Source organism: Rhinoderma darwinii, chromosome 3, assembly GCF_050947455.1.
Source record: "Rhinoderma darwinii isolate aRhiDar2 chromosome 3, aRhiDar2.hap1, whole genome shotgun sequence".
Lineage (NCBI taxonomy): Eukaryota > Metazoa > Chordata > Amphibia > Anura > Rhinodermatidae > Rhinoderma > Rhinoderma darwinii.
In genome coordinates, this window is record NC_134689.1 from 160,061,307 (window position 1) to 160,133,395 (window position 72,089).

The following is a 72,089-nucleotide window of genomic DNA, read 5'->3' on the forward strand; positions in this document are numbered from 1 at the left end:
TTGGTGTTTTTTGAATCCCTTTGTCATGCACCATCCACTGAGGCCCTGCAGTAGGCATAAAACAGTGCACCAGATGTGCCCAAAGTCTTCCTTTAAAATAAGTGCAATAAAATGGACCCTTTTTCTATTATTTTGTCTGTTTCAAATCAGAGACAATTACAAAGAACATTACATTGTGGAATTTAAAATGCTTTTTAGTGACCTATTTTAAGAAAAGAAGCTATTGCATAAATGATTGCCTGAATAAATGACCGTGTAAATTATAGAGGTAGAGAACTACTTAACAGGTTGAACCTCATAATGGCACATTACTGTCTATTTAAGATCTGTGTTATTATAGATGAGTGGTTTGTAAAAAAATTGACCACTAGAAGGCTTACTGACATATTTAAGTAAACAGTATTATATACAGTGCATTCGGAAATTCTTCTGACCCTTTCAATTTTTTCACATATTGTTATGTTGAGGCCTTTTTTAAAATAAAGAAAAATTCAAGCTTTCCCCCATCATTCTGAACTCAATACCCCATAATGATGAAGTGAACACAGAATGTTAGTAATCTTTGTTAATTTATTGAAAAGGAAAAACTAAAATATTGCATTGACATAAGTTTTCAGACCTTTACTCAGTACTTAGTTGAAGCACCGCAGCAATAACAGCCGCCAGTCTTCTTAAGTATGCTGTCACAAGGTTTGCACTCCTAGATTTGGGTATTTTCTGCCATTCTTCTCAGTAGATCCTCTTAAGCTCCGTCACGTTGGATGAGCACTATCGGTGGACAACCATTTTTAGGTCTCTCCAGAGATATGTGATTGGGTTCAAGTTGTCATGTGTCTCCTTTTTTTGTGTTTGGCTAGACAAAAACTGCTATTTACAAAAACTGCGCGTGTGATCCTGGCCTCACGCTTTTTCACTACTACTGAAGTGCTGCCTCATAATTGGATATTCTCTCCATCTCTCTCTTTATATATATAAACACAAAACTATATATAACTGGGCTGTAAATCTACAGAGTTTTACACTGTTTCGAAAAGACTGGGCAAATAGGAAAGGAGGTGGTGTATGTCTGTATGTGAGAAGTGATATGAAGGTGAGTGTGAAAGAGACATTAGAGGGTGATGATTGTGAGGAGATTGAAACCTTGTGGGTGGAAATAGAAAGGGAGGCAAACACTGAAATAATTACTTTTGGTGCGATCTATAGGCCCTCCCTATACATCTGAGGAGATGGAAGGTCAGTTATATAAACAGATGGAGCAGACTGCACAGGCTGGTACTGTAGTAATAATGGGAGATTTTAATTACCGGGATATTAATTGGTGTCATGGTTCGGCTACAACTGTCAAGGGGAGACATTTCCTCAACCTGTTGGAGGAAAATGTTATGGGCCAGTTTGTGGAAGACCCGACTAGAGGTGAAGCTCTGTTGGATCTGGTCATTTCTAATAATGCAGAGCTTGTTGGGAATGTCAATGTTTGTGAAAAGCTTGGTAACAGTGATATAGTTACATCTTACCTATACTGTAAAAAGCAAACACATGCTGGGAGGGCAGGAACACTTCATTTTAAGAAGGCCAATTTCCCCAGGATGAGGGCTGCAATTTAGGACATAGGCTGGGAACAACTAATGTCAAATAAACGTACAAATGATGAATGGGAGATCTTAAAATCCACTCTGTATAATTATAGTGCAAAATGTATTCCTATATGTAACAAGTATAAACAAATAAAATTAAACCCCACATGGCTTACACCTTCTGTAAAAAGGGCAATAAATGACAAAAAAAAGGGCATTTGAAAAATACAAATCTGAGGGTACAGCTGTAGCCTTTGTAAGTTACAAAGAGCTTAATAATATCTGCAAAAAAGTAATAAAATCAGCAAAAATCCAAAATTAAAGGCAGGTGGCCAAGGATAGTAAAACAAATCCCCAAAAATTCTTCAAGTGTATAAATGCAAAAATGCCAAGGTCTGAACATGTAGGACCCCTAGTAGTAATGGAGAGTTGGTCACAGGGGATCAAGAGAAGGCAGAGTTACTAAATGTTTTTTTTAGCTCTGTATATGCAACAGAAGAAGGAGCAGTTGATGTAGCCAGTGCCAGTGTTTTTAATATATCGATTAATATAGTCAATTGTCTGAATGTAAATATGGTCCAAGCTAAGTTAAATATAATAAATGTTCACAAGGCTCTGGGATCAGATTGATTACACCCTAGAGTTCTTAAAGAACTTAGTCCAGTAATTTCTATCCCCCTCTTCATAATATTAAGAGATTCTCTAGTGACTGGTATAGTGCCAAGGGACAGGGCACAGCGCGAATGTGGTGCCTATTTTCAAAAAGGGCTCTAGGTCTTCCCCTGGTAATTATAGACTAGTAAGCTTAACATTCATCATGGGAAAAATGTTTGAGGGGCTATTGAGGGACTATATACAGGAGTATGTGAAAAAAATACTATTATAAGTGACAGCCATCTCGGTTTTATTAAGGACAGAAGATGTCAAACCAATCTGATTTGTTTTTGTGAAGAGGTGAGTAGAAGCCTAGATGGAGGGGCCGCTGTGGATATAGTGCTTTTGGACTTTGCAAAGGCATTTGACACTGTCCCTCAAACAGGGCCGATTCTAGCTTTTCTGCTGCCTGAGGCGGAAATTGAAATGGCGCCCCCCAGATTTTGATTGACATTCCCCTGGCTGTTCTACATCACTAGCAGCCTTCTCCAACACTTGCGGATGCACCGTTGACTTGTACTGGCATGCACGGTGCAGTCGGGCAGAATACAACTCGGTGCACGGTACATGCCCAAGTAGTACAAGGCAATGGCACATCCGACAAAGTTGGAGGAGACTGGAAGTGATGTATACTAGCCAGGAGGATGTTAATCAAACATGGAAAGGTGGGTTTAGAGGCATGACTATCTGACTCTTCAGGATTCCGGCACCGTCCCATGACGCTTTAATGAGGCATTTTAAAAGTTGATTTTATAGATTTTGCTGCATTTGAAAAAAAACATACAGGGGAATGTTTGGAAATATTGTCAGGTCATGTATTACCACATGATGGCAGTTCAAGGGGTTACAATTACCTGACAGGTTCCAATTAAATATAAAATGAATTGAAAACAATTATTTTTGCCCTGCAATTTTGTTATTATAAATAATATTATACAAATAATTATATACCACACCAGAACCAAGCTCAGTCCATATGTACAACACCAGAACCAAGCTCAGTATATAAAATAGTAAGGCAGGTAGGAGCAGCACAAGTGCAAATTACCAAATAAATGGTCGATGTTAAGCTTCAAATGATAGGAGTGACTTCTCCCCATATGATGTATAACAAAAAGACAAGAGCATGGAAGCAGCATTCACGAAAAAAAGTGAAGTTTAATCACCCATCAAATGCAACGTTTCACTTCCTCAATGGAAGCTTTTTCAAGCTCAGTATATATATATACAGCCCCAGAACCTTCTTCAGTACATATATACAGCTCCAGAACTATGCTCAGTACATATATACAGCACAATAACAAAGCTCAATACATAAATACTGCACTAGAACCAAGTTCAGTACATATATACAACTCCAGAACAAAGCTCAGTACATATATACAACACCAGAACCAAGCTCAGTACATAAATACAACACCAGAACCAGCTCTGTACATATTTACAGCACCAGAACAAAGCTCGGTATATATACAGCACCAGAACAAAGCTCAACACATATATACAGCATCAGAGCCAAGCTCAGTACATATATACATCACCAGAACCAAGCTCAGCATATAAATACAGCATCAGAACCAAGCTCAGTTCATACATACATCACCATAACAAAGCTCAGCATATAAATACAGCAGCAGAACCAAGCTCAGTACATAAATACAACACCAGAACCAGCTATGTACATATATACAGCATCAGTGTAATGGCAGGGGGTAGGGAGACGGACAAGTGAGCCCTAATCTACCCGCCACTCTGTCCCTGCCTACTTGCAACGACCCGCCCGGGGTACAACTGGGCGGCGGTCCCTGCGCTCAGTAAGTGCACGACAAACACGACAAACATACAAGGAACACAAGCAAGGAAAAGGGGCCGTTGCCCACGGCAACACCGTGAGCAACCAGAGTGGTGAACGAGCCGAGTCAAGCCAGGAGTGTGCAAGGTACAAAACGAAAAGCAGAAGAGTAGTCGGTAAGCCGGGGTCTGTATGGAGCAGGATCAAAAATAGCAGGAGCTGTAGCTGGGCCAGGAAACCACAAGGAGGGAAACACAAGCAATAACAAGCACCGAGGGACAGGAAGTGCAGGCTTAAATAGACCGAGGGCGGGAGCTAGCTGAGTCTGGCCAGGTTACGATAGGCTCTCCCACTCCTAAGCCTGCCAGCCTGAATGGTGGAAGCAGGAGTCAGTCTCAGGGATGTATTCTCAGGTGCTGACTGATTAGTTCTGGGAGTTAACCCCGCTGTGCCTGGCAGATCCTTTACAATCAGAGCCAAGCTCAGTACATATATACATCACCAGAACCAAGCTCAGCATATAAATACAGCATCAGAACCAAGCTCAGTTCATATATACATCACCATAACAACGCTCAGCATATAAATACAGCACCAGTACCAAGGTCAGTGCATAAATACAGCATCATAACCAAGCTCAGTACATATATACAACACCTGAACCAAGCTCATTACATATATCCAGAACCAAACTCAGTACATAAATACAACACCAACTCAAACACAGCTCAATTTAGTGCAACCCCTGCCGTATAGTTTTGTATGGCGTAAAACTACAGCTCCCAGCATGTTCCGAACAATGGTAAAGATATGTTGGGAGTTGCTGTTTCACATAAAAAAAATCATACCAACTATAATCACGCTGCAGATCATACAGTGACTACAGTACTGATTAGAGGCATAATAAACATTGACATTAAGTGACTCACTATAACGGTTCTCACCGGTTTGTTCGTGGATCCTCGGTGTCGTCTGGGAGATGGTGCTTGGAACCCAGGCAATGCGTCGCACAGCGTGTAGAGGCGGTCGGATGGATAGGCAGAAGTCAGGACAGGCAGCAGACGTCGTAACGGGTATGGCAGCAATAGGTCAAGGCAGGCGGCCGGCGTTGTAACGGGTATGGATAGCAATAGGTCAAGGCAGGCGGTAGACAAGGATAGTCAAGTTCAGGCAAAGGTCAGTAACGGGAAATCCAGACCAAAGGCAGAAGGGATGGAAACAGGGAATCAGGGCACAGGGAAACTCACGGGGAACTCGGTTGAACAAGCATGGATGCAAGGAAGGAGGAACCTTAAATAGGAAGTCTTAGGAATTATGGCGCGCGCTGGCCCTTTAACCCCTTCCCGACATCTGCTGTATATATACGGCGCACGCCGGGTGGGGGAATATGGAGCGGGCTCACGGGCTGAGTCTGCTCCATAGAGTGAGTGTGTCGGCTGTGTGTTACAGCCGACACTTCCGGGTTACGAGCGGGATCGCGCATTAGCGCGATCCCGCTTGTTTAACCCGTTAAATGCCACGTTCAATAGAGATCGCAGCAATTAAATTACTAAAAACAGGGGGGCGACCCCCTGTAACGTCGCAACGCCCCCCCCCCGTGGCGAGATCGGGGGAAGCCGTTGGTTCACATGGCTGCCTGGGGGTCTGACGAAGTCCCCCAGGTCCGCCATCTTGGTACTCCTATGAAGCTCTGCCTCCGGCAGGGCTTCATTGGAGACTGTCAGAATCACGATATACTGCAATACATTAGTATTGCAGTATATCGTGCAAGCGATCTAACGATCGCTGGTTGAAGTCCCCTAGGGGGACTAATAAAAAATGTAAAAATGAGTTAAATAAAGTTGTTTTTTTTGTGTAAAAACAAAAAAAATATTAAAAGTTCAAAAATCCCCCCTTTTCCCATTTCCCCCCTAGAGCATAGTAAAAAATTAAATAAATAAACATAATTGGTATCGCCGCGTCCGTAAAAGTCTGAACTATCACAATATATCATTATTTAACCCACACGGTGAACGCCGTAAAAAAAAAAAAATTTAAACGCCAGAATCTCGATTTTTTGTTCACCTAATCTCCCACAAAAAATGAAATAAAAAGTGATCAAACCGTCACATTTACACCAAAATGGTATTATTAAAAACTACAGCTTATCCTGCAAAAAATAAGCCCTTATACCACTTAATCGACGGAAAAATAAAGACGTTACGGCTCTCGGAATTTGGCGAGACAAAATAAATTTTATTTTTTACACTTAGGTTTTTACTTGTAAAAGTAGTAAAATATAGAAAAACCTACACATATTTGGTATCAGCGTAATCGTATTGACCCATAGAATAAAATGAATATGTTGTTTTAATTGTACAGTGAATTCCGTAAAAATTGCGCGCAAAAAAACCATGGCGGAATCACTGTTTTTTTCATTTTCTACCCCACAAATAATTTTTTTCCCGTTTCCAAGTACATTATACGGCAAAATAAATGGTGCTACGAAAAACTACAACTTGTCCCGCAAAAATCAAGCCCTCATAGTACTATATCGACGGAAAAATAAAGGCGTTATGGCCTTTGGAAGGTGGGGAGGGAAAAACGAAAATGAAAATCTGAAAAAGGGCTGCGGCGTGATAGGGTTAAGACAGGACGAGTCAGCGCGCGCGCCCTCTAGTGACTGCAGCCGCACATCGAGGATGATGGCCGCAGAGTGAGGTAAGGACTGCACCTACCTGATGCCGTCCAGCAGAGCGTCCGGATCGAGCATTACAAATTCCAAAGGGCATGACGAGGTATTCAAAATGCCCATCACGAGTGTTGAAGGCGGTTTTCCATTTGTCTCCCTTGCGGATACGGATGAGGTTATAAGCTCCACGAAGGTCTGGTTTGGTGAAGATTTTCGCCCCCTGTAGGCGGTCAAAGAGTTCTGAGATCAATGGTAATGGGTACTTGTTCTTTAACGTGATATTATTCAATCCTCAGTAATCAATACAAGGACGCAGGGAGCCGTCTTTTTTCCCCACAAAGAAAAACCCTGCGCCAACAGGAGAGGAGGACTTACGGATGAATCCTCTCTCCAGATTTTCTTGGACATACCGAGACATGGCCTCAAGTCTCGGGCAAGGACAAAGGGTAGACTCTACCTTTGGGAGGCGTGGCGTTGGGGACCAGGTCTATGGCACAGTCGTATGGCCTGTGAGGAGGCAGCGATTAAGCTTGCTGTTTACAAAAGACATCCGAGAAGCTTTTGTATGGAGTAGGAAGTCCTGCTGAGTCAGGTTCTGTAGACTGAGGCATGGGTAGGCGAATAGATTGTAGACAATGTTGGTGACAGAAGTCACTCCAGCGGGTAATTTGATCTCCTGTCCAGTTAATAACAGGAGAGTGCTTCTGCAACCACGGTAGACTTAGTAGCAAAGGGTTCAGAGAGTTCTTGAAAACATAGAAGGAGATACGTTCCTGGTGCAGTGCCCCTGTTAACAGGAGAATGGGCTCGGTGACTAGATAGATAGTTTCCTGTAGAAGCCTCCCATCTACAGAAGCAATGGGCAATAGTTTGGTTAGTTTTTGCACTGGGATTTGGTAGCGAATTACCAAGGACTGGCACAAAAAATTTCCAGCGGATCCGGAATCTAGGAAGGCTTGAACGCAGAAAGTGGTTCCTGCAAAGGACAGCTTCGCTGGTATGGTCATCTTCTGAGACGAAGATATTCCACCTAGGGTTGCCTCTCCTAGGCGTTGGAGTTTTCCGGCCTCACTGAAAAGTTTCTGAGGAAGTGCGTTTTACCACCATAATACAAACATTAATTCAACTTGTGTCTATTCTGGCGCTCCTCAGTCGTGAGTCTTGTTCTCTTCACCTGCATGGGTTCGTCCGACCGAGAGGAAGATGAGGCCAGAAGAGGTCTTTGGAAGGGTGGTGCCAACCGTGATGTCCGATTGCCTCGAGCAGATTCTTGTCGTCTCTCACGGAAATGTATATCTATACGATTAGCTAGAGTAATCAAGTCATCCATGGACAGTGTAAGGTCTCAGACAGCAAGTTCATCCTTTATTCGGCCCACAAGACCCTCCCAGAAAGTCGATACCAAAAGCCTCATTATTCCACTGGAGTTCAGTAGCCAAGGTTCGGAATTGAATGGCGTATTGGCCTACTGTGGAGGTTCCTTGCCGGAGCTTGAGTAGAGAAGAAGCTGCAGAAGAGGCTCGATCCGGTTCTTCAAACACCCTTTTAAACGTGGAGAGAAAGTTCTGAATGTTGTACATGATGGGGTAATTTCTCTCCCACAAGGGTGATGCCCAAGCCAGCGCTTCACCAGAGAGCAGAGACAGGATGTAGGCCACCTTAGCCCATGCTGAGGAAAAATGATGCGCCATGACTTCAACGTGGATGGTGTACTGGTTAACAAATCCCCTGCAGGTCTTGGGGTCTCCCTCATAGCGGGCAGACATAGGTAAATGTAGTCCAGGACTGTAGACAGGAGCTTGCGGTGGTGGTGGTGGTATAAGAGGCGCCAGAGGCGCTAGTTTGTTCAAACGAGTGGACACATTCTGCAGTAGCTGAAACAGCCGATCTTGGCGGACTCGTTGTCTGGAAAGCTCCTGAGCCATATCTGCCGTATCAGGCAGGGCCGTGTCAAGGGGATCCATGGCTTGTTCAACCTATAACTGTTCTCACCGGTTTGTTCATGGATCCTCGGTGTCGTCTGGGAGATGGTGCTTGGAACCCAGGCAACGATTGGCACAGCGGATAGAGGCGGTCGGATGGATAGGCAGAAGTCAGGACAGGCAGCAGACGTCGTAACAGGTATGGCAGCAATAAGTCAAGGCAGGCGGCAGGCGGCGTAACGGGTATGGATAGCATTAGGTCAAGGCAGGAGGCAGACAAGGATAGTGAAGTTCAGGCAAAGGTCATTAATGGGAAATCCAGACAAAAGGCAGAAGAGACGGAAACAGGGAACCAGGGCACAGGGAATGAAGGCGCGCGCTGGCCCTTTAAGACAGGACGAGTCAGCGCGCCCTCTAGTGACTGCAGCCACACATCGAGGATGACGGCCGCGGTGGGAGGTAAGGACTGCACTTACCTGACGCTATCCAGTGCCAGCAGAGCATCCTGATCAGGTAAGTGGAGCTCGGGATAAGCAGCTGGTAATTTAGGACACCGGAACCGGAGCAGAGGCCGCGGGGACGGCGGGGAACGGCGCAGCAACCGTTACACTCACCGGTGGCGATCTCAGATTCTAATTGTTCTTTTTCTCTTTTCTTCTCCATTTTGTCTAGCCCTCTATGATGATTACTCTATCAATAGTGCCCTACATATAGCCCCCTGTATGTAGTGCCCCACATATAGCCCGCCTGTAGATAGTGCCCCACATGTAGTCCCTCTGAAACTAGTGCCCCACATAAAGTGCCTCACATATAGCCCCCCTGCATATAGTGTCTCACATATAGCCCCCGGTATATAGTGTCTCACATATAGCCCCTCTGTAGATAGGGCCCCACATATAGCTCTCTCTGTAGGTAGTGCCCTACATATAGCCCCCCTGAAAATAGTGCCCTACATATAGCCCCCCTGTAGATAGTGCCCCACATATAGTCTCCCTGAAAATAGTGCCCCACATATAGCCCCCTGCATATAGGGGCTCACATATAGTGCCTCACATATAGCCCCCTGTATATAGTGCCTCACATATAGCCACATGTATATAGTGCCCCCACATATAGCCCCTTGTGTATAGTGCCTCACATAGTCCCCCTGTAGATGGTTCCCTACATATAGCCCCCGCTATAGATTGTACCCTACATATAGTCCTCTCCTCCTGTAGATAATGTGATGCACACTTTTTAAAGAAAAATCAACTTTACATATTCACCTTGATTCTGTTCCTGCGTCGTCCTGTGTCAATGCAGGCCTGCTCTCTCCTGAGCAAGTCTGCTGGGACTGAACAATGCAAGCGACGTCATCACGCCGCTAGCATCATTGAACGGAGCTGATTGGCAGGGCAGAATGACTTGCCCCTCCAGTCAGCGCCTTTCAACAACGGAAGCGGCGCGTCGTTGAAAGACGCTGTTGGGTGGGGCAAGTTACTCTGCCCTGCCAATCAGCGTCATTGTAAGGCGCTGAGTGGTCGGGCACGGAACCACTCCCGTCAGCGCCTTTCAACAATGTAAGTGGCGCGCGTTGAAATGCACTGATTGGCGGGGCAAGTTATTCTGCCCGGCCATTTAGCGTTTATGCATGTAATTGTATCTGTGTCATAAAGACGCAGTTATAATTAGTGCTGGAGGGGATGGCGGTGGCTGGTTTCAGTGGCGCTGCTGCCCCCTCAGAGAGGCAGCAGGCCGCCTTCTGAGGCGATATGCTCATCTCGTCTCATGAACGGGGCAGCCCTGCCCTCATAGACGTCTAATGGGTAAATTAAGGTCTATAGGTTTAGAAAGTATAGTTTGTAATTGGATTAAAAATTAGTTTAAGGACTGTATTCAGAGAGTTGTGATCAATGATTCCTACTCTGAATGGTCCCCTTTTATAAGTGGTGTACCTCAGGGTTCTGTGCTGGGACCACTATTATTTAACTTATTTATTAATGATGTGGAGGATGGGATCAATAGCACTATTTCTATTTTTGCAGATGACACCATGCTATGTCGTATGGTTCAGTCTATGGCAGATGTTCATAAATTGCAAGCTGATTTGGACACACTAAGTGTTTGGGCATCCACTTGGCAAATGAGGTTTAATGTAGATAAATGTAAAGTTATGCATCTGGGTACCAACAATCTGCATGCATCATATGCAAAGGCTGATCATCATAAGGCATTTTGGGTGGCTGCCCGGAGCCCGAGACTCCCGGGGGGCCCATGGCCGCCCAAAGTACAATGTAGTTTTGTCACGTTTTTGCCGCGAATCGCAGCAAAAACCGTGACGAAACAGCATTGTATAAATGTCCTGCAAAGGGACCTTTAGACATAAGGTCACGTGACCTCATCTCTGAAGTTCTTACTACTGTTTAGAGACCTGCTGGTCACATGACCGCAAGTCCATAAGCAGCAGCAAGACTCCACAGAGAAGTCTGAGATGAGCTGCTATGTCAGTATAAGGGGATGGATTTGTTTAAGGGGTCTGTATTTAGGGGGTCTGGTGTGGGGGACTGTATTTATGGGGTCTGGTTTGGGGACTATTTAGGGGGTCTGGGCTATATTTAGGAAGTTTGGTGTCTGGGGGGGTCTGAGGTCTATATCAGTTTAAGGGGTTTATGGTCTGTATATTATGGGGTCTGTGTTAGTTTAAGGGGTCTGGATCTGTATTTAGGGGATCTGTTTGACGTCTGGGGTCTGTATTCGTTTATGGGGTCTATTTAGGCTCCTGTTCTAGGGTCTGTATTAGCTTAGGGGTCTGTATTTAGGGGTCTGGTCTGGGGTCTGTATTAGATTAGGGGGTCTGGTCTGGGGTCTGTATTACTTAAGGGAGTCAGGTCTGGGGTCATATTAGTGTAGTGGGTCAGGTCTGGGGTCTGTATTTAGGGGGTCTGTATTTAAGGGTTTGGGGTCTGTATTTAGGGGGTCTGTATTAGTTTGAGGTCTGTGGTCTGTATTTAGGGGGTCTGTATTTAGGGGTCTGTATTAACTTATGGGTCTGTATTTAGGGGGCTTGGTCTAGGGTCTGTATTAGTTTAGGGGTCTTTATTTAGGAGTCTGTATTTGTTTAGGGGGTCTGGTCTTGGGTCTGTAATATGGGAGTCAGGTTTGGGGTCATTATTACTGTAGAGGGTTGGGTCTGGGGTCTGTATTCAGGGGTCCTGTCTGAAGTCTATATTTATTTAGAGTGCTTGTTATGCGGTCTGTATTTGTTTAGGGGGGTCTGGTCTGGGGACTGCAATAGTTTAGAAGGTCTGAGTCTGTATGTATTCTATGATCTAGTATGTGGTCCAAATTTATGTCTGAGTAAAAGGGGTTGTTCGGGCACATCGATAGGTCATCAGTATAAAAATGTCTGTCCCCGGCCAACCCCTTTAATGTATGGTTCTGAGCCTTAGTGTCTAAGTTTGTGTGTTTCTATAGAGGCTGGAAATGGCTGCAGAAGTGATGGGCAAAGATGTCTCATCAGGAGAAGTCTGCTTCAGATGGAGAAGAAAAGAAAACGACTCCCATCAGAGAAGACATCACCTGTGAGTCACTGGATCTATAGGGGATCTGTCCCCTCTCCTGACATGTCTGTTGGAGGAAATCCTTGTATTCTACATATCTTTGTGTACCCATGACTAATAGAAAAATGTGTGTTACCATTCCCATTGTCAAGAGGAAATGTGATACTGTCAGCGATGGTTGGAGACTGTCAGTATGTAGGGATACAACCCTTTGACAAGGGGAATCATAACACCCATTTGTCAATGCTCGCACAAAAAGATGGTTTTCACAATAGACAGGCAGAGCAGTAGTGAGGAAGGGGAGCTCAAGTTTGGGGAAGAGCCCAGGGCCTATGGTCTACTTAATCCGCCACTGATCATATGTGTTAAAGGGAGCTACACTGGGAGAGTCACTTGTTGAGAAGGATCTGGGTGTACTTGTAGATCATAAACTAAATCAACTGCTTCTAAGGCCAGCAAGATATTGTCGGGTATTAGAAGAGGCATGGACTCGCGGGACAGGGATGTAATATTACCACTTTACAAAGCATTAGTGCGGCCTCATCTAGAATATGCAGTCCAGTTCTTGGCACCAGTTCATAGAAAGGATGCCCTGGAGTTGGAAAAAATACAAAGAAGAGCAACTAAACTAATAAGGGGCATGGAGAATCTAAGTTATGAGGAAAGATTAAAAGAATTAAACCTATTTAGCCTTGAAAAGAGATCACTAAGGGGGGACATGATTAACTTATAGAAATATATGAATGGCACATACAAAAAATATGGTGAAATCCTGCTCTATGTAAAGCACCCTCAAAAATCTAGGGGGACTCCCTCCGTCTGGAGAAAAAAAGGTTCAATCTGCAGAGACGACAAGTGTTCTTTACTGTGAGAACTGTGACTCTGTGGAATAGCCTACCAGAGGAGCTGGTCACAGCAGGAACAGTAGATGGTTTTAAAAAAGGTTTGGATAATTTATTAGAAAAAAATATATTAGCTCCTTTGTGAATGTGTAGAATTGTTGTTTCGTCCCTTCGCTTTTTCCCATCCCTTAGTTAAACTTGATGGACATGTGTCTTTGTGTGGGTAGGTAAATTACAATTTTGTTTATCTTTATTAACAACTGGCACTTTGTAGTTAAAAAGATGCCTAGAAAATAATAATAATAAGGATCTTTTGATCTCTTCTATTTTCAGCTGACACTTAGACCTATAACCCAGAAATCCATGAGTTAACTAAATGATTTAGACTAATTAAACCTTTAAAGATCATCTGTAACTATAATGAGGTTTTTTTTTTACTGCCTGACAAAGTGGTTGGTATAACTACAGAATACCTTGGAGCACTACTATTATCACTTGATATTCTGCATTCCCTTCCAGTGCAGTGGTAGTGTGATCCTCCAGAACTTCATTGGCTTATCTTAATCAAAATAGATGCTCATAAATGTTCATAACGGGATAAACCCCTATCTGACCGCCTTAGAATAAATAATGTTGTAGCTTCCCTTCCACCATATTCAATGAGTCACAAACAACAAACCAGTGTTTTTCTCTTACCTGTATACACCATGTATTTGGCTTTATCATTTGGTAGTCAATGACCTTTGTCTAGAATAAATTGAGAATGCAATGAGGAATGTGCTCTGCTTTTTATTTTAGCCTTTAAATATATAAGGATGCTTATTAAAATAAAAATGGGTAACATCACAAACATTGGAGTTCTCTAAATGCACAATAATTTTTTTTACAAACTCTCCTTATCTTAATCAAGTTTCTGCCTTTCCTAATCAGTCTTCGTTTTCTGCTATTTAGAAAATAAATTCAAGACTTGAGAAAAGGATCTAGAGCCTCATGTTCTTACACCTGACATTAAAGGGAAGTCACTGTATTCTATCATAACTCTCACTGCAAACAACTGTCCATTAATGCCCAGATAAAACACAACTGTTTTGGATTCTTAAACACATCATAATTAGAGATAAGCAAATCGACTCTACAGCAATCAAATTCATTATGAATTTCCAAAAAGTTTAGGCTTTTAGTGAATCCCAAAAATTCATCCCGCAATTAAAGAATCACTCAAAATTTTATAAATACGAAGAGAACAAGAAGACAGAGGAAAAGGATCACATGACATCGTGCAGTGGCCTGGTGTACCTCCGGGGCTGCACCGTCCTTGAGGCGAGATGAGCTTCTCGCCGCAGGCGGCAGGCTGGTGCCTCTCTGAGTGGGTGGCGTCACCACTGAAACCAGCCGCCGCCACCCCCTCCTGCACTATAATTGTACCTGTGTCCATAGAACGTGGATACACTTACACGCATAAGCACTAAATATGAGAGCACGTTCCGTGCCCTGCCATTCAGTGCCTTACAATGACGCAAATGGCGCAATGACATCATCATGCCTCTTGAGTCATTAATAGGCGCTGAATAACAATGCAAGTCATTCTGCCTGCCAATCAGCGCTTTTCAACTACACAAATGGCGAGATGATGTCATCGCACCACTTGCGTCGTTCAGCCCCAGCATACCTTCTCAGAAGCGAGCAGGTCTGCGTTGCCATAGAATGGCGCAGGAACGGGATCAGATGAGTATGTAAAGTTTTTCTTTTAAACGTTTGAGTGGCATTAGCTACAAGAGGCTATATGTGGGGCACTATATACAGGAAGGGCTATATGTGGGGAACTATCTATGAGGGGCTATATGGGGGCACTATCTATGGGGTGGCTATATGTGGGGCAGTATCTTAAGGGGGGCTATATGTGGGCCACTATCTACAGGGGGCTATATGTAGGGCACTATCTACATGGGCGCTATATGTGGTTCACTATCTAAAGGGGGCTATATGTGGGGTACTATCTACAGAGGCTGTGTGGGGGCACTATCTACAGGGAGTTCTATGGGGGGCACTATCTACAGAGGTTATTGTGTGTGTGGGACACAGTGTATGGTGCTATTATAATTAGAGGTGCAATGTATGGCGCTATTATATTTAGGGGTGTTAATTGGGAGACCATGAGAACTTTATCTTCATTTTTAGGCTCTATATGGGGCATATATCTACGGGGGGCTATATGTGGGGTACTATTTTAAGTGGGAGTTATATGTAGGGCACTATCTACAGGGGGGTTATATGTGGGACACTATCTACAGGGGGGCTATATGTGGGGCACTATTGATAGAGTAATTTTTTTTAGCAACGGCTATCGGGCCTAGTCCTCGTATGAAGTCCTAATTATCTAGAGCTCTTGAGAGAATCAAAGAACACACATACACAAGTGTATGTATGTAAATCAAGCTGGTTCTGCTTTATTGTAACTAAATTCAGGGTTTATAAAGCCTTAGAACAAGGAATTAAATGGTATATGGTTACATCTGCTCCCTCATCCAATCACAGGAGTACAATTCATCTTTAACATATAGACAAAGGCTGGCTGTCTGCTAAGGGCGTGAGTACATGTTTACTTAATTATTACATTCACCTGCATGGGTGTGGCTCTAAGTAAAGAGAAATGTAACCATTTACAAGAAAGATAAATATTATTTTTGATGAACACAAAATGGCGGTCACTATCTACAGGGGGCTATATGTGAGGCACTATCTACAGCGGCTACTATCTAAAGGGAGATCTATGGGGGCCGCTATCTACAGGGGATCTATGTAGTGCACTATCTACAGGGGGCTCCATCAGGGGCACTATCTACAGGGGGCTCTATGGGGGAACTATCTACAGGGGGCATTGTGTGTGTGTGTGTGTGTGTGTGTGTGTGTGTGTGTGTGTGTGTGACACTGTGTATGGTGCTATTATAATTAGAGGTGCAGTGTGTGGCGCTATTATATTTAAGGGCGTAATTTGTGGCACCATGAGAACTTTATCTTCGTTTTTAGGTGCAGAAATGTTTGAAAAGTGAGAAGCTGAAGACATCTGAGCAGCAAACTGCAGAAATGGGCCGTGGCTGGGAGAAGTCATCGAAAAGGTCTGGACCCGGATGGAGAAGAAAAGAGAAAAATAACAAACAACTAGAATCTAAGAAGACACCACCTGTGAATCACTTAATATAAATGTTCTGCCTCCAATGAGCACTGTAGTCACTGTATGGTCTGCAGCAAAATGATGGGTGGTATGATTTTATTTTTTTTGGTAAAACAGCAACTCCCAGCTTATCTTTACCATTGTTTGGGCCATTCCGAGCTGTAATTTTACACCGTACAAACCTATACGGCAGGGGTTGCACTAAATTGAGCTGTATTTGTGCTGGTGCTGTATATATGTACAGAGCTTGGTTTTAGTGCTGTATATATATATTGAGCTTGGTTCTAGTGCTGTATTTTATGTACTGATCTTGGTTCTGGTGCTGTATTTATGTACTGAGCTTGGTTCTGGAGATGTATATATGTACTGAGCTTGGTTCTGTTGCTGTATATATGTATGAGCTTTGTTCTGGTACTGTATATATGTACTGATCTTGGTTCTGGTGCTGTATTCATGTACTGAGCTTGGTTCTGGTGCTATATATATGTACTGAGTTTTGTTCTGGTACTGTATATATGTATCAGCTTTGTTCTAGAGCTGTAATTATATAGGATATATTTATAATAACAAAATTGCAGGGCAGAAGTAATTATCTTCAATTCATTTAATGGGAACCTGTCAGGTAGTTTTAACACCTTGAAACGCCATCATGCGGTATTACATGACCTGACAATATTTCCAAACATTCCCCTGTATGGTTTTTTTAGATGCCGCAAAATCTATAAAATCAACTTTAAAAACGGAGCACGCTATATGCTAATTGCTTATTAAAGGGTCATGGGGCCATACCGCTATCCTGAAGAGACACATAGTCCTGCCTCCAAACCCACCTTTCCATGCTTGATTGACATCCCCCTGACTGTTATACATCACTAGCAGCCTCCTCCAACTTTCTCGGATGTGCCATTGCCTTTTACTAATTGGGTATGCACCGTTGCAGCGATGTGTACTCTGCTTGTCTTGATCGCTGCACCACGCATACCAGGGGTTTACAAGGCACTGGCACATCCGCAAGAGTTGGAGGAGGATGGTAGTGATGTCGAACAGCCAGGGGGGTGTCAATCAAAATCTGGGGATCGCCATTTAAATTTTCACGTCAGGCTGCAGAAAAGCTAGAATCAGCCCTGTGTGCTTCCCATAATGTTTTGCAGGCAGCCCTCCCTCTCGCACAGCCAAAACACGAGGGGTATAAGTGAGTCACTAATGACTTAGTGGATTACATATGTATTACTATATATAGCCCATATAGCCTATAAACAGTCCAACTAGGAAATGCTGATGCTTTGTCGGGATACAGATAGGAGACAAAGGCAAAGAGTGAGGGATAATAAAACACAGACTATGGAAAGACAATGGATTAGTGTAAGTGAATGTGTTTCAGAGTGAGGAGAAAAGAATAGATAGTTTGATATACAAAAATTTGCTAGAGAGCTAGATTTTAGAGAAAGACAGGAGTAGGTCAGCGTCAGTATGTTGGGCAGGCACAGAAAGCCATTGATGTGAGTGAGTGTTGCTGCAGCTATACAATTCTTACAATAATTTGTGAATCACCAATTTTCATCACATCATTCACAAATCTTCCTTAATAATATTAATCCTGGTGCTGACAGTGTGCACTTTCAATTTGCAACAAATTTATTCATATGGACTTGTCAATGATATAGTATTGGTGTTAGTTCTGCCCTGGGACCTGCTACATTTCTTTAAAGAAGTTCTAACTCTTTCAAAACTGCACAAAGATATGCAGTTTGATTTTCTCTACATAAGGCCTCATGCACACGGCCGTGCCCGTAATCAAGGCCTGCGATTGCTGGCACGGCCGGCCACCGACTGCCGCGGGCCATTTATGGGAGCATGGGCCGTAAAATACGAAAAGTAGGACATGCTCTATAATACCCGGCCTGGTTCTACGGCACGGATACCTATGCATAGCGATACGAAAAGATGTCTGCGCCCAATAGAACCGAACAGGTCCGTAATTGCAGACCATATCACGGTCCGCTATTATGGAGATTTTTTACGGTCGTGTACATGGGGCCTTAGTGCCTTTCTAAAAAAGAACAATTTGAACCTTATTAAAAAATGAGGAACCAAATAGTTGTTTTTCGGATTTGGGAGTAAAGTGAATACATACAAAAACTTATGTTTAATAAATACTATTTTAACCCATTGAATACACTAGACACAGTTCACTTTTCTTAACAGGGTTGTCCCATCTGGACAACTGTATTCCATATGCCCTACTAGGGCATTTGGACAGCATAGAGGGCAGGGTCGGCTCCAGGTTTATGTGGGCACTTGGGCGACACAGACTTAGTGGGCCCCTTTACAGGGAAACTCACGGCGGCAGTAAAATGCCAAAAATTTTCACTTTGCGCCCTCATATAGATGTTGGGCCCTGTTTATGCCCCCATATAGAAGTTAGGCCCCCAGTTTGTACCCCCACAAATTTAGTGCCCTCTGTCGATAGTGCCACACAGCCTCCTCCCAGGTAGTGCTACACAGCCCCTCCTCCCAGGTAGTGCCACGCAGCCCCTGACGTCACTGACTATATATGGACAGTGTTGTCAGGGGCAACCCCAGAGACATAGTCCGGGGCAGAGCACTACTAACACTCTGCCTGGGAGTGGCGTAGCTAAAGGCTCATGGGCCCTGGTGCAAGAATTCAGCTTATGCACCCCTACCCCTTCCAAACACCACCAGACCCCTGCACATGCCTATGCCCAGTTGCCTTGCCTGACAGACCCCCATGAATGCCCCCACATTATAATGCCCACTTAGCTGCACCCACAGTATAATGACCCCCCATAGCTGCCCCCCACGCAGTATAATGCCCCCATAGCTGCCCCCACACAGTATAATGCCCCCATTGCTGACCACCACAGTATAATGCTCCCCATAGCTGCCCCCCACAGTATAATGCCCTACATAACTAACCACCACAGTATAATATCCCCCATACCTGCTCCCACAGTATAAATTCACCACACAGTATAATGCCCCCCATAGCTGCCCCCACACAGTATAATGCCACCATAGCTGCCCCCCACACCGTATAATGCCCCCCATTGCTGCCGCCCACAGAATAATGCTCTTCGTAGCTGCCCCACACAGTACAATACCCCTCATAGCTGCCCCCACAGTATAATGCCCACATTACTGCTCCCCACAGCATAATGCCCCATAGATGACCCCTACAGTATAATGCCCCTATAGCTGACACGCACAGTATAATGCCCCCACACAGTATAATGCCCCTATAGCTCACTGTATAATGCCCCCATACAGTATAATGCCTTCCATAGCTGCCCCACAGTATAATGCCCCCCATATCTGTCCCATACAGTATAATGCTCCCCTACCATACCTAGTATAATACCCCATAGGTACCTAATAGAAAAAGAATAACATAATTACTTACCTAATCCCGTTCCCACAACGTGTGGAGGATCCTTTTCCTCCTCTGCACTCAGTCGGAAGCGCAGTCATCGCTGTGCGGCAACGGGCTTAAGGGCCCGGTCGCAGTTGCTAGCTACGCCAGGCTGGGACACTGCTCTGGTCCTGACATCACTGTCCATATACGTACAGCGATGTCACAGGCTTTCCCAGAGATGGAGTCCCTGAGCAGAGCCGCTAGCGCTCTGCCTGGGACTCCTCTCCTTGTTACATCACTGTCCACATATGGACAGTGATGCCTTAACGACGGCAGCGTCAACACCCGGGGACTGAGTGGGCCCCCCCAAGTGGAGTGGGCCCCGGCACTTTCCCGGGTTTGCCGGGTGCTGACGCCGGCCCTGATAGAGAGGTTTCCCCCACTTGGGAGCCTCCTCTTAAAGCCAAATGGGAGAGATACGGCAGAGAATAGTTTCTGATTTGGCGGGATTGTTTCAACAATATATTACATGATCACCAGTGACCGTACAGAGCTTCCTCTTGTCATACCAGCTAATTGTTGGAGTAATCTAATTTTAGGGAGGGGTTGTCCAGTTATGTCATTCCCTTTTTTTAATTTTTTACCTTTTTAAGCCAAAATACACTATTATAAAATGTATCTTTTAATAATTTCCTTATCATTTAATATTTGATAATACAGAATGAAAAAAATAGAATAAATCCTATTTTCTTTAATGCATCTAAGCTGATTTTTGTTATTATAAAACACAGCTATATAATATCTAAAGTTTTATCTTACGTTTGATGTGAAAAATATGGTTTTAGGATTTAGCTTGCTGGGTACACAGAACAAGAAACCATAAACCATTAATGGTATTTCTAACTTTCAAGGGTTCATGCTTGACCTGACCTGCATTATATCAAGAGAACTGATGACAACAGCAAATATTGACTACGATATATGTAATACAAATCTGTGCAGAAAGTCTGGTTCAAGAATTATTACGGCTGAATTCTATGTATCTGTTTAAAAAGGATATGTAGTCTCCAGCTCAATCGAGCACACAGCCCACATCTAATGTTGCTTCAAATTTCCGTTGTTTAAAAAGCAGCATATATTTGATATTACCAGGTGATATACCGCCTGCAGCTTAAGGCATTTCTATAGTTCTATTTAAAAAGTATCATTTGATAAGCGTTCTGATTGTTGATAATATTTTGCTAAGTCATTTCCAGTTGATCTCAAAGAGAATTTATGACTTGACCGTTATACAATAATGGCATGCATACATTCTAAGGTTTCCACGGGAAAAGGATAATGACTGCTATTATTTTTTAAGGCACTCATACAATTAAGGTATTTTGTCAATGATCGAAAATAAATATTTTAATGATGCTGGCACATACATGTTTTGACATTTATTACCAGTGGGTGATGCATTCGGTTTATGCATTTTTTTTTCTTCAAAACTTTATTTAGTGATTTTACATTTTTACTTTCAAACATTTTGATATACAAAAAACAAGTTTGAATAGACATATACAGTCATGAAGAAATTACAACATATTACATCAAAATAGAGCAATTACCAATCTACATATACAAGTAGATTCCAGTGCAATAACAAATAGAAACAGTAAACATATCAATCACATTTCCAACACTCTACCCGAATAAAGTATTATCATACTGAAAAGCAAAGGAGCAGAAACCCACCCTCATAAATCCGCTAGAATTCTGGAGGTGTAAGAAGTATTAGAACCCCAAACAACTATTGAAACCATCAGGGTCTGTGTCATGTAGGGTTTGTGGACCCACAGGCCGTACCGCCTTGGCGGTATGGCAGCTGGCCAACAGGGCTCAGGTCAGAGTCTATAGTTCAGCTCGGACAGTAGCAAGGCAGGCTTGGCTGGGACTAGGCAGAAGGTAGACGTCAGGCGTGGAGTAGGCAGGACAGGCGTGGCATACAGCACAGAGCGGCAACAGCTCAACACGGCACTAGATCAGGATACAGGTTACAGGATACAAGAGCAGGAAACACTGGAAGCAGGAAACACTAGGGTACCATTTGCAAAACAAACTTAGGATACGACAACAACGCTCAGGCGTGGGAGGAAGGGGCTGAGACCTTCTTATAGCCCAGTGTGCCCTGGGAGCAATCAGCTAAATCTCCCACATGTGTGCCGACTGGCTTTTTGAGTCTGGACTGAGCTCGCAAGTGCACCCTGGTGGTCACTGTGGAACAGGACGGCCGTATGTGCAGACATCTCTGGAGTGAAGGGCGTCGAGTGGATGGAAGGAGTTTGTGGTCAGCGACCACGGACGTTACAGTCTGAGAGGAAATTAAGCCAGGGAAGCCATATTCTATAGTATTTACCCATATTCCATTGTACGAGATAGCTCAATTCTTCTAACCAGGACATTTGTGCTATTTTCTGTAGCCAATGAGCAATAGATGGGGGATCCTCTTTGCGCCAATACAAGGGGATCATAGCTCTTGCCGCTAAAACTAAATGTGACCACAGAACCCCTCTAGGAGCGGAGGAGGAATCTGGCAGTAAATTTAAGAACAATAGGGAGGTAGATAGAGTAGGAGCTGTTGGACATATAATTCTCAGAATCCGTTCCACCTCATCCCAAAAAGGCTTTATTAAGTCACAGTCCCACCAAATGTGTGTGTATGAGCCATTCTGTTTGCGACATCTCCAGCTTAGCGAGGAAATAGAGCAATCGACTTTGTGTAGCAATACCAGAGTTTTGAACCACCAGCTCACTAATTTTAAAGAAGTTTCTCGCAGGTTAATGCATCTAGATGGACCACAGCTAAACCTATAGATCTGTTGTATGTTGGTAGAGGTAAATTTGACATTAAGTTCTTTCTCCCAAGAGCTAATATATGGTAGTGGAGTCACTGTGTTCAAACTGACAAGTTTCTTATATATCAAAGAAACGGATTTGGGGATCGGTGTGGAGGAAGACAGCAAGGATTCAAACCACGTCAATGGTCTAACAGCGACAGCGACATCTAATGTATTTGACAGAGGGAGGGAGCTCCCTCTGTCACCCCATCGGCGCCCCCACTAATAAATCGTGGGTCGCGGTTGGGTTTCCATGGCAGCCGGGGGCCTAACAAAGACCCCCAGGTCTGTCTTCAGCAAATGCCTGTTAGGCCATGCCGGAGGCATGGTCTAAGAGATTGCCTGTCAGTTTTACACTGACAGGCAATAATGCTTTGGTATACTAAGTATACAAAAGCATTATATATGCGATCAGCAGATCGGATAGTGAAGTCCCCTGGTGGGACTAAAAAAATAAAAGATTTAGTAGGGTTAATCTTAACCCGTTAGTGACCGGCCCATAGTGTTTCTACGTCGGTCACTAACGGGCCTTATTCCGATGCCATAGACTTTTTACGTTGCGGCATCGGAATAAGTAAACAGAGCAGGGAGCTGTCAGATCTCCCTGCTCTCAGCTGCCAGAGGCAGCTAAGGGCTGGGGGCGTCCCTGCTCTGCCGGGTGAGATCGAGATAAGTATCGATCTCACCCATTTAACCCCTCAGATGCGGTGCTCAATAGTGTGCACCGCATCTGAGTGGTTTTGGAGAGAGGGAGGGAGCTCCCTCTTATCCCACTGACTCCCGGCGATAAGATCGCCGAGTGTCTGTGTCTCTAACGGCAGCCGGGGGCCTAATAAAGGCCCCCAGGTCTACCTGTGGTGAATGCCTGCTAGGTAATGCCGGATGCATGACCTAGCAGATGCCTGTCCGTTATACACAGACAGGCATAATACACTGCAATACAGAAGTATTGCAGTGTATTATAAATGCGATCGGAGGATCGCATAGTGAAGTCCCCTAGTGGGACTAGTAAAAAAGTAAAAAAAAAATGAAAAACCCACTTTTTCCCCTTACAAACTGCTTTATTATTAACAAACAAAATAAAGTAAAAAAGTTACACATATTTGGTATCGCCGCGTCCGTAACGACCCCAACTATAACCTTATTACATCATTTAACCCGCACGGTGAACGTCGTAAAAAAATAAAATAAAAAAACATGCAAAAATTGCTGTTTTCTTTGAATCCAGCCTTAAAAAAAATGTGATAAAAAGTGATCAAAAAGTCGCATCTACTTCAAAATGGTACCGATAAAAGCTACAAGTCGTCCTGCAAAAAAAAAAGCCCTCCTACAATTGCATCGGCGAAAAAATAAAAACGTTACGGCTCTTCAAATATGGAGACACAAAAACAAATAATTTTGAAAAAAAAGTGTTTTCACTGTGTAAAAGTAGTAAAACATACGAAAACCTATACAAATTGGTATCGTTGCAATTGCAACAACCCGCTGAATAAAGTTATTGTGTTACTTATACCACACGGTAAACGGCGTAGATTTAGGATGCAAAAAAGAGTGGCAAAATTTCAGTTTTTTTTCTATCCCCCCCCCAAAAAAAGTTAATAAAAGTTAATCAATAAATTCTATGTACCCCAAAATGGTGCTATTAAAAATTACAACTTGTCCCGCAAAAAACAAGACCTTATACAGCTATGTCGACGCAAAAATAAAAAGTGTATAGCTCTTTCAATGAGACGATGGAAAAACTTAAAAAATGGCTTGGTCATTAACGTCTAAAATAGGCTAGTCATTAAGGGGTTAAAATTGGAGATCTCTTCAAAATGAACAAATGCAGTGGCAATAGCCAAAGAGGATTCATTCGGATTTGAAGTTAAGACCAATAGATCATCTGTGAAGGCTGCTGTCAGATGCGTCTGTTCTTCAACTCCAATTCCCTTGATCTGTGTTTTTGGCGAATATTCTGAATTAATGTCTCAATTGTAAAAACAAATAAGAGAGGTGATATAGGACAGCCCTGCCTTGTGCCATTCGAGATTTCAAAATAAGGAGATAAAGTACCATTTACACGAACTCTAGCTGAGGGGCACGTATATAAAGCCATAATTTGAGTAATGGTAAATTCCGGTATGACATATTTCCGAAGAGCTCCGACCATAAAAATCCAATCTATACGATCGAATACCTTTTCAGCATCTGTCGACAACTTAGCTAGGGGAAGTTTCCTCTTACGAGCCAATTGGATTAAGTGAAGCACCCTCAGAGTATTATCTCTGCCCTCTCTCTGAGTTACAAAGCCCACCTGTTCAGGATGGATCAAATTTGGTAATAGGAGTTTTAATCTATTACCAGTGCTTTAGCATATAACTTTACATCGTCATTTAGTAGCGATATAGGGCGATAACTACTACAAAGAGTTGGATCTTTGTCTTCCTTAGGAAGGATGGAAATGTGTGCTTCTAATGTCTGATGGGTGAAACCACCAGTACCAGAAAGAGAATTAAACGTAGAAAGCATATTTGGTAAAAGCATTTCTCTGAAAGTTTTATAGTATATCACTGGGAGGCCATCAGGGCCCGGGCTTTTCCTTAACGGATATGTTTCAAGGCAGCCTCCTGTTCAGTCAGAGAAAAGGGTCGAGACAATGCATCTTTTTGGGGACCATTAAGAGAAGGTAGATGTAAGTCCTTCAAGAAATCATCAATCGCTATGCTCTTCTGCACAGACTGTTCCCCAGACTCCTGGTTCCTAAGATTATAAAGAGCCTCATAGTATGTCTTAAATTGTTGCGCAATAGCATCAGTATCCGTGATTTCCACTCCACTATCAGATCAAATAGTTTTAATATAGGCCTGGTCCTGTCTCCTTTTAGCCAAAAGAGCCATGAGCTTGGGTTCCCTGTTATCATGTATATAAATAGCATGCTTGGAATTTAAGTAAGCCTTAGAAGCTCTAAGATTCAATATCTGTTTGGGATGTTCCCTCTGTACAGTTAATTCATGTTGTGTCTGAAGAGCAAGAAATTGTTTATGTTGACCTTCCAGCAATGGGATCTTCCCCAATGTCTCATCAATGTCTCATCTGTGCGCTTTCTTAGAATGTGAGCCTAGTGAGATAAACTCCCCTCTGATTACTGCTTTGTGCGCTTCCCAAGTTGTTGGCATGGAAACGTGATCATCAATATTTTCCTCAAAATATTTATTTATACAGCTAGAAATATTCTTGGTGTTAATACTTGATTTTAACATCTCATTGAGCCGCCAAGTGTATATTTCCTTGGGCAAGGATGTCATATGGAAATCCATGACAACTGGGGAATGATCAGATATGGCAATCTGCCCTATGGTTACCTTAGACACCATGGAATGCTGTGAAGCCCTGACAAATAAGTAATCAAGTCTTTGATAAGAATGATGAGGTGCAGAAAAATGGGTGTAATCCCTATCCGTTGGAAAGAATAACCTCCACTCATCCCACATTTGCAAGTCAGAAAGTGCCCTATGTAATAATCTGAGACTTCTATAATACTGTTGTGAGCGACCCTTCGAGGAGTCAAGAGAAGGCTCTAAAGTTACATTAAAATACATATACCGGTCTGAAATAATTTCAGTTGCTTCAAGGTCTCAACTAACCACGGGATTTGTTGGATGTTCGGAGTGTATATACCTGCAATCGTAACAGGTGTATTGACGATTAAGCCTTTTACAAAAAGAAATCTGCCTTCTGGATCAGATAGTTGGGAGGTGAACGTAAAGGGGACAGATTTTTTGACTGCTATAGTCACACCTCGTTTTTTCAAAGCAGGATGTTGTGAATGATACCATTTGTTAAAATATGAAGAATAAGATGATAACAAAGGTATCTTCCCAGTAACAAAATGCGTTTCTTGTAATATAGCAACATCCGTGTTTTGAGATCTCAAAATCTGAAAAAGTCTGGATCTCTTAGTAGGCGAATTCATACCTTCACATTCCATGTAGTAATGTGTACTGTGGACATGTTTGACAGAGTAAGCTAATAATAACTTCAGATATGTGTTACAAGTATGGATTCTAAGAAATCCCTAAAAACACAAGAATTAACCTATGTAATTAAATTACAAAAAAATATGAATGGAGAGAGGAAAACGTTATATACAAATTATATACAGAACAACCGTTAGCCTTCTCTAACTGCCATGCTTAGCATGATAACGTTCACCTTACTAGGTAGGGAGAAAATCACAGAGAAACATCATAGACATCTTGAAACTAAGCCACAATCCGATATAACAGGAGTTAGAGAGAAAATAAACATCTTAATTAAATGTGTCTTATGAACCCAACCAAAAAGCATACAGCAAACAACTCCACTGTAGAAGTAAAGTATGAACTGAAAACAATAATGTCTTCACATGGAGTCTCATTTGGATTTGCATCTGGAGGAGTAGAGAGCCTCTTACGGCAAGTTTTCCCCCTAACTGAATACCAAGGGGTAACTCTGGGAAGAGCCGGTAGATAAGCTACATCAGTGATCTGTAACCAGGACAGAGGCCGTTGAGGTTCTAAACCGAGTTCGTCGTATAAAGATGAAAGGTCATCAGGACATCTAATATTTTTTCATAGAGCCATTGAGAACGAAGGCAATTCCAAATGGAAATAACCAGCGGTATTGAATATCTATGGCCTTCAAAGCCTCGGTCAGCGGTTTGAGCTGTCGACGCTTATTCAAAGTGATCGGAGGAATATCTTGAAAAATAGTGTAAACATAGCCATTATGTGACAAAGTTTGAGTTTCTCTAGCGTCCGAAGAATCATATGACGGTGAGCAGAATTCAAGAGCCGACAAATTACATCGCGAGGAGGATCTCCATCTTTCGGTTTCGGCCACAAAGCTCTGTGCGCCCTTTCATCCATCAGAGCATTGGCTTGGTCATTAGGCAATAACGATTTCAACATATTGAATACATGAACCTGTATATCCGAAGGTAGAATCGATTCCGGGATACCTTTCAGCCGAAGATTATTTCTCCTACCCCGGTTATCCTGATCTTCCACATAGGAAAGAAGGCTGTTGAAATGTATCTGACAATTTTCCATGGTGGTTGTGGTAGATTTGCCATAGTTAAGTAGTGAGGTTTGGTTCTCTCCTAGTAGCTCAACTCTATAATGCATGTGTCTCACTTCTTGTTGAATGTCCACAAGCTCCTTCATGACAGGTTTAAGTGCAGTTTCTATTATCATTTGCATAGCGGTCTTTGATAAATTTATGGAGCTGGAGCTGACTCCTCTAGGAGCTTCATCCCCTGTGCTATCACCAGATGAATCCATCAATTCAGATTGTTGAGAAGTAGCCTGCACATTTTTATGAGCATCTCTCTTCAAGGTAGACGATCTCCTACTCAGAAATTTATCTATGTCGGATTGACCTTTTTTTTTCTGTTTGGGGGTATCCCAGCTCTCAGCTTTATTGCCTTTGACCATGGCTATGCACTGATCAATATGTAAGAAATTGCAATACAATCGTCCTGTGCTAAACAAGCAATCTCTCCTCTCTCAATCCATGAAATTAGGCTGGCACCATTGTACAGACAGTCCTAGAAAAAATTGGGCCACAGACCCCAGCAATAGCAATAGGAGATGTAGAGGCCCTGAGAGCCCTCAGGTCCTCCGTAAAAATTTGAGCTGTGCTCAGCAAATGTACCGGTTACTCACTATCAGTCAGTATCACAGGACCGGAACCTCCGGAGTTAGAGGCAGAAAGTCCACCCGGCAGCAGAACACGCCACACTGTAGATGGGCAGTGAGCCAAATCCAGGCCGTGGTCGTGGGTGTCCAACAGGCCGCAATGAAGGGCAGCTGAAACCTCCAGATATCCCAGTGTAGAAAATTCCAAGAGTCCGGCCGGACAGTCAGGTAAACTGCATTGGCCACTCACCCCACGTGTTTCCAAAGATGTGAAAGGAGGAGGAACCCACTGTTTATGCATTTTTGTGTGCTTTTATTGTTTTGTTTTTTTAGTAACAATTTTGCTTGTCTTGCAACTACTCGAATATCATTACAATGCTTTGTGCTCTGCTCGGCAACCTTAACCCCTTGAGGAACAGGCTTATTTTGATTCTGAGATTGTTTTTTCATGACATATTGTACTATATGTTAGTGGAAAAATTTGGTGGATAAATTCATTGCTTATTTGTGAAAAACACCAACATTTTGCGAAAATGTGCAAAAATTATGATTTTTTCTGAATTTAAATGTATCTGCTTGTAAAACAAAAAGTAATACCACACAAAATAGTTAATAAATAACATTTCCCATATGTCTACTTTATGTTTCCATCGTTTTTTGAACGTCCTTTTATTTTTCTAGGACATTACAAGGCTCAGAACTTTAGCAGCAATTTGTCACATTTTCAAGACAATTTCAAAGGCTATATTTCAGGGACCAGTTCAGTGCTGAAGTGGCTTTGAGGGGCTAATATATTTGAAACCCCCATAATGCACCCCATTTTAAAAACTGCACCCCTCAAAGTATTCAAAACCACATTCAAAAAGTGTTTTCACCCTTTAGGCATTTCACAGGAATTAAAGCCAAATAGATGTGAAATTTACAAATTTCATTTTTTTTTTACAAAATTAATTTGTAATACATTTTTTTCTGTAACATAGAACGTTTTACACAAGAAATGCAACTAAATATTTATTGCCCAGATTCTGCAGTTTTTAGAAATATCACACATGTGGCCCTAGCATGCTTATGGACTGAAACACAGGCATCAGAAGCAAAGGTGCACCTAGTGGATTTTGGGGTCTCCTATTTTTAGAATATATTTTCAGCACCATGTCAGGTTTGAAGAGGTCTTGTGGTGCCAAAACAGTGGAAACCCCCCAAAAGCGACCCCATTTTGAAAACTACACCCCTTTAGCATTTTGACCCCACAGTTTTTTTTATAAATTTATTTGAATTAGTCTGTAAAAATGAAATAAAAAAAATGTCTCCTGTTTACGAAAATACCCCATATGTGGTCATAAACTTCTGTTTAGAGCCACCGCAGGGCTAAGAAGGGAAGGAGCACCATTTGGATTTTGGAGCGCAGATTTTGCAGGAATGGGTTTCGGTGGCATGTTACGTTTGCAACAGACTAGAGGGACCAAAACAGCCAAAAGTGACCCCATTTTGGAAACTACACCCTTTAAGGAATTTTTCTAGGGTATAATTAGCATTTTGACCCCACAGGTTTTTTTTCTGAATTTATTGGAATTAGTCTGTGAAGATAAAAATCAACTTTTTTTCTGAAAAAAATAGGATTTTCTAATTTTTACAAGGAATAAAGGAGAAAAAGAACCCCAAAATTTGTAAAGCAATTTCTCTTGACTATTGCAGTACCCCATATATGGTCATAAACTTCTGTTTAGACCCACCGCAGGGCTAAGAAGGGAAGGAAGCACCATTTGGATTTTGGAGAGCAGATTTTGCTGGAATAATTTTCAGTGCCATGTCGTGTTTGCAACGCACTAGAGGGACCAAAACAGTGGAAACCCCCAAAAAGTGACCCCATTTTGTAAACTATACCCCTTAAGGAGTTTTTATAGGGGTATAGTTAGCATTTTTACCCCACTAGTTTTTTTCTGAATTTATAGGAATTAGTCTGTGAAGATGAAAATCTACTTTTTTTCTGAAAAAGACATAGGATTTTCTAATTTTTACAAGGAATAAAGGAGAAAAAGCACCCCAACATTTGTAAAGCATTTTCTCCTGATTACGGAAATGTCCCATGTGTGGTAATAAACTGCTGTTTGAGCACATGGCAAAGCTCAGAGGGGAAGGAGCGTCATTTGTCTTTTGGAGCACAGAATTTGCTGGAATAGTTTTCAGGTAGGGCACCATGTTGCATTTGAAGAGCCGCTGGGGTATTAGTACAGTGGAAACCCCGAAGAAGTGAACCCATTTTGGAAACTACACCCCTTGAGGATTATTTAGTGGTGTAGTGAGCATTTGGACTCCATGGGTGTTTCATAGAAGTCATAAACACTGGGCCGTGAAAATGAAAAATTGCATTTTTCCAATAAAACTTCGATTTAGCCCAACATTTTTCATGTATACAAGGGGTAATAGAAGAAAAAGCATGATCAATTTGTTATGCAATTTCTCCTAATTACAGCAATACCCCATATGTGGTTGTGAACTGCTATATGGGCACACGGCAAGGGTCAGAAAGGAAGGAGCACCATTTGGTTTTTGATCACTGATTCTGCTGGAATATTTTTTAGGCTCCATATTGTGTTTTTATACTTAACCAATATGGAGGACACCTTAAATACCCCTTTATAAAGAAACTAAATAGATATCAGTAGGTCATATATAATATATTATATGGGGGGAGGGCATATATTAGAAAACGACCATGACTATGGGCGACGTCAGCGGTGACTCATAACATAATCAGAATGAAAACCTAAAAATAGAGTCAAAACAATGCTTATACTGATAAAATATATAATTTTATTGGTACAAAATATAAAAAACACACACATGAGGCCAGACAGTTGATAATAGTTGGATAAATAAACATATGTGTTTTGGAAGTATCATGAGTAAGGCTTGGAGTAACTGCAACTATGAAAGCACATTCAGTGCTCTACATAGTGTATACAATATATAAACCCAGGAGACATGTAATGTGTTCTAGATAATATGCAAAGAATCCCAGGCTTGAGTAATCATTTGAGGGCAAAGATGTAGTCAGCATCAGACCCAAACAAATGGTTACATAAAAAGTATATGTGGATATATAAATATATAGTATAAGCAAGTATAAGCAACTTACCCATAGATTTGTGCTGTCTGGCGTCACATCCGACGTACGTTTCGGCTGAAAGCCTTCGTCTGGGGGTGGTGCCAGAGAGTCTGAGGGAGGTATTTATGTGACCATATTGTGTTATCAGAGTCCACGAGGTACCAATACAGTGGATTTTTATATTTTGGAAATAGGAAGAAGGGAAAAGAGTTGTGGTTCCTGTAGAGAACGAAAATAATAAACTTTATTAATATGTTTTTGTTAAAATAATTCTAAAATAATATTTTTTATTTTATCAATGTAGGTCAAAATTTATATAGCAGTGCAGAAAACCCCTTATCCTGCACTTGAAGAACAGAATTTGTCTTTTGTATACTCTATTATCAATTGCTACTGTTGTACAACAAGGTTGGACTCTATTGCTTGCTGAGGTAAGTGAAGATCTTATCACTCTGGTATATTGTATGTACTGTGTGAATTAGTATTGCTGTCAATCATTAAACATTGTATCTGTTTCTTGTATGCATTGACAGTTGCAGTATTTTCTATTTGTAAATAGAAATTGTATCAATTTTTGGTTCTGTGCTGTGCACTGAATGTGTCACTATAAGCTTGCTAGTCTAAAAGTTGTCAATTCTCAAAGTTCTCTTAGATTCACTGAATTTATTATACAATTTTAGATTCTTGCAATTGTCCACATTGTTTTATTTTAACATGCTGGCTAATTCTGTCTGAAATAGCAACGGTGCGTTAATCTGTGTGAATGGGCACTACAGGGAGTGCTCTAACTCTTTTCCCTTCTTCCTATTTCCAAAATATAAAATTGCATATACTGGTGGTATACACCTTTGTGGTTCCCTAAAACTCACTTTGTATATAATAAATAAGTGAGGGTATCAGCAAAATCTCTATTTTTGACCAATACAGTGGAAACTCAGAAGACGTGACCCCACAAGACCTCAAGGTATTCATCTTGGGGTATAGTGCGACATTTGACTTTTCAGATTAGGAATTAAAACAAAATTGGTAGAATTTAATTTTTTATTTATTTTACAGACTTGTGAGTTTGATGAAACATTTTTGGGGATGTGTCAAGCACCAATAGGAAAAAAAAGAACTCACAATTCATTCAGTTTTTTTGTTGACACCCTATATGTGACCTTTTTTATTGTACAGGCACACGGTGGGGCCCAGAAGTGAAGGTGTACCATGAGGATCTTCAAGGCTTCATTTTTGCTTGGGTGATCTTGGGCCACCATGGTGGTATTCATCTAGGGGTATAATGATTTTTTGTTTTGTTTTATATATTCAATTCGTGCAAACGTGGGCAATTTTAAATGAAGGTGACATAAAATGTAAGATGAAGTTTAGATGGACATCCTGAAAATTGATAAAGGCATGAAAAAAAAATAGTAATCCATTGAAGAATGGTAGATTCTGAAACATTCTTTCATGCAAAGCCCTGGTTTGGAGGGGCAAGTGTTGCATTGATATATCGTATCATTTCGGCTACCACTCTTCGAGCACACACAATATTGTTTTTGTGGATGGCTCTTCTTTTCCGTTGGGGGTACTTCACTTGGGAAGTGCTGGCCAGGGCCAATTCTACTTGCCTCACTTCCTGAAGCCCTACTACCTGCTCCTTCCTCTTGGTCTTTAAAAGTAAATTTTTTAATAACTTTTTCAAGGTACTCGAGGTACATAGAACGATTGCCAGCACTTCGGTACAAATCAAAAGAATTGAGGAGGGCCATTTCAATTAAATATACTGACAGTTTTTTGTACCATACTTTTGTCTTTTGCATGGCACAGTATGGCTTCATTAGTTGATCTCCCAAATCCACCCCTCCCATGTTTTTTGTAGGCCTGTATGCATACTGGCTTTGAAATAGTGGTACCACCCACTGAAACTGGGTTTGTGGTGTTGTCATGAATTGTGGAGAGCATGAGGACCTCTTTTTTGTCCCTGAATTTTACCAGGAGCACATTTTCATCGTATCATGCCCTGGTTTCGCCAACTGCCAGTTTTTCCAGCAAGGAAAAGATTTGGAAGGTTTTTTAGATTCCTGTGAGCAGTGCCACAGGCCAGTGTTTTCCTTTCAACAAGGCACTTAAAAAGCGGAACAATAGTGTAGAAATTGTCGAGGTATAGGTGGTACCCCTTATCCATCAGAGGATGCAGCAGGTCTCACACTATTTTACCGCTTGTGCCAATAAATGGGGGGCACTCTGCGGGACTAATCTGTGTGTCTTTCCCCTTGTACACACAAAAGGAGTGTGTATATCCAGCCTGACTCTCGGCCAGTTTATATATTTTTATGCCATACCTGGCTCTCTTGTTTGACAAATATTGATGGAAATGAAGCCTTCCCTTGAAATGGACTAATGATTCGGCAATGGCTATGATTTTTCAGGAACATAAACTTCTTCAAAAACCAAATTAAAATATGTGATGATGGGGCCTAATTTTGAACAGCCTGTCAAAATTTGGATGATCCGGGGGTGGGCACTGCTCATTGTCAGCAAAATATAAAAACCTTAAAAGGGCCTCAAAACTTTTTCGAGGTATCACAGCACAGAATATAGGTTTAGCATACAACATATCTGTGGACCAATATGATTTTATGATTGTTTTTTTTTTAATATAAGGCTCATGTTGAGCAAGAGCCCCCAGAAGGTTGCAATTTGGTTTGGATTGGTTGGATGCCAGGCTTGGGTTCTGGCATAATGGGATGTCGGATTTTTGGCTAAGAATTGTTGTGCATAGAAATTTGTTTGCACAACCATAAGGTTAACTAAAGTATCCGAAAAAATAAAAAAAAAATCTATTTCTTGAAAGCCAGTTGGATTTATTTTTATGCCAGGGGCAGAGGTAATCTCAGGTACTTTAGGTGTGTAGGAGGTCGGCGGTAGCCAGATGGGGTCACTTGTTCTGGGGTCAGTTGTGCTGCGCTCATTCAGATCATTAGCCCACCTTCGTTTCTGAGGGGGTTCCTTGTCATCAGTGGAGGAGGATAACAAAAACTAAGATTTATCCTCACTGGCGCTTTCAGTATCCGAACATAAAATGGCATATGCCTCCTCCACGCTAAATAGATGAGACATTCTGGGTGTGTAATAACGCTGCACTAAAGTTGACGTCCAAATCAAAATTCCTGAATTACTATTAATTTTTTTTTGTCTTTTTTTATTAAGACAAAATTTGAACCCTGGCAAGGAAACTGTGACGTGTAAGAGTAGCACACAAATGTACTACTAAATGACTAAACTATTCTATTACTAAAACTTTTTTTTGTCTTTTTTTTGTGTTTTTTTTTTTTTTATAAAGATAAAATAAAAAAGAACCCCACAAAACTATTACTTAAATATATGATAGTAGTGGGTAAGGTTGAACTAGTGCTAATATAAAGGGGGAGGGGGGATGGAAAGAAAGGGAGGGGGATGGAGGGAGGGAGAGGAATGAGGAATGAACAGAGGATAACCACTGGTAAAGCAAGCACTCGGCTCAGCATTATTATAAAAAAATATATAAAAAATGTATTAACAAAATTAATTAAAATGTGACAAAGGTACCACCAAATGCAATCCTGTGTCTAAATAACAAAAGTAAACACAAAAAAACATACAATAAACAAAAATAAATAGATGTTTGTGTAAACAAATAAGCCTTATTACATCCGCAATGTAAGAGGTTACAGTAACATGACAGACAGACCATAATATGAAACCAACAGCGATTAATCAGTGACACATTTCCAAATCATATACTCATCGCCAAATGACGTGGCTTCTGGAGTATGGATCTGCGTATAGTCAGTAAGTTCTGTAGGGAGTGTCAATCTGTTGGTTATAGGCGTATTGCCTTTCCAGCGGTCAGTGTCGTAGTCAGCAGCATGAAGAGAACCCAATAACAATGGCTGATGGTAAAGATTGTCGATCCCAACAGTAGATTCCTTTTATGGCTTACAGTAAATATCAGTTTGGAGCCAACAGATTGACACTGCCTACGGAACTTACTGACTATATGCAGATCCATACTCCAGAAGCCACGTCATCTGGCGATGAGTATATGATATGATTTGGAAATGTGTCACTGATTAATCGCTGTTGGTTTCATATTATGGTCTGTCTATCATGTTAATGTAACCGCATACATTGCGGATGCAATAAGGCTTATTAGTTTATACATGTTGGCACAATCGTTACAAATGTGCCTCAAGAGGAAATAACACTCACCTCATATCTGCAGCTGATACGTTTGTTATGCCCACGTGGTACACGCCAGCTGGGTGGTCCGCCTGTCATTCCCCATTGAACGGGACTATCTCTGGCTCATTACCTATCTGATCTATATACGACTTACTTACTTTGAGTGACCTTATATTTGCAATCATATGCAACAGCGTTTGTGTACTATATATGTTTACATGAACAAACGGTTGAAATGATGTATGTGAGCAATCTACTAGTGACCAGCCCGGGCCTGTGATGTCTATTTATGTTTGTTTATTGTATGTGTTTTTGTGTTGTGTTTACTTTTGTTATTTAGACACAGGATTGCATTTGGTGCTAACTTTGTCACATTTTAATTCATTTTGTTAATACATTTTTTATATATTTTTTTATAATAACGCTGAGCTGAGTGCTTGCTTTACCAGTGGTTATCCTCTGTTCATTCCTCATTCCTCTCCCTCCCTCCCTCCATCCCCTCCCTTTCTTTTCATCCCCACTCCCCCTTTATATTGGTATTATTGTCACTCACTGGTTGGCACCGTACGATTTGTACTGTGCTCTAGCATTAGATATGATCTGTTTCTCATATTTATTCTTGAACTAGTGCTGTGGGGCACTAAAGGATGGGCAGTAAACGGTGCTGGTGGGCACTAAAGGGTGCTGGCAGACACTACAGCGTCACTAAAGGGTGGACAGTAATGGGTGCTGGTGGACACTAAAAGGTGCTGGTGGACTATAGTAGTACTAAAGGATGGGGAGTAAAGGGAGCTGGTGGATGCTAAAGGGTGCTGGCAGATACTGTAACGTCACTAAAGGATTGGCAGTAGAAGGTGCTGGTGGACAATAAAAGGTGCTGGTAGACTCTATAGCAACACTAAAGGATGGGCAGTAAAGAGGGCTGATGGGCCCTAAAGGGGACTTATATACTGATGGACACTAAAGGAAATTATTAGATATATTTTATTGTTACTACTGAGGGCTGATGGGCACTATAATGGGCTGATGGTGAGCACTAAAAGGGGCTGGTGGACACTAAAGAGGGCTGGTGCGCACTAAAGGGGGCTTATATACCAATGGGCACTAAAGAAGATTATTATATGTGTTTGATTGTTACTACTGAGGGGAACTATAAGGGGCTGATGTGCACTTTAAAGAATAACGGGCACTAAATATTATAGAAATATAATTCTCTCTCTTCTCTGATCTCCTCAGAAAATCTCACAGAAATTAGGAGATCAGAGACAGTGACAGGAGCTTTCTCCTGTTTCCTACATCATATACACTGTGATTGGTCAGTCTCTAAAGAATGACCAATCACAGTAATTGCCGGCATGGGGGCATGCTGATTGGTCCCCAGCTCAGCAACAGAGGGGGTCAGCTATCGATGACAGCTGCCGTCTCTTCGTTATCACTATGTGATTTCACATAGTGGCAGTTTATTCCTGCTCCACAATAGTACTACGCAGGTCCGCTTCAATAAAAGGCGTTAAGTAAGCAGAAGGATGATAAGTTATTACTTGTTTATCACTTGTAGAATTTGGGTGATTTCTTTATATTTATATTAATTAATTACAATATGATTAGATTGAGAACAGATTTAGTGCATAATAGAGGACAAGTAGTTTACAGAGAGTTTCCAGAGTCTTTTTATTAAAAAAAATGTTTACTACATTATATTATGTTTATACATCCACTTAGTCCTGCTCACACAAGTGCATGACTTTTTTTTTAGAGGTCTCTCTCACATTGAGTCAGCAGGACATGGAATATATTGATATTATTAAGAGTATTTTCAATCTCTGATATCAAACAGATATCTTGAAAATGGTAAGGAAATTAAATACAACATACGCAAGAAATTCATGGATCTCCCCCAGAGAATAAGCTTTGCTCACATAAAATTGGAAAACACTTTTACATTACATTTTGCATGCATGTTGGAATGGATCAACAGGGTAATAATAGATTTTAAAAATTGGTGGCGTTCCAAGCTCATAGACTTCATGGATTTGATCTTATGTAATGCTATAATGCTGGATCCCCCATTTAAGTCGTATTATGACAAAATGTGCTATGTTAAAACTGAGGTAAGCAGTGTCTTTTTCAATACTATAAGCGCTCAGCTAAGTGGGTGCTGTAGGGAGGTAAGGAGGATTTTTTTTTTTAACAAATACTATAAATAAAAGTCCTCTTATTCTCTAAGAATAATAGGCTACCTATAAAAAGATCTTCAAAAGTAGAACAAACGTCGCCACACTCACTAATTGAATAACTCTAATTCTACTGTAATTCTACTGTTGAAGATATTTACATACTTTTGTGCTGTCCTGGTCGCTGAGCACCCCGTGGGCATACATTTCAGCTGAGTCTACTTTCAAGTGGAATTGCTGAGGAATGAAACTCTGTGCAGCTGTAGTGCTGTGTCCCGTACTGAGCTGTGCTAGCCTTTTCCAGTCTAACTACGCAAAGGCGTAGCTAGGTTATCCAGCGCCCGGGGCAAAAATTCAGTTTTGTGCTCCCCCAACCTCTTTCCTGACATCTCCTTTCTCCTCGCCATGTTTGTTTTTTCTACCAATCAATGAGGTGTCATTTTTTTCCCAATTTTTTTATGTAAAAAAGCCATTTGTACATTTTACAAGCAATATAGTTCTATATACAACACCAGAACCAAGCTCATTACATATATACAACACCAGAAACAAGCTCAGTACATATATACAGTGCATGAACCAAGCTCAGTACATATATACAGTGCCAGAAACAAGTTCAGTACATATATACAGTGCCAGAACCAATATCAGTACATATATACAGCACCAGAACAAAGCTCAATACATACATACAGCACCAGAATAAAGTTCAGTACATATATTTAACATCAGAACCAAGCTCAGTACATAAATACAACACCAGCACAAATACAGCTCAATTTAGTGCAACCCCTGCCGTATAGGTTTGCACTAAATTGTATACAGCGCCCAGCATGGCCCAAACAATGGTAAGGATAAGCTGGGAGATGCTGTTGCACAAAAAAAATCATACCACCCATCATCTCGCTGCAGATCATACAGTGACTACAGTGCTGATTAGAGGCAGAATAAACCCACCCCTGTATATAGTGTCCAACATATAGCCCACCCCTGTAGATAGTGCCCTACATATATCGCCCCCAATAAATAGTGTTCCACATATAGCCCACCCCTGTATATAGTGCCTCACATCTAGATACCCCTATGGTGCTCCATATATAGCCCACCCCTGTATGTAGCCACCCTGTAGATATAGCCCACCCCTGTATATAGTGTCCAACATATAGCCCACCCATGTAGATAGTAACCTGTATATATCTCCCCCTATATATAGCCCACCACTTTATATAGCCCACCCCTGTATATAGTGCCTCACATATAGCTCCCCCTATAGTGCTTCATATACAGCCCACCCCTGTATAAAGCACCCCTGTAGATAAGGCCCATCCCTGTATATAGTGTCCAATGTATAGCCCACCCCTGTAGATAGTATCCTGCATATATCTCCCCCTATAAATAGTGCTCCACATATAGCCCATCCCTGTATATAGTGCCTTGCATATAGCTCCCCATATAGTGCTCCACGTATAGCCCACCCCTGTATATAGCCCACCGCTATATTTAGTGCCACACATATAGCTCCCCCTATACTGCTCCACATATAGCCCACCCATGTGTATAGTGCCTCACATATAGCTTACCCTATAGTGCTCCACATATAGCCCCCCAGTATATAGCCCACCGCTGTATATAGTGCCTCACATATAGCTCCCCCTATAGTGCTCTACATATAGCCCACCCCTGTATGTAGCCCACCCCTGTATATAAGGCCTCACATATAGCTCCCCCTATAGTGCTCCACATAAAGCCCACCCCTGTATATAGCCCACCACTATATATAGTGCCTCACATATATCTCCCCCTACAGTGCTCCACATATAGATAGAGCCGACCCCCTGTAGATAGAGGCCCCCCTGTAGATAATGTCACTCACATTTTTATTTAAAAAAAAGAAACTTTACATACTCATCTTGTTCCCATTCCCATGCCTTCCAGTGGCAATGCAGACCTGCTCTCTTCTGAGCAGGTTTGCTGGGGTTGAATGACGCAAGCAGTGCGATTTGCGCCTCTTGCATCGTTGAAAGGCGCTGATTGACAGGGCAAGTCATTCGGCTCTGCTAATCAGTGCCTTTCATAGACACAAGCGGCGCGATTATGTCACTACACAGTTTGCGTATATGAAAGGCGCTGATTGGCAGGGCAGTATGAGTTTCCCCTGTCAATCAGCACCTTTCAACTACATAAGCGGCGCAAAGAAGTCATCACTCCGCTTGAGTTGTTGAAAGGCGCTGAATGGCTAGGCACGGAACGTACCCAGCCAATCATCACCTATAGTGCAGGAGGGTGTAGCGGCTGGTTTCAGTGGCCCTGGCACCCCCCACCTTCCCTCTTAGATGCTCACGGGGCACATGCCCCGCCTGCCCCCCTAGCTACGCCCCTGTACTTATGAATATGCTAAATAAAATAGGAGGCATTCAACAAACTAGAGAATTATTTTTTTGAAGTACTAACCATGAAGTTTTAAGAAAGAATGGATCATGCTCTGACACGCAGGATCGAGCTGCTATCGATCATATCTAAATTCATAACTTAGATGTCATCAATTACAGGTGGATGCTGTGTGTGAGAGACATGCAGGATCTGCTGACGCTGAACCCGTCAGTGCCGCTGACCTGACGGATTCATGTCATGGCACACACTACAGCTTCTCTGTATAAAGATTACTAAGCAGCTGTATCTGAAAAGTAAAATTTATTTTCAATAAAAGTATTTTAAAAGTTGCACCAATCACACTGATAAAAATATTCATAAAAAAAAAACTATTTCAAAAGTATACATAACTCTTAATGCTTATGGTAAAACATGAAGGAATAGTATTTTAGTGATTACTGCTTTCAGGAAATCCTGATTGTGAGGTATTTAACAGCTATTAAAGGATAAAGAATCTGTGTATTTAATGCAAATCATAATGGAGGCAATATATTATAACAACACGTCTAATATTTGCTAGTGGTTGGAAAAAATGGTCATGAGTTATAAGGTTATATTAACACACAGCATTTACCCGCATTTTAAGTGGTGTTTAATGCTACTTTTTACACAATGTAGTACAGAAACTGTTAATGTAGCATCAGGATTAAAGCGCAAAATCAAAAATGTAAACATAAAATTAAGAAAGAGTAAAAAAAACAAAAAAAAACACCAATTATTAATAACATTTAGAATTACAGTAGCGTTAAAACATACATGTCCTCAAATGACACACTTAAGCCCACAAGAACATACTGTTAGCATCACTGTGTTTTTTGGATTCATAAAAATCCTCCTCCTGCTGTTCTTTGCCGCAATAAATCCGTCCAAAGTTCTGTATCGAAATAAACAAGATTTGGTGCAGACTTTTGGCCGGAATTCTCTGCGGAATTTGGGTTGAATTTGATGCAGGATTTTCTGTAGCAAATCTGACCTGTAGATACATATACTTACTGGTCTGACTGCAGATGTACAGTCAAAAGTCAAGACAATAGAGATCCAATAGTTTAAGGACTATTTAGGTATTATCATTCATAATAATAATAATAATAATAATATTACTAATACCACCACCATTAAATGTTATTGCTCCTTCCTCCATTATTGGTAGCCAGAAATCTACATGAATAAACTGTAATGAATCTTAACAGTAGGTGTTACCCTATATATATATATATATATATATATATATATATATATATATATATATATATATATAGTGTGTTTGTTTGTGTGTGTGTGTGTAGGGACATGCCCAATTGGCAAGGGGAATGGTAATTCCTAGTTGTTAATTTATGTACGAGGTGCCTCCCAAAAGTAATTAGAATAATTTCCAAAACAATAATTTTATTAAAAAAACATACAATTAGGCTCGATCACTGTCAAAGTAAGTCCCATTCATCATAGCAGTGATGAAATTATTCATGTGAGTGGCTGTACATAGCCCTCGCTGCGGCTGACTGGACGTTTTCAACAGTACCAAAATGGTGTCCTTTAAAGTGAGTTTTGATTTTGGGGCACAAAAAAAAGTTACACAGTGCCAATGCAGGTCTATAGGGCGGGTGAAGAAGGGTAGGGATTTTTCTTTGTGCCAAAAACATCCTCACAGCCAATGATGTGTGACTCAGTGGAATTGTCATGGTGGGGATCCATGTTTTGGCAATGTCAGGGCGCACTCGCAAAACACAGGTACCAATCCAGAGCAGCCTTGATAATGGCCACATTTTCATCAGTTCTTGACAATTAGGGTTGCCCTGAGCGCTGTTGATCCTCAACCTTGAAGGCCTTCTGAATACTTGGGCTGATGACAAAGCAGTTTTCCCATGCGCTGTCTTTAGCATCTCTACGTTTTCTGAAGCTGTTTTTCCAAATTTCATGCAAAATTTTATTGCGTAACGCTTCTCGATGCTCCTCTGCAGTTTCGTACCGTACCGACGCTTTGAAAGGCTTCGGCTCAACTGAGGATGGTACAGTCATATACTTGAGATACCCCCCCCCCCCCGCGCCACATCCTCCACCCCCACTTTCCTCACGCCCTCCTGGGGTGTGTAAAAAATAAAACTATCATTACCTTTGGGACACACCTCGTAGAAATTTCAAGGAGGAATAACAGAGCACCAGCACAATGCAGTTTGAAGAAAAGATGCTCTAGAATTGTTTTTTTTATTATGGGTAATACAAGTATTTAGTAAATAGACATGTCAAGAGAGCTAACATGTCCCCTATAACAATACAGGACAGGCTTTTCTGCAAATAAGCTGTCCCCCAGTCAGAAAAGTGTATTGCGTAAGGGAAAGTTCTCAGCGCATAGGTGATGACCCCCTGCATATGTGAATATCGCAAACCTCACTTATTTAAAGTACAAATTAATGCATTGTTAAAATATGAAAGTGTAAAGCCTTCCATTCATTTCCTATGATAGTAGAGCTTTTATATACCCTGTTTTAGAAGTAGGATGAATGATTTAAAAACAATGTCTGTCATGCAACTTTTAGCGTTATTTGTATGCATCTTGTGTATATCGTGTCATCTTGGCATTAAGATACAAAACAGCATGATAGAGATCACAGGTTCTTATCATGAAATCCGATTGTGAAATGTAACACCGCTTAGGGGATCTTGGAGGCTGAATAATAAACATGTAAGGCAGGTACTGCTGGTTTAAATCCTTTACTACTGTAATCCAATGGGGATACTCTATTGCACAAAACAGCAGTTGTGGAGCTGTGCACTTGTTTCTGTCTACTTCTATAGAAATGTGGGGAATATTAGCAATTCATTTCAGGAAAAATAAACTCTCCAAAACCAAAGGCCATATTCTAGCCAAAAAAAAAAAAGAGTTTATCTGAATTGATGTTATGAATTTTATGTTTGCTGTCTTACAAATGACTAGTTTTGTAAATCTAAATATACATGGAGTTTTATTTTCTTCTTATTTCTCTGCTCTCTGTCTTATAGCCCTCAATAGACAAACTGTTGTTGTTAATCCAATAATCATATTCTCTGCATTGCAGTAAGAGTGTCATGCAATGGAAAACACTAATACATTTTTATAGTCTTGTTCTTATTCAGCACAATATTCCATAATAATGGAAAGTATAACATCTGCCAAAATATAACCGCAGTAATGTTTAGCCTGCTCCAGTTTATGTGTGTGTATTGTTAACTTTCATCATGACTGATGACTTTTTATTATGGAGACAGATGAAACAACACTCTTATTCCTAATCATAATATCTGTGTGACTATGGTAAAGTTTGTGTTTCAAATTATATGTCTTAACAGGGTTGTCTGACCCAAAAAATGATTTTTAAAATGACTCAAAATGTATTTGGCGCTATTACCATGCTGCTAGTCACCAGGATTCCCATGCCTCTTCTTGTTGTTATCAGAGCACAATGACTTGTTTTCTGGTTCCACATGACTACATCAGCCAAATTCTGCCTGCAGCAGGAATGTGTTGTCCACAGCGACATCACATCCTCATGGAATATTGGCCAGAGAGCATCAGATTGCTGAAAACAAGTAGTAGCGGGGACTGTCATTAACTGGGAGCACTGGAACAGTTCAGAATTTAAAAGGTAGGTATACTAGTAATTTTTTTTAAACATTTTCCGCCATTTTATTGTTATTTTTAAGGGCTAGAAACTCCCTTTTTTAATTTTGCTACTTAAAAAATTGAAAGACAATAGTCCATCCAAAAGTGATTTTACATTAATATATATTACAAATGCAATGTTTCAACTTTGACATTTCTTGAGCCTTTTTCTAATTTTTTAATATTGAGGGTCCTGTCTAGAGGGTTGAGGATTAGGATTACCCCTGACAGCAACGCACTCATCTAAAAATGGTTTGGGACATTAGTTATGCTGTTTTTATAATATATACTTTCTGAATTGTATGTGAATTTAAGGATCATTTAAGTCAACAGTATGTGCATATCCTTAAAGTGTAGCTAAACGTTTAACAAACTTCTGACATATCATGGAGACATGTCAGAAGTTTGTATTTGTGGTGGTCTGAGCACTGAGACCCCATCAATCGCTAGAAAGAAGCAGCTGAAGCGCTCGTGTGAGCGCTCAGCCGCATTGTGTGTGTTCGGCTTTTTCCGGAAATAAATCTATCGGTGTACGGACTCAATACAAAGTCTATGAGCCTGTACTCCGATACATCGGCTTTCAGGAAAAAGCCAAACAGACACGAAGCGGCTGAGCACTCACATAAGCGCTTCAGCTGCTTCGTTCTAGCGATTGGTGGAGGTTTCAGTGCTCGGACCCAGGGCCGCCATCAGGAATTTCAGGGCCCCCTACAGCTACATTTTCTGGGCCCCCCTACCGTGGCACCGCCTGTCAACGGTACTCCGTCCAGTACTATATCATGGTACCCAGGGCCGCCATCAGGGGGGGTATTAGGGGTACTGATGTGAGAGGCCCGGCCAAACCTAATTGAAAGGGGGGCCCGGCAAACTGCCGCGACTTGCCTTTGGTAGAAAAAAACCAGGCCCCTGCAATGGGGCCCGTTTTTTTCACCAAAAGAATGTCATGAGCTGCGGGCCCCCCTTTCAATTAGGTTTGGCCGGGCCTCTCACATCAGTACCCCTAATACCCCCCCTGATGGCGGCCCTGGGTAGCATGGGGGCCGTCAAACACCGCCGCCCGTGCGACCGATCACGCGCACCCGCAAACTCCCGCGCATGCGCACCGGCGACCGCCTGGAACCGCGCACCGAATTTTGAGGCAGATTTTGACCTGCCCACACTATCTTGCCGCGTTTTTTGCCCGCGGCGATTGAGGACAGCAGACAGAAAACGCAGCGAAAAATGCATTTTCTGCCTCCCATTGATTTCGATGGCAGGTCAGAGGCAGAACCGCGGCAAGAAAGGATGTGCTGCTTTTTCTTTTTTCCGCGACTGGCTCCCATTGATTTCAGATTAAATCAATGGGAGGCGGTTTTGGAAGTTTTTTGGTGCTGATTCTGACGCAGTGTCCGAGTCAATATCAAGGCCCAAAAACTCTGAACTGGGCCTTATTGTTAGGGCTTATTCAGACGAACGTGTAATACGTCCGTGAAACGTGTGTGATTTTCACGCGCCTTGCACGGACCTATGTTACTCTATGGGGCCGTGCAGACTGTCAGTGATTTTCACGCAGCGCGAGTCCGCTGCGTAAAACTCACGACATGTCCGATATTTGTGCATTGTTCGCGCATCACGCACCCATTGAAGTCAATGGGTGCGTGAAAATCACGGCCAGCACTTCCGCAGCCGTATAAACTATGAATGAAAACAGAAAAGCACCACTTGCTACAAACATCCAAACAGTGTCATAATGATGGCGGCTGCGCGAAAATCACGCAGCCGCGCATCATACGCTGCTGACACACGGAGCTGTTATGGACCTTTTGCGCGCGCAAAACGCCACGTTTTTGCGCGCGCAAAAAGCACACGCTGTGTAAATCCGGCCTTAGGGTAGGAACACACTAGGCATGAACACTGCGGATTTTATGCAACACATTTGATTGTGGAAAATCCGCAGCGTATTACAGTTGCAGCAGAGTGGATGAGATTAGAACAAATCTCATCCACACGCTGCAAAAATAATGGACCTGCAGTGTGACTTTTTGGCTTTTTAAGTCGCATGTCAATGTATTCTGTGGAATCGCCGCTCCTCTGTTGCGATCCTCTATTCTTAGCGTAGCCCCGCCTCCTGTCATGACGTTTCATCCCATGTGACTGCTGCAGCGGTCACATGGTCTACAGCGTCATCCCAGGAGGCGGGGCTACGTTCAGAAGAGAGAGATGCGTCACTTAAACTACGGCCGGGGTAAGTCTAAACTTTTTTTTTCCTGCAGGATTCCCGCAGCGGACATGCCTCACGAAACCTGCGCCACTATTTGGTGCGGTTTTGCTGGCGGAATTCCCTGCGGCTCCCGGGATAAGCTGTGTAGTTTTACTCAGCATATCCGCCTAGTGTGTCCCTTATGATGTCGCTCCTGGAGCTGCTGCCAGTCTCTAAATAGGCAGTTGGTCCAGTAGAATTTGGAATTATTTTTTTTTGTGAACCAGCTTAAAAAAAATACAAAACTTTTGTGTTAGGGCCTGTTCACATCACTGTTCGCTTCCGCTCCGGGGTTCCTTCTGAGGTTTCTGTCGGGTGAACCCCGCAACGGAAAGTGAAAGTGATAGCACAGCTTCCGTTTCCATCACCATTAGCGCAGTCGACTGCGCTATTAATTCCGTCCGAAAACCAGCCGGAATGGTGACGAACGGAAACCATTAGCGATGTTTCCGTCACCATTGAGATCAATGGTGACTGAAACGGAAGCTGTGCTGTCACTTTCCGTTGCGGGGTTCACCCGACAGAAACCTCAGACGGAACCCCGGAGCGGTGGTTCGTCACCATTCCGGCTGGTTTTCGGACGGAATTAATAGCGCAGTCGACTGCGCTAATGGTGATGGAAACGGAAGCTGTGCTATCATGCTATCACTTCCACTTTCCGTTGCGGGGTTCACCCAACAGAAACCTCAGAAGGAACCCCGGAACGGAAGCGAACGGTGATGTGAACAGGCCCTAACACAAAAGTTTTGTATTTTTTTAAGCTGGTTCACAAAAAAAAATAATTCCAAATTCTACTGGACCAACTGCCTATTTAGAGACCGGCAGCAGCTCCAGGAGCGACATCATAAGGGACACACTAGGCGGATATGCTGAGTAAAACTACACAGCTTATCCGCCCCGGAGGCCGCAGGGAATTCTGCCAGCAAAACCGCACCAAATAGCGGCGCAGGTTTCGTTAGGCGTGTCCGCTGCGGGAATCCTGCAGGGAAAAAAAAGTTTAGACTTGCCAGGGCCGTAGTCCTGGTGACGCATCTCTCCCTTCTGAACGTAGCCCGGCCTCCTGGGATGACGCTGTAGACCATGTGACCGCTGCATCAGTCACATGGGATGAAACGTCATGACAGGAGGCCGGGCTACGCTAAGAATAGAGGATCGCGTCACCAGGACTACGGCCGGGGCAAGTCTAAACTTTATCAATTTAAAAAAGTACCTTTTTTTTCTTCTCTTGTGTGATTTTTGCGGCAGAACCGCAGCATTTCCGCAACAGAGGAGCAGCGATTCCACAGAATACATTGACATGCTGCGACTTAAAAAGCCAAAAAGTCACACTGCAGGTCCATTATTTTTGCAGCGTGTGGATGAGATTTGTTCATATCTCACCCACTCTGCTGCGACTGTAATACGCTACGGATTATCCACAATAAAATGTGTTGCATAAAATCCGCAGTGTTCATGCCTAGTGTGTTCCTACCCTAAGGCCGGATTCACACGAGCGTGTGCTTTTTGCACGCGCAAAAAACATGGCGTTTTGCGCATGCAAAAGGTCCATAACAGCTCCGTGTGTCAGCAGCGTATGATGCGCGGTTGCGTGATTTTCGCGCAGCCGCCATCATTATGACACTCTGTTTGTATGTTTGTAGCACGTGGTGCTTTTCTAATTTCATTCATGGTTTATACGGCTGCGGAAGTGCTGGGCGTGAATTTCACGCACCCATTGACTTCAATGGGTGCGTGATGCGCGAACAATGCACCAATATAGGACATGTCGTGAGTTTTACGCAGCGGACACACGGACACACGCTGCGTGAAAATCACTGACAGTCCGCACGGCCCCATAGAGTAACATAGGTACGTGCGAGGCGCGTGAAAATCACGCACGTTGCACGGATGTATTACACGTTCGTCTGAATAAGCCCTAACAATAAGGCCCAGTTCGCAGAGTTTTTGGGCCTTGATATTGACTCGGACACTGCGTCAGAATCAGCACCAAAGAACTTCCAAAACCGCCTCCCATTGATTTAATCTGAAATCAATGGGAGCCAGTCGCGGAAAAAAGAAAAAGCAGCACGTCCTTTCTTGCCGCGGTTCCGCCTCTGACCTCCCATCTAAATCAATGGGAGGCAGAAAATGCATTTTTCGCTGCGTTTTTTGTCTGCTGTCCTCAATCGCCGCGAGCAAAAAACGCAGCAAAAAAACGCGGCAAGATAGTGTGGGCAGGTCAAAATCTGCCTCAAAATTCTTTAAGGAATTTTGAGGCAGATTTTTTTTTGCCTGCAAAATACTGTGTGAACAGGGCCATACATAAACAACACTTTGAGATAATTGACTCACTGTGTCAGAAGAGCTGCTCCCACTCCAGTCCTCTTCCGGCGATGTCTTCCAGGGGAGGTCTTCGGTCCAGACGTCCAGTCCTTCACCTCCAGCCAGGCTCCAGGTAAGTTTTGTCCATGTGTGTCCGCGGCTGCGCGCGCTTCGTTCGCGGGTGCGCGCGCGGCCGGTCGCGGGTGCGCGCGGGCGGTCTCCAGTGCGGCCGTTCGTGGATGCGCGCTCGCGAGTGCGCACGCGCGGGAGTTTCATTGTGCGCGCGATCGGGTGCGCGCGCGCGGGCGGATGGTTTTTACGGCCCCCCATGACGAGGGGAGGGGGCCCGCAGCAGCAGCAGCAGCTCACGACATTCTTTTGGTGAAAAAAACGGGCCCCATTGCAGGGGCCCGTTTTTTCCTACCAAAAGAATGTCGAGGCAGTTGCCGGGCCCCCCTTTCAATTAGGTTTGGCCGGGCCCCTCACACCACTACCCCTAATACCCCCCTGATGGCGGCCCTGCTCGGACCCCCACCAAGCCAAACTTCTGACATGTCTCTATGACATGTCAGAAGTTTGTCAAACGTTTAGCTGCACTTTAAAGAGGACCTGTCATGGTTGTTTTTCTTTTTGTAAACCACATACCACCCCGATTCTTGGCGTCCTCTCAATTCCAGTGCTATACTTTTTTTTTGCCAATAGTAAAGAGTCCTAGTTAAACATGTAGGGAAAAAAAAGCTTACTCTTATTCTATAAAAAAAATATTAAAAAGGTAACATTCACCTAAATTTTATATTACGATAATGACTTAAGTTTAATAGCTTGGCATTTATGAGCAATTTATTTTCTTGACAAACCTGTTTAATCAAATTTCATAAAAGGCACTTACAGTTTGTACATTACCTTTCAGAACTTATATTTCTTAAGTTTTAAAGATCTATATTTCCCTCTTGCAAATGCTGAATTTTTGTTATAACATATAACTGATTGTTGCATTGTAACAAATCCTTAGGAATAAATTGCTGTATAACGGAAATAAAATTTAAGTACCTGTCTCTTCCTAATATAATACATGAAGTTTAAACAAAAACAGCAAAACAAATGCAACGAAATGTAATGTTATGAATATTCACAAAATTTAAGTTAGGAACTTAAATTGGAGGAATATCAAAATTGCTTCACATTTTTTTGGAGACAAAATATAAATTTGCTAAAGACATGGAATGTAATAGAATAATAAAAGAAACATTACTCACCCGTCGTTTTGCCGGAAGCAATAGCGTAGTCAAAACCTCTGATTTCCATCTGTGTCAGTTTGTGTCTGTTCAGGGTCCCGTTTTGACGGAAAGCTCAGACAGAACGTCAGAACGGGACCCCAGCGCAGAAGTGAACGAGGCCTAAGCTGTAGTTTTTGTTGGTACCATTTTAGGGTACATATAACTATTTGATCACTTTTTATTCCACTTTGTTTAGGGAAGTGAGGTGACCAAAAAACAGCAATGCTGGCATGGTGATTTTTATTCCTATGGTGTTCATCGCGTGGGTTGAATAACGGGATAAAGTTTCGACTTTTAAGGACGAGGCAATATCAATTATGTTTACTTTTTAATTGTTTAAATTTTTTATGTGAAAATGGGAAAAGTTTTTTTTCTTTTACATTTTTTTTATTATTTTAATTTGATTATGCACTACAATTATTGTTTTTATCCGCTTATGTCTTGTAGTGTATTGACATTTTCTGTGATCTACTATTAAGCTTTGCCTCTGACAAGGCTTAAAATATAACTAGACCTTCAACAAATTTCTGACATGTCATAGTCACATGTCAGAAGTTTAGCTCGATGGGGGTTCGAGCACTGAGACCCCCACAGATCGCTAAAACGAAGTGGCAGAAATGATCAGGTGCAGTGGCGTAACTACCGCCGTAGCAGCATGAGGGGGCCCGTGTCGCCCGCCGGCACGGGCCCCCACCATGGCCGGAGGCTCCGCTAGCAGCCGCTATGGCTGCTACAGCGGGACGCCACTGAACACTACGGCAGAGCAGGGAGGTATCTCCCCGCTCTGCCATTAACTGGTTCCCGACCACTGGCTGTAGTTTTACGGCCAGCGGTCAGGGTCCTTAAAACCCGAGCCATAGACTTTCTACGGCTCGGGTTTTAACTTGCTGCCCGCGCGATCGGGCAGCTGAATGTCGGGTCTCCGGCTGTCAGTGACTGCCGGGGACCCTGAGGAGAGGATAGAAGCAGCTTTCACTGCTTCTGTCTTCTCTGATTACTTGTACACAGCGCTGAATGCGCGCTGTGTATAGGAATAGAGACAGCAGCAGCAGCGCTGTCTCTATTCCTCCCGGTGTTCATGTTACTGGTCACATGATCGCCGGGTGCCGTTAGTGGCAGGCTGCTGCTGGGTCTTACTAGACCCAGCACATCCCTATTAGTGACAATCGTCACTATCAGAGGGCTGATTTCCCCTGTAACTGGGGCTGCTGTGCAGCTCCAGTTACAGTGGAAAATCATGGTGTAAAAGAAAAAAAATATATATAAAGTTCCCCAAAGGTCTTCTTTGACCTTTGGGGGACAGACCATAGTAATAAAAAAATAATAAAGTAAAGTGCAAAAAAAATTTAAATACACATAAAATACCCACCCCAAAAAACGTTCCCCCCCGCCAAACATTGTTGTAACGCTAGCGCTGACCCAATTACCTTAATATAGGCATGTAATATATAAAAATTTACGGTAGACAATGGCGATCACAAATAAAAGGTCTATTTTAGGGTAAAACTATGTTATTATTAAAAACAAATAGCTCAAACGTAAAAAAGCTTATTTTTTTACTATTATTTTCAAACTTTATGAATAAAAATTCTAAAATAGCAAAAAAAGTGTGCATAAAAATGATAAAAAATGAAACCTGCATTGTCTACTGAAAAAAACGTCGCAAAAATCACGTCGTTAGCCCAACAAATAAAAAAGTTATAGCCATTTAACTAACACGTGCTAAAAAGGGCTAAACGGTGTCTGGTCCTGAAGGCGCAAAATAGAGCAAAAGACATGTATCCCCTCTCCACAGGATATCCACAGGACAGGGGATACACGTGTGATCGCTGGCATTGATAGGGAGAATGGGGGGCTGAAAGTCCCCTGAAGTTCTCCATCACAAACCTCGGACTTCCGGGGTCTGTGTCGGCAGCTCCGGAGAAATGAATGGAGCGCCGGTCGTGCTTGTGCGCATGCGTGACCAGCGCTCCTTTCATTTTTATTGAGCTGCGCAGACGCCGGAAGTCAGAGGTTAGTCATGGAGAACTTGGGGGACTTTCAGTCCCCCGTTCTCCCTATCGCTGCCAGCGATCACACATGTATCCCCTATCCTGTGGAGAGGGGATACATGTATTTTGTAGCACACACTGTAGGTCGCATTTTTGTTGGGAGGGGGGACGCTGTATGGCGTTCCCTACAGGGGGGGGGCGCTGTATGGCGTTCCCTACAGGGGGGGGGTGGCTGTATGGCGTTCCCTACAGGGGGGGAGCTGTATGGCGTTCCCTACAGGGGGGGGAGCTGTATGGCGTTCCCTACAGGGGGGGGAGCTGTATGGCGTTCCCTACAGGGGGGGAGCTGTATGGCGTTCTCTGCAGGGGGGCTGTATGGCGTTATCTACAGGGGGGCTGTATGGAGTACTCTACAGGGGGGCTGTATGGCGTACTCTACAGGGGGATGTATGGCGCTATCTACAGAGGGGGGGCTGTATGGCGTTATCTACAGGGGGGGGCTGTAACAAAGGCACTATCTACAAGGGGGGGGGTTGTGTGACACCCAGGGGAGGGGGGGCCCCAGTCAAAAGTTTGCTATGGGGCCCAGTCTTTCCTAGTTACGCCCCTGATCAGGTGGGTGCTGAGACGCTTAGTTTCTAATCTGATTTTTTCGGAAACCCGATGTAGCGGTGTACGGGATCATAGTCTTTCTATTGAGTCCATACACTGCTACATCAGCTTTCCGTAAAAAGCAGATTAGAGACCAAGTGGCTCAGCGCACACCCGAGCGCTTCTGTTGCTTCGTTCTAGCGATCGGTGGGGGTCTCAGTTCTCGGGCCCCGACCGATCAAAACTTAGGACATGTCACTATGACAGTTTTCTGCAATGGACGTTCCGGATGAAAAACTACATGACTGTTTGGTGCGGTTTTTCGCCCGGAATTCCCTGCAGGGCACAGGGCGGATACAGTGCATGCTTTTATGCAGCGTATCCGCCCCATGTTAACTCAACCTAAATTACTTTAGATATAATGCATTAAAGAACACAGCAGGGTATCCATGTAGATTGATAGATGGATAGATAGATAGATAGATAGATAGATAGATAGATAGATAGATAGATAGATAGATAGATAGATAGATAGATAGATAGATAGATAGATAGATAGATAGATAGATAGATAGATAGATAGATGAGAGTAATATAAATATATGTTGTAACTGGAATAAGTGCAGACAAAGTTTGTGAAATCCTTGCAGAGAATCTTCTGTATATTATAAAGGCAGAATAAATCAATGCTGCATTCAGGGGTGTAATGTATAATGATCTTTATATGAAAATTAATCAATCTTATAGTTTCAAGGTTTGTACTTCGGCAATGAAAACTAATAATGAAGAGATGTATTGTATGCTGGGAACATTTCACAGTGCATATATGTATTTTCACCTATAGATACAGTATATATCATTCCTACAGCAATCCTAACACTGGAGGTGACATTGTGTGTAACCTATTATTCCAGCACCAGTCGTTCCCAAGGTGTTTGCAGCTGAAAATTCCCAGGGCCAGATTATAGGGAGGGCAAAAGGGGAAAAGACCTTTTTAATGTCATTGTAAACAGTTAACAAGTTTGTGTTGTCAGATGCATCACTAACAGATTAGCAGAGCTCCTATAATGCAGCAGGGAAGTTAGTTTTTCCTACATTTTGCAATTGACTAATATTTTTAGAGGACAGTGGAGTCAAAGTTTTAGAGTAACTGAATCACAGCATGAGATTTTCAGCTCTTGCAGAATTCTCAGAGCAGTTATCACATCAAGTCTGCTGCTATTTTCTAAATGTGGTAAACGAAATATGAAAATGCTTGTCTTGTGCCAGAACCAGGGGCACCTTCTTGGGCACCCCCAACTTCTTTCAGCTGCATCACTGTGTCTCCTAAGTGACCTAACAATGCAGCACTAGCAGTCAGGTGCCTCACTAAGGTCTTAAAACGTCAGGGGCAATAGTCCCAATATATATGTATGTTCCCCCCCAAAAAATGTGTGTGCGCGTACGTACGTACGTACGTACGTACGTACGTACGTACGTACTTACGTACGTACGTATGTATGTATGTATATATACATACATGTGTATATATAACCTTTATTGTTGAGAAATAAATTGGAGAGCATGCCCATTGATAGTGGGGTGTGCAATTGGGTAGCGGATTACTTAAAGAGAACCTTTCACCTCCCCATACATGTGCAGCTGAGTGCCGCATGTAATGGGCAGGGCTGCACAAACCCTGGGGCACTTTAATTTTCTTTTCTACCTACCTCCGTTATTTAGATATCGGTGCCATTATATTTGGCGCCCTATAGTTAAATAACACCCTGAATAGTCAATGGGGCGTGTACTGTCAAGGGGGCGTGTTACTATGGCTGTGACACTGTCCAATCAGATATGTACAGTGCCACAGCATGAGAGAGTGTGCGATTGCAGTCTTTTCATTCGAACAGGCAATGGGGTGTGTCACTGCTACGGACAGAGCTGTGAAGAGGAGAGCGCTCTCATCTCTTCAGCTCTAGTGAGACATCAGTCTTGTACTTTGTCTGATGACATGCCCCCTTGCCAGTTCGGCAGACAATATAACACTGATCTCTTGCAAGAGCTGAAGAGATGAGAGAGCGCTCTCACCTCCAGCTCACACTGTCCGTAGCACTGACACACCCCCTTGACTGTTCGGGTATCTGTAATGATGGTCGGCTAACGGGGCGGCCGCAGGCTGATATTATTAGTCTGGGAATGGGCAGAAACGTTTGCCCTTCCGACCCTGGTAATGCTAGCCTGCTGCTATGTTACATCTGGCTGGTTATGAAAAATGGTGGGACCCTACATGGTTTTTTCCAATTATTATTATTTTTTTTTTCTTAAATGATGTGGTGTCCCCCCCATTTTTCATAACCAGCCAGATACAACATAGCAGCAGCAGGCTAACATTGCCAGGGTGGGAAGGCCCAGTGTTTTTGGTAGGTTTAGATACCGGGCTCCAGCAGACAGTAACCTTATACTTACCCTCCTCTTTGGCTCCAGGAACAGCGGTGGTCCTGATGCCATCCAGCATCGCAACGTTGTGGGCGGCGCACAGCGTTGTGACGTGATGCGCAGCAAACAGCGTCATGTAATCATGACCAGAAAAGTCGTCAGGACCTCTGCTGCACTCGGGAACGAGGCGGGTAAGTATAGTGTCTGTTAATATAGTAACAGGGGCATGTGTATTTTATTATATAGGCCACAGTTACTATAATAACTTTTAATAGATGTCGTAGCTTTGGGGCCGAGTCGCAATTGTGACCACTGCAACCCCTATAGCTACGCAAACTGGTCAGAACAGAAGTTATATTTATAATAAGTTAAAACATGGCCTCCTATGGATTGTAAGGGGAAATATAGGAACATGAGCTGGATATAAACTACATTGACATGAGATACAATAAGTATTTTCAATTTTATTATATTATAAATATAATGTTTAGCTGCAGATAATAAATCTACAGCAGATCTGTATGCTGCTCTCTGTAGAGCAAAACAGTAACACATAGAGAAAACATACCAGCAGGTCTGATTACTAAAGGCTGTAATTCAATGCAAGAAAGTGTGTTAGTCAGTAGATATGACAAAATATGTTTGCAATGGGATTTACAGTTCTGAAGAAAATGTGTTATTTTACAACAAAACACCAAAAATCAATAGAGTATTGGCTGGTAGTTGTGCTAACAGAAGAATAAACAGAATAAACAACCAAGTAACGCTGATTTGTACAAAACAGTCACTTTGACACTGACTGAGGATGTACATGAAAGAAACACCAATGCAAGCTGGGATTTCACTTTGTCCTCTGGAGTTAAGCAATTTAATACTCTATTTATCTACTTATTAGTTATATATGTTTAGAAAAGTTGAGTGACAATCAATAAAGCTGTCATTACTACTTCTACTGGGGTTTTTACCAAACTTTCCCAGGCTTCTAAATAGTTGGTTGTGTATTAATACATCTTTTAGCAATGCAGGATTCTGTCATACAGGATTTGGTCATACAGTGCGATAATCAAAAGGTATTTTACTAGAGAAAGTGTCCTTCCTCTTCATTTAGTATGGGAGAAACCTGGAAAAAGGTCTGGGTTGTTGGAGCGGAAAAGAAAAGTTCCTTTCCGTTTTCGGGACAGTCCAGGGTTTGCGCTGCCTTATGAGTCTCGTTAACTGCCAGCTTTGGGCTCCATTAAGAATGTGTGATCTGCTCATACAGGGTTCCCAGTCTGGAGAAGACAGGTATTGCCAGCCTGTGGGAGTCAAAACATCTGGTAAAAACATGTGTGTGTTGTGAGGTGCTGGGCAGAGGGCCTTTCACCCTGATAGCGAGATAAGCTATATGTTTAGTCAGAGGCTGGACGTCCTAGGGTTTATTTTGCACTTTGTTGTAAAACTGCTTTGCATGTATGAACATAATAAAGTTGGTTGCGGCCAGTTTCAAACCTAGTCCATTTTGCTGGAGTGAAAATTTTCAAGTGTGCCAACCATCTTACCCTGGAGATGGAGATCCTGTGAGCTAACTTGCCCCAAATTGTTACATATGGGGGGGGGTGCAGGCATATTATCACTCTCTGTGACCAAATACTACCTCTTTGTAGCTGCACTGCTACAATCCCCATATCATTTCTTCATATCACTGCATACCAATAGGGAATTTAGATTGTGAGCCCCAATGGGGACAGTAAAAGAGGACCTCTGTACAGCGCTGCATAATATGTTGGCGCTATATAAGTAACTGAAATAAATAAATAGCTAGACAGAGCTGCAAATCTACAATACATGCAGACTTTACAGCGGTTTTGTATCACAATCCATGGCGGATTTATTCTGCCACATCTGTAGGTGCTCTAATTATTTATTAGCGAGTCTAAAAGATTGTCTTTTCCTGCACATTGTTTGCTAGCCAGTAAATTAAAATTTTTATTTAGCAAACGTCTCAGCAAAATACTGCTCTCTAGGATCCTGAGGAGGCCAGAACTGACTTTCACTCCAATGAAAAATGGCGGGTGGCACCCATTAAACACAAAAGGAAATGGATTGAAAAATGTGTCGCATTTGGCCAATCGCCATTCATAGACCTTCATGTTTGACAAGATCCAATAGACCTTATCAAAGGGCTTCAAGAAAATTATATCGTCAAGCACAACCACCATATATTTTAGTGTATTTACACCAGAAAACTGGCATAAATTCACTGATAAATCTGCCCTATTAATGTTTAGTATGTCTATGGCCGACTGTGTTTTAGTACTAGGCCAGTTTAGCTATGTAATATACAAGCCGTTGGGAAACAAGAAACATTCATTGTAAACCACCATTCATTTTCTGCATTGTGTTATCCTACAGTTTCTATAGAACTTTTTTCTTTGCACTTCAGACCCCCAAGAGAGAGGAAATTACTAGACACGTAGCTTTTGTACAAATAAACAAGTCTGCTTGTTACCAATATGTAGAAATCGTGTGTTCTCCATTCTGGTTTCTAGACCACTGTGTGCACACCGCTCGGCACCTGTGTTATGCTCCAGCCGCTGCGCTCATTTATTAACTCCCTGATGGCTTTGACTGCCATATAAACCTTTAGAGTAACTGAAAAACAAATTGGATCAATACCTTTCAAACTGGCGCTGAGTTTGTCAGTTTGATACTGTTGCTCTATGAGTTACACAAACAACAATAATGAGAAGCAACATGTTTTTAATTCGGGCTTGTTGGTCAGGGCTTCAATGTCTTACAAAATGCAAAATCTAGTCCTGCGAGGTCAGTTCACTGGCACTTGTCGGAATGAATGCTTTAGGCATTAATTATTTATATATTAATATCCTTGCATTAATGAGGATTATGATTGTCAGTCAAAGTGGACAATGTTGCTTATCTTTTTAACTACTACAGTACTTTACTATATAACACGACTTTAATAATTCATGGGGAAATGGTTCATATCAGACATCATTTATTTATTTATTTTGGACATTGGAAACTACAGTTAAAAGTCATAAGCTATTTTATATCTTGTCCTAACAGTGTGTATGTACAGTAACCCTTCATGCATGATAAGCGTACACCATTCTCACATTTCCAGTTTGATAAGCAATTACTTCATTTTTCCATGAAAATACACAATATTCCACGAAGCTTCAATAGATTGACATTACTCATTCAACAGATCTTGTTCAGTATAATCACTTGGTTTAATAATAAAATATAAATAAAATAAATCTTATTTAAATTAATATTTACCTATAATTCTGCTTGGAAAAGACCTATGACATTGTTTATCCTGGACCTCCTCGTTCATGAATATACTGTTTGTACTAATGTAAAACTTATGCAATTATGGATTAAAAAATACTCTGCCTTTAACTTTGTACAACCAATTGGACACTGTGACCATGCTGCTGAAAATGTTGTGAGCAGTCAGGTTTGATGTGTGATTCCCTTTAGTGTGCCAGGTCTAAACAATTGTCTGTCCCACAGATTATGCTGAAATTCACAGACCACATTTTAGAAACTCTGCCTTGGGCACCAAGAGAACACCTGTGCTAGGCAACAACCTTCAAAACAGCTTAAAGGGACCCACACCTATCTCTAGAACGGGGCCCATTTGAACACCATTTTACATTGTTTGGCTCTTGCTTCCTCCCGGGCCACTTCCATATTAAGTGGTCAGGAGTTAAGAAAACAGCCGAGCTCACTGAGCTACGCTGTTTCAGTAACTCCCATAGAAATGAATGGGAGTTATGGAAACAGAGTAGCACCGCAAGCTAAGCTATTTCTGTAGGTCCAGAGTTCAGCTCGCCATGCTGCACTGTTTCCGTAACTCCCATTCACTTCAAAACAATGTAGCTCAGCGATCTCTGCTGTTTCCATAACTCCCGACCACCTAATCAGGAAGTGGCCGGGAGTCAGCTGGAGCCAAGTATGATAGAACGGGGTTTAGGGAGCCCCATTCTAGAGATAGGTGCGGGTCCCAGAGGTTGGAGCCACATCTGTCGGCCATTTATGGCATATCCTTTTTAGTTATTTTCTTTAAAAAATTATAGCATATCCATGGAACATTCCATGATTGTCTGCTATATGTGAATCTCAGCTCTGGGAACCAGCACCTATTTTTAGAATGTGGGTGACCCAACCACCATCTCGCCTGCTGAGATGGCTGCTGCATCTAGGCGGAGAATGAATGTAGAAGTGGTCATGCATCTGTGTAGCTCTCTTAATTCTGTTCTATGGTAGTTGTGGAAAAAACCGAGCAAGTTTGACCGCCATTCTGGAGATAGGTGCGGGCCCCAGAGCTAGGACCAGCATCTATCAGACATTTATGGAATATCCCATGAATATGCCATGAATATTTAAGGTGGGAATACAATTTTAACTACAATTAATGCAGCAACTACTGACAAATTAAGTTGAGAGGGATGTAAATGCATCATTTTCCCTGGAATAGTACTATAAATAAGGAGACCATATTTTTTTATGAGACTAAACAGTGATTGTCTGGGCATGTTTTTACTGTTTAAAAGAGCTTGCAGAAATAGAGTACACTTTGTGAAGAGCAAAGGATAGAGCAATGCTGGTAGAAATAGTAAAATTGATTTGCTAGCTTCCAGCAAATTGGTCTAATTCTCTTCCCAGAATTGATTCCGAAGATAATTTTTTATATATTTCCTCATCTATATTAGAGATATTTTTTTTTTTTTGCCTGTAGGCTACAGACCTGCATGTGGTTCTTGTAATTTGTAAATAACTGAGGGAAACATAAAGAGATCTCATAGGAAGACAAGAACCAAAGTGGAGAGTTATTTCTTAGATTCAATTGATTACTTGATTTCTAAGAGCTAAGAGGCATATGTGAGTGGTCTTTAATTTTTATATAAAATAGAAATGACCTTATCCGTATAATTAGGCTTGGATGCAGTTGCCACGTGTACTCCTTCACTGCACATGATGTTGGTGTTCCTGTAAAGGGCTAATCTATAGGGTGTAAAGGGTTAATCTCTTCAACAGTTAAAGGTTTAATATTCATAAGCACTCAAAGGGTTAACAGATGCGCACGCACAGGTCTATGGAACCTTTTACAGCACAGTGACAAACTTTTTATGTTTTTAAACTTTAATATGAAAAAAGTACTGTGCAAACGAATACAAAAGTAAGGAATATTTAGACTGCAAAATTGTGTGAGCACAAAATCCGCTTGGAAGAATGTATATAGATCCCGATTAGGTAGACTGAGAGGTGTCAAGGGTCTAAATGATCCTCAGAAACTGCATATACAGAAGCATAAAAATACATATACCTGTGCAATTTAGTTAAAGTAGGCAGGAAAAGGTAATGCACTCAAATAACTAGAAAACTATTGCACTTACCAAATCCCTTTGAATTGTAGGCACAATCCACACAGTGGTGCATTTAAACCGTTTTCAATCGTAGTGGATCATGGTTGAAATCAAACTCAAGCAGTTGTAACCACCGTATTGATGCTAATAAATATGATAAAAACACATCAATGTTTTTCTCCTGTTTGTTGTGATTATTTGCACTTTTATTTTATTGAAAGGAAACTAGGTTGAATCCTTGCTCACGTACAAAATACTGTATGCTTGACATAATCTGGAATGTTTATAGAACCTATTTGAAACGAAAAAAAAATTATGACACACAAAGTTTATGCAGAAATGGTTACAAAATAAAAGAACGAAATAAACAACAGAAAGACTTATACATTTACAAGTTTAGTCTCTTCTGCTTTTTATAGGAAGGAACAAGGATAGCATACTTCATACCCTTAGTCTTTGGTTCAAGTTCAAGAGCGGTCTATAAATTTATTATAACAGCAACCTCAATGCCCTAATATGGTATGAAAAAGCCTGTCTACACATTTGACCAGTGTCATTTTGCAGATATATAACTTGAAGCTTACTGAACTTCATTCAAGATAGGTATCAGAAACAACCCTTACCCATTGTTGTGACCGCAAGTTCTACTCACCGGTAGCCACGACCGCAGGACACTCTCTTGATGCCGGCGTCCCCCACCCCAGAGACGCCGGCACACGAAGCTGCAGCTCCCCACTGATTCCTGTAAGGTGCGCGCACAAGTGTAAAGTTCCCTAACCAATCCCTACGCACCCTGGACTTTAAAAAGGACTCTGCCCTTTCTCTCCTTGACTGAGCGTTGTTGTATCTGCCTACGTTCGTCATTGCAATTGGTACCAAGGTTGTATCCTGTATCCTGTGTTCCTGATTCCTGTACTCCGTATCCTGTGTTCAATAATTGTGTTTGTTCCGGTGTGAAGTCTAGTGCCGGAGTTGAGAGTGTCATCTGTGCCAAGTGTCATCTGTGCCAATAATCATCTGTGCCAAGTGTCATCTGTGCGAAGTGTCTGCTACACCACGTGTCTGCTATGCCACGTGTCTGCTACGCCGAGTGTCTGCCATGCCGAGTGTCTGCCAAATTTTCTATACAGTTACTCTTGTCCTAAAGACTATCATTGATTGTTGTTTGACCAGCTGCTACTCCGCTACGGCAGAGCAGCCTAGTGGATCCAGATACCCCATAGACGTAACACCCATCACATGCCATTGTATGCAATGACTTTCCACTGTATATGATCTGTATATTTTACAGAAGTGAAGTATTTATTTGTATAGCAATACTACTATGCCAACCTGTGTACTACATTATTGTGCAATTATCATGAAAGACCATCACATCTCTGCATTGCCCGTAGATATTTTTACTGTTCTCTTATGTGGTGAAGCAGTCTTTGCACCACCTCAGTCAAAAGGACAAGGATGCAACTTAATACTCTGCACCCTTATAGCTATGCCCCTGTTAGCTTCTATTTAGGTCCAATACGCATTCACAGTGAATTACCGGAAAGGATTTGGAATTTTACTTTATTTAGTTTTATTTATTTTTACAGGGTAAAAACAAACAAACAAAACCGAACGACTCCAGTTTAAAAAAAATGTGAGCTTTATTCCCTAAATAGCATATATGCAACATTTTAACCCATATGGGGCTTTATCAAGCAAAAGTGCATTATGTAAAATATGTAGTTATACAACCTATGACTTTACTTCCTTCAATAATCAATCAATAAACATTGATAAACTATGCAAATATTGTGATAGTTTCTTCCTGACAGAACCTAATTTTTCAAATCTGACATGTTTCACTTTATATGGTAAGAACTTGGAAATGCTTTTACCTATCCATGCGATTCTGAGATAGTTTACTCGTGACACATTGGACTTTATGATACTGGCAAAATTTGCTCGATACATTAAGGGTATTTAATTGTGAAAAACACCAAAATTTAGCGAAAAATTGAGAAAATTAGCATTTTTCTAAATTTAAATGTATCTGCTTGTAAGACAGGCAGTTATACCACACAAAATTGTTGCTAATTAACATCCCCCATATGTCTACTTTAGATTGGCATACTTTTTTGAACATCCTTTTATTTTTCTAGGACGTTACACGACTTAGAACTTTAGCAGCAATTTCTCACATTTTCAAGAAAATTTCAAAAGGATATTTTTTCAGGGACCAGTTCAGTTGTGAAGTGGCTTTGAGGGCCTTATATATTAGAAACCCCCAATAAGTCACCCCATTTTAAAAACTTCACCCCTCAAAGTATTCAAAACAACATTTAGAAAGTTTCTTAACCCTTCAGATGTTTCACAGGAATTAAAGCAAATTAGAGGGGAAATTTACAAATTTCATTTTTTATTTGCAGAAATTCAATTTTAATCCATTTTTTATTTTGTAACACAGAAAGTTTTACCAGAGAAATGCAACTCAATATTTATAGCCCAGGTTCTGCAGATTTAGGAAATATCCCATATGTGGCCCTAGTGTGGTAATGGACTGAAGCACCGGCCTCAGAATCATAGGAGCACCTAGAGGATTTTGGAGCCTTCTTTTTATTAGAATATATTTTAGGCACCATGTCATGTTTGAAGGGATCTTGCAGTGCCAAAACTACACACCCCAAGGAAATTATCTAGGGTATAGTGAGAATTTTGACCCCACAGGTTTATTGCAGAAATTATTGGAAGTAGGCCGTAAACATTTAAATCTACATTTTTTCAAAGAAAATGTAGGTTTAGCTGATTTTTTCTCAATTCCACAAGGACTAAAGGAGAAAAACCACCAGAAAATTTGAAAAGCAATTTCTCCGGAGTAAAACAACACCCCACATGTGGTCATAAACGGCTGTTTGGACACACGGCAGGGCTTAGAAGGGAAGGATCGCCATTTGCTTTTGGAGCTTAAATTTTATCAGGAATAGTTTGAGGAGGCCATGTCACATTTGCAAAGCCCCTGAGGGATCAAAACAGTGGAAACCCCCCACAAGTGACAACATTTTGGAAGCTACATCCATTGAGGAAATGATCTAGAGGTATAGTGAGCATTTTGACCGCACAGATTTTTTGCAGAAATTATTGGAATTAGGCCGTGAAAATTAAAATCTACCTTTTTTCAAAGTAAATGTAGGTTTAACTATTTTTTTCTCATTTCCACAACGTCTAAAGGGGAAAAAGCACCACAAAATTTGTAAAGCAATTTCTCCCGAGTAAAACAGTACCCGATATGTGGTAATAAACGGCTGTTTGGACACACGGCAGGGCTTAGAAGGGAAAGAATGCTATTTGAGTTTTGGAAATCACATTTAGCAGGAATGGTTTGCAGAGGCCATGTCACATTTACAAAGCCCCTGAGAGGACAAAACAATGAAAACGCCCAAAAAGTGACTCCATTTAGGAAACTACACCCCTTGAGGAATTCATCTAGGGGTGTAGTAAGCATTTTGACCCCACAGGTTTTTTATAGAGTTTATTAGAATTGGGCAGTGAAAATAAAAAAAATCCCTTTTCTTCAATAAGACGTAGCTTTAGCTAAAAAAATTTCATTTTCTCAATAAATAAAGAAAAAAAAGAACCACAACATTTGTAAAGCAATTTCTCCCGAGTACGGCAATACCCCATATGTGGTCATAAACTGCTTTTTAGGCACACGGCTCAGAAGGGAAGGAGTGGCATTTGGATTTTGGAGTGCAGATTTTGCTGGATTGGTTTCTGGGCGCTATGTCACATTTGCAAAGCCCCTGTGGGACCAATACAGTGGATCCCCCCCCCAGAAGTGAGCCCATTTTGGAAACTACACCTCTCAAGGTATTCACCTATGGGTATAGTGAGCATGTTCACCCCGCAGGTGTTTTGCATAAATTAGTGTGCACTCGATGTTGCAGAATGAAAGTGGGATTTTTTCCATAGATATGCCAATATGTGGTGCCCAGCTTGTGCCACCATAACAAGACAGCTCTCTAATTATTATGCTGTGTTTCCCAGTTTTAGAATCACCCTACATGTGGCCCTAATCTTTTGCCTGGACATTTGACAGGGCTCAGGAGTGAAAGAGTACCATGCAAAATTGAGGCCTAATTTGTTGATTTACAAAGTATTGGTTCACAATTGCAGAGGCTCAGATGCGAAATAATAAAAGAAACCCCTGAGAAGTGACCCCATTTTAGAAACTGCAACCCTCAAGGCAATTATTAAGGGGTGAAGTGAGCATTTTCACCCTACAGGACTTTTCCATAAATGATTGCGCTGCGGATGGTGCAAAGTAAAAATTAAAATGTTTCCCTAGATATGCTGTTTCAGTGGCAAATATGTCGTGCCTAGCTTGTGCCACTGGAGACAAACACCCCAAAAATCTTTAAAAGGGTTCTCCCGGGTATGGAGATGCCATATATGTTGAAGTTAACAGCTGTTTGGGCATGATGTAGGGTTCGGAGGGGAGGGAGAACCATTTTGCTTGTTAGTAGTTTTGTTTGAGTATTGCTGGTGTTTTTGTTTATAATGTGGTGGCATATATAAGCTTGGCAGAGTACATCAGGGGCAGAGTCAGGTGGTATAATAATTGGGTTAAAACAAACAGTAAAATAATCCATAGATGTGTGTTACTCTGTGAAGCAATCCTTTCTGCACAGGCCAGTGTCGCACTGATAACTGTCCTTCCTTATCCCCCTTTTTCGTCACACTCCGCACCTTTGCAGTGTGGGGAAGTTTGCTTGTTGTCCTGGTATAATGCGGGCACCCTCGCTTCCAGCAGATATGTTTGGGCCCTCCCCTTCCTCGTTCCCTAATTTTAGGGCCTTGATAATTTGCCTCTTGAAACAGAAGAAATGTTCCCCTCGGGCCTGCACAACTGCATATTTTTTCCTTCCTGGCTTATTGGAGCCTTAACTAATATTATTTTTCATAGACGTAGTGGTATGAGGGCTATTTTTTGCAGGACCAGCTGTAGTTTTTATTGGTACCCTTTTTGGGTACATGGGACTTTTTGATCCTATTTGTTGTGAAACAAGGTGACCAAAAAACAGCAATTCTGGCATAGTTTTTTTTAGGTTTTTTTATACAGCGTCCATGTGTTATAAGTCCAATTTCGGTGATACCTAATTTATAGCACTTTTTTATGTTCTACAAGTTTTTGCACAATAAAATTACTTTTGTATAAAAAATTTATTTTTTCTGTCGCCAAGTTGTGAGAACCATAACAGTTTAATTTTTTCATCGACAGAGCTGTATGAGGGCTTGTTTTTAGCAGGACAAACTATAGTTTATATAGGTACCATCTTTGGATATATGCAACTTTTTGATAATTTTTTATTCCAATATTTGTAGGACAAAGTGACCAAAAAATGGAAATGCTAGTACAGTTTTTTATTTAAGCCATTCGCCGCGTGGAATAAATAACATAATATTTTTATAGTTTAGGCCATTACGGATGCGGTGATACCAAATATGTATGGTTAATTTACTTTTTTCAATGATAAAGGACTTGATAATGTAAAAGGGCGATTGTGTTTTAATTTATTACTTTAAAGTTTTATTCTATGTTTTGAAACTTTTTTTTGACACTTTTTCATACTTTTTTTTTACACTTTTTTCAAGTTCCACTAGGGGACTTGAAGGTCTAACTGTCTGATCTTTTTATTCTAATACATTGCACTAGCTATGTAGGGCAATGTATTAGATCTGTCGTCATTCACTGACAGCAAGCCGATTAGGCTTCGCCTCCTGTCGGGGCCTAATCGGCTTCCGTAATGGCTTCTGCAACCTCTAAGATGCAGCGGTCACTACCGATCGCTGCATCTAAGGGGTTAATGGCAGGGATCGGAGCTAGCTCTGGTTCCTGCCATTAAAGGTGGATGTCAGCTGTAACATACAGCTGACATCCACCGCTGATGACACCGGCTCAGCTCCTGGGCCTGCTCCATCTTGCCGTCGACTATGGAAGCCTTTCAGGCTCCGCCTCCAGGTGGGGCCTGGAAAACTTCCATGCTAGGCAGACCGGGAGGCCAGTAGTAGGCCTCCGGTTGCCATTGCAGCCACCGGAACCCCTGCAATTTCATTGCTGGGGTTCTTATGAGCTGCAAACAACTTAAATGCAGCGATCGCTTTTTGCCGCTGCTTTTAAGGGGTTAAAGGCGGGGATTGACGCTAATTACAGCCGGATGTCAGCTGTAATACACCGATACACAGCTTCTGTGTAATATACAGCTAGAACCGATAAAAACACAGGGACATATACAGAAACACCGAAAAAGGCCATACTTGCAAATGGACACAGCCAGGCCAGAAATGCTGATGAAAGGGCGAGCAGGTGCTTTAAATAATAATAGCCACTCCCACTAGTCTTGAGGGGAGTGGTGTGCGGTGCATGGGATGTGTAGTAAGAAATAATAAATGAATAGTGTGTGTGCAAGTGTAATACTAGAAGTGAAATATAGGGGGCAGTAATAAATGAAGTGCCTCAATAGAAATAAATGGATAATGGGGTGCAAGTGAGTGAAACATGGAGGGATAGTGTGTATGTCATGAGGCACAACGTGTATAGCCAGGTAGAAGCCTATTTGTGACGCCTTGATAATTCATAGAGCGGGCTACCCTGCTTGCTATGCCAAACAACAACAACACACCATGCTCTCCCAGCATCAAAGACCCGGCTGTGTCCAAGAGAAGCGAATATACATAATAATGAAAAATACCTGGGGTATTGGTAATCATTTTGGCCAAAAGGACGCAAGCTCGCAATCCACGACAAGGATCCCCAGACTTGCGAGTCCCTAAATCCTAAACTGGAACAGAACGTTCCTGATGCACAAACAGAACCGATAAAAACACAGGGACATATACAGAAACACCGAAAAAGGCCATACTTGCAAATGGACACAGCCAGGCCAGAAATGCTGATGAAAGGGCGAGCAGGTGCTTTAAATAATAATAGCCACTCCCACTAGTCTTGAGGGGAGTGGTGTGCGGTGCATGGGATGTGTAGTAAGAAATAATAAATGAATAGTGTGTGTGCAAGTGTAATACTAGAAGTGAAATATAGGGGGCAGTAATAAATGAAGTGCCTCAATAGAAATAAATGGATAATGGGGTGCAAGTGAGTGAAACATGGAGGGATAGTGTGTATGTCATGAGGCACAACGTGTATAGCCAGGTAGAAGCCTATTTGTGACGCCTTGATAATTCATAGAGCGGGCTACCCTGCTTGCTATGCCAAACAACAACAACACACCATGCTCTCCCAGCATCAAAGACCCGGCTGTGTCCAAGAGAAGCGAATATACATAATAATGAAAAATACCTGGGGTATTGGTAATCATTTTGGCCAAAAGGACGCAAGCTCGCAATCCACGACAAGGATCCCCAGACTTGCGAGTCCCTAAATCCTAAACTGGAACAGAACGTTCCTGATGCACAAACAGAACCGATAAAAACACAGGGACATATACAGAAACACCGAAAAAGGCCATACTTGCAAATGGACACAGCCAGGCCAGAAATGCTGATGAAAGGGCGAGCAGGTGCTTTAAATAATAATAGCCACTCCCACTAGTCTTGAGGGGAGTGGTGTGCGGTGCATGGGATGTGTAGTAAGAAATAATAAATGAATAGTGTGTGTGCAAGTGTAATACTAGAAGTGAAATATAGGGGGCAGTAATAAATGAAGTGCCTCAATAGAAATAAATGGATAATGGGGTGCAAGTGAGTGAAACATGGAGGGATAGTGTGTATGTCATGAGGCACAACGTGTATAGCCAGGTAGAAGCCTATTTGTGACGCCTTGATAATTCATAGAGCGGGCTACCCTGCTTGCTATGCCAAACAACAACAACACACCATGCTCTCCCAGCATCAAAGACCCGGCTGTGTCCAAGAGAAGCGAATATACATAATAATGAAAAATACCTGGGGTATTGGTAATCATTTTGGCCAAAAGGACGCAAGCTCGCAATCCACGACAAGGATCCCCAGACTTGCGAGTCCCTAAATCCTAAACTGGAACAGAACGTTCCTGATGCACAAACAGAACCGATAAAAACACAGGGACATATACAGAAACACCGAAAAAGGCCATACTTGCAAATGGACACAGCCAGGCCAGAAATGCTGATGAAAGGGCGAGCAGGTGCTTTAAATAATAATAGCCACTCCCACTAGTCTTGAGGGGAGTGGTGTGCGGTGCATGGGATGTGTAGTAAGAAATAATAAATGAATAGTGTGTGTGCAAGTGTAATACTAGAAGTGAAATATAGGGGGCAGTAATAAATGAAGTGCCTCAATAGAAATAAATGGATAATGGGGTGCAAGTGAGTGAAACATGGAGGGATAGTGTGTATGTCATGAGGCACAACGTGTATAGCCAGGTAGAAGCCTATTTGTGACGCCTTGATAATTCATAGAGCGGGCTACCCTGCTTGCTATGCCAAACAACAACAACACACCATGCTCTCCCAGCATCAAAGACCCGGCTGTGTCCAAGAGAAGCGAATATACATAATAATGAAAAATACCTGGGGTATTGGTAATCATTTTGGCCAAAAGGACGCAAGCTCGCAATCCACGACAAGGATCCCCAGACTTGCGAGTCCCTAAATCCTAAACTGGAACAGAACGTTCCTGATGCACAAACAGAACCGATAAAAACACAGGGACATATACAGAAACACCGAAAAAGGCCATACTTGCAAATGGACACAGCCAGGCCAGAAATGCTGATGAAAGGGCGAGCAGGTGCTTTAAATAATAATAGCCACTCCCACTAGTCTTGAGGGGAGTGGTGTGCGGTGCATGGGATGTGTAGTAAGAAATAATAAATGAATAGTGTGTGTGCAAGTGTAATACTAGAAGTGAAATATAGGGGGCAGTAATAAATGAAGTGCCTCAATAGAAATAAATGGATAATGGGGTGCAAGTGAGTGAAACATGGAGGGATAGTGTGTATGTCATGAGGCACAACGTGTATAGCCAGGTAGAAGCCTATTTGTGACGCCTTGATAATTCATAGAGCGGGCTACCCTGCTTGCTATGCCAAACAACAACAACACACCATGCTCTCCCAGCATCAAAGACCCGGCTGTGTCCAAGAGAAGCGAATATACATAATAATGAAAAATACCTGGGGTATTGGTAATCATTTTGGCCAAAAGGACGCAAGCTCGCAATCCACGACAAGGATCCCCAGACTTGCGAGTCCCTAAATCCTAAACTGGAACAGAACGTTCCTGATGCACAAACAGAACCGATAAAAACACAGGGACATATACAGAAACACCGAAAAAGGCCATACTTGCAAATGGACACAGCCAGGCCAGAAATGCTGATGAAAGGGCGAGCAGGTGCTTTAAATAATAATAGCCACTCCCACTAGTCTTGAGGGGAGTGGTGTGCGGTGCATGGGATGTGTAGTAAGAAATAATAAATGAATAGTGTGTGTGCAAGTGTAATACTAGAAGTGAAATATAGGGGGCAGTAATAAATGAAGTGCCTCAATAGAAATAAATGGATAATGGGGTGCAAGTGAGTGAAACATGGAGGGATAGTGTGTATGTCATGAGGCACAACGTGTATAGCCAGGTAGAAGCCTATTTGTGACGCCTTGATAATTCATAGAGCGGGCTACCCTGCTTGCTATGCCAAACAACAACAACACACCATGCTCTCCCAGCATCAAAGACCCGGCTGTGTCCAAGAGAAGCGAATATACATAATAATGAAAAATACCTGGGGTATTGGTAATCATTTTGGCCAAAAGGACGCAAGCTCGCAATCCACGACAAGGATCCCCAGACTTGCGAGTCCCTAAATCCTAAACTGGAACAGAACGTTCCTGATGCACAAACAGAACCGATAAAAACACAGGGACATATACAGAAACACCGAAAAAGGCCATACTTGCAAATGGACACAGCCAGGCCAGAAATGCTGATGAAAGGGCGAGCAGGTGCTTTAAATAATAATAGCCACTCCCACTAGTCTTGAGGGGAGTGGTGTGCGGTGCATGGGATGTGTAGTAAGAAATAATAAATGAATAGTGTGTGTGCAAGTGTAATACTAGAAGTGAAATATAGGGGGCAGTAATAAATGAAGTGCCTCAATAGAAATAAATGGATAATGGGGTGCAAGTGAGTGAAACATGGAGGGATAGTGTGTATGTCATGAGGCACAACGTGTATAGCCAGGTAGAAGCCTATTTGTGACGCCTTGATAATTCATAGAGCGGGCTACCCTGCTTGCTATGCCAAACAACAACAACACACCATGCTCTCCCAGCATCAAAGACCCGGCTGTGTCCAAGAGAAGCGAATATACATAATAATGAAAAATACCTGGGGTATTGGTAATCATTTTGGCCAAAAGGACGCAAGCTCGCAATCCACGACAAGGATCCCCAGACTTGCGAGTCCCTAAATCCTAAACTGGAACAGAACGTTCCTGATGCACAAACAGAACCGATAAAAACACAGGGACATATACAGAAACACCGAAAAAGGCCATACTTGCAAATGGACACAGCCAGGCCAGAAATGCTGATGAAAGGGCGAGCAGGTGCTTTAAATAATAATAGCCACTCCCACTAGTCTTGAGGGGAGTGGTGTGCGGTGCATGGGATGTGTAGTAAGAAATAATAAATGAATAGTGTGTGTGCAAGTGTAATACTAGAAGTGAAATATAGGGGGCAGTAATAAATGAAGTGCCTCAATAGAAATAAATGGATAATGGGGTGCAAGTGAGTGAAACATGGAGGGATAGTGTGTATGTCATGAGGCACAACGTGTATAGCCAGGTAGAAGCCTATTTGTGACGCCTTGATAATTCATAGAGCGGGCTACCCTGCTTGCTATGCCAAACAACAACAACACACCATGCTCTCCCAGCATCAAAGACCCGGCTGTGTCCAAGAGAAGCGAATATACATAATAATGAAAAATACCTGGGGTATTGGTAATCATTTTGGCCAAAAGGACGCAAGCTCGCAATCCACGACAAGGATCCCCAGACTTGCGAGTCCCTAAATCCTAAACTGGAACAGAACGTTCCTGATGCACAAACAGAACCGATAAAAACACAGGGACATATACAGAAACACCGAAAAAGGCCATACTTGCAAATGGACACAGCCAGGCCAGAAATGCTGATGAAAGGGCGAGCAGGTGCTTTAAATAATAATAGCCACTCCCACTAGTCTTGAGGGGAGTGGTGTGCGGTGCATGGGATGTGTAGTAAGAAATAATAAATGAATAGTGTGTGTGCAAGTGTAATACTAGAAGTGAAATATAGGGGGCAGTAATAAATGAAGTGCCTCAATAGAAATAAATGGATAATGGGGTGCAAGTGAGTGAAACATGGAGGGATAGTGTGTATGTCATGAGGCACAACGTGTATAGCCAGGTAGAAGCCTATTTGTGACGCCTTGATAATTCATAGAGCGGGCTACCCTGCTTGCTATGCCAAACAACAACAACACACCATGCTCTCCCAGCATCAAAGACCCGGCTGTGTCCAAGAGAAGCGAATATACATAATAATGAAAAATACCTGGGGTATTGGTAATCATTTTGGCCAAAAGGACGCAAGCTCGCAATCCACGACAAGGATCCCCAGACTTGCGAGTCCCTAAATCCTAAACTGGAACAGAACGTTCCTGATGCACAAACAGAACCGATAAAAACACAGGGACATATACAGAAACACCGAAAAAGGCCATACTTGCAAATGGACACAGCCAGGCCAGAAATGCTGATGAAAGGGCGAGCAGGTGCTTTAAATAATAATAGCCACTCCCACTAGTCTTGAGGGGAGTGGTGTGCGGTGCATGGGATGTGTAGTAAGAAATAATAAATGAAACTTTTTTTTGACACTTTTTCATACTTTTTTTTTACACTTTTTTCAAGTTCCACTAGGGGACTTGAAGGTCTAACTGTCTGATCTTTTTATTCTAATACATTGCACTAGCTATGTAGGGCAATGTATTAGATCTGTCGTCATTCACTGACAGCAAGCCGATTAGGCTTCGCCTCCTGTCGGGGCCTAATCGGCTTCCGTAATGGCTTCTGCAACCTCTAAGATGCAGCGGTCACTACCGATCGCTGCATCTAAGGGGTTAATGGCAGGGATCGGAGCTAGCTCTGGTTCCTGCCATTAAAGGTGGATGTCAGCTGTAACATACAGCTGACATCCACCGCTGATGACACCGGCTCAGCTCCTGGGCCTGCTCCATCTTGCCGTCG